The 72089-nt window shown below is 34.5% G+C and overlaps 2 protein-coding genes across 2 annotated transcripts; both read right to left on the reverse strand.

The window, feature by feature from the left end:
* Nucleotides 1–15802: 15802 nt before the first annotated feature.
* On the reverse strand, nucleotides 15803–16876 carry LOC142350436 (uncharacterized). Its single transcript, XM_075402284.1, has one exon. It carries the CDS (start codon nucleotides 16874–16876, stop codon nucleotides 15803–15805), a length of 1074 nt encoding a protein of 357 aa, XP_075258399.1.
* A 15360-nt stretch (nucleotides 16877–32236) lies between these two features.
* Nucleotides 32237–58654, reverse strand: LOC142350664 (uncharacterized). Its single transcript, XM_075402584.1, has 4 exons — nucleotides 58318–58654; nucleotides 36786–36973; nucleotides 35312–36406; nucleotides 32237–32545 (listed from the first exon to the last, which is right to left on the reverse strand). The coding sequence occupies exons 1-4, from the start codon at nucleotides 58571–58573 to the stop codon at nucleotides 32357–32359; spliced, it is 1728 nt and encodes a 575-aa protein (XP_075258699.1). The 5' UTR covers nucleotides 58574–58654; the 3' UTR covers nucleotides 32237–32356.
* Between the last annotated feature and the right edge of the window lie 13435 nt (nucleotides 58655–72089).

Consider the following 72089-nt stretch of genomic DNA (forward strand, 5'->3'; position numbering starts at 1 on the left):
AGCAGGAAGCTTAGGCTCAAAAAACACAAGTTATTTTACGACAATACCTCATAATTTAAAACAATTTAATCTTGCTTAGGTAAGCGCAGGTAGCTTAGGACCCAATATAAAACTTAGTTATCTCCGATAATCTTTATGTGGTCAAAATGAATCTTGCTGATGTAATCAACAAGTAGCTCAGAATCTAAAACATAAGTTGTTCTTCGCCAAAGATTTTGGATGTACGAGTGCAAATTCGCTTGAATAACACCAGGACGCTTAGGATCCAATACACAAGTTATTTTTCACAAAAGCTTTTTGTATGTTTAAGTTAAACCTCAAATAGATAACCAACAGCTGGCTTAGGATCCAATACATACCTTACTAATTACAAAAATTTTTTTAGATACAAGTGGTCACTCGCTTCAACAACCAGCAGGAAGCTTAGGCTCAAAAAACACAAGTTATTTTACGACAATACCTAATAATTTAAAACAATTTAATCTTGCTGAGGTAAGCGCAGGTAGCTTAGGACCCAATATAAAACTTAGTTATCTCCGATAATCTTTATGTGGTCAAAATTAATCTTGCTTATGTAATCAACAAGTAGCTCAGAATCTAAAACATAAGTTGTTCTTCGCCAAAGATTTTGTATGTACGAGTGCAAACTCGCTTGAATAACACCAGGAAGCTTAGGATCCAAAACACAAGTCATTTTCCACAAATGCTTTTTGTATGTTTAAGTTAAATCTCACTTAGATAACCAACAGCTAGCTTAGGATCCAATACATACCTTACTAGTTACAAAAATTTCACTCGCTTCAACAACCAGCAGGAAGCTTAGGCTCAAAAAACACAAGTTATTTTACAACAATAGCTAGTAATTTAAAACAATTTAATCTTGCTTAGGTAAGCGCAGGTAGATTAGGACCCAATATAAAACTTAGTTATCTCCGATAATTTTTATATGGTCAAATTGAATCTTGCTTATGTAATCAGCAGTTAGCTCAGAATCTAAATAATAAGTTGCTCTTCACCAAATATTTTGGATGTACCAGTGCAAATCCGCCTAAATAGCAGCAGGAAGCTTAGGATCCAAAACACAAGTTATTTTTCACAACCGTTTTTTGTATGTTTAGGTTAAATCTCAATTAGTAACCAACAGCTAGCTTAGGATCCAATACGTAACTTAATTATTACAAAATTTTTTTAAGTACAAGTGGAAACTCGCTTCAATGACCCGCAGGAAGTTTAGGATCCAAAATACAATTTATTTAACAACAATACCTAATAATTTAAAACAAATAAATCTTGCTTAGGTAAGCGCAGGTAGCTTAGAACCCAATATAAAGCTTAGTTATCTCCGATAATTTTTATATGGTCAAATTGAATCTTGCTTATGTAATCAGCAGTTAGCTCAGAATCTAAATAATAAGTTGCTTTTCACTAAAGATTTTGGATGTACCAGTGCAAATCCGCCTAAATAGCAGCAGGAAGCTTAGGATCCAAAACACAAGTTATTTTTCACAACCGTTTTTTGTATGTTTAAGTTAAATCTCAATTAGTAACCAACATCTAGCTTAGGATCCAATACATACCTTAATAATTACAAAAATTTCACTCGCTTCAACAACCAGCAGGAAGCTTAGGATCAAAAAACACAAGTTATTTTACAACAATAGCTAGTAATTTAAAACAATTTAATCTTGCTTAGGTAAGCGCAGGTAGATTAGGACCCAATATAAAACTTAGTTATTTCCGATAATTTTTATATGGTCAAATTGAATCTTGCATATGTAATCAGCAGTTAGCTCAGAATCTAAATAATAAGTTGCTCTTCACCAAATATTTTGGATGTACCAGTGCAAATCCGACTAAATAGCAGCAGGAAGCTTAGGATCCAAAACACAAGTTATTTTTCACAACCGTTTTTTGTATGTTTAAGTTAAATCTCAATTAGTAACCAACATCTAGCTTAGGATCCAATACATACTTTACTAATTACAAAAATTTTTTTAGATACAAGTGGACACTCGCTTCAACAACCAGCAGGAAGCTTAGGATCAAAAAACACAAGTTAATTTACAACAATACCTAATAATTTAAAACAATTTTATCTTGCTTAGGTAAGCGCAGGTAGCTTAGGACCCAATATAAAACTTAATTATCTCCGATTATTTTTATATGGCCAAATTGAATCTTGCTTATGTAATCAGCAGTTAGCTCAGAATCTAAATAATAAGTTGCTCTTCACCAAAGATTTTGGATGTACCAGTGCAAATCCGCCTAAATAGCAGCAGGAAGCTTAGGATCCAAAACACAAGTTATTTTCCACAAATGCTTTTTGTATGTTTAAGTTAAATCTCACTTAGATAACCAACAGCTAGCTTAGGATCCAATACATACCTTACTAGTTACAAAAATTTTTTAAGTACAAGTGAAAACTCGCTACAATAACCCGCAGGAGGTTTAGGATCCAAAACACAATTTATTTAACAACAATACCTAATAATTTAAAACAAATAAATCTTGCTTAGGTAAGCGCAGGTAGCTTAGGACCCAATATAAAACTTAGTTATCTCCGATAATTTTTATATGGTCAAATTGAATTTTGCTTATGTAATCAGCAGTTAGCTCAGAATCTAAATAATAAGTTGCTCTTCACCAAAGATTTTGGATGTACCAGTGCAAATCCGCCTAAATAGCAGCAGGAATCTTAGGATTCAAAACACAAGTTATTTTTCACAACCGTTTTTTGTATGTTTAAGTTAAATCTCAATTAGTAACCAACATCTAGCTTAGGATCCAATACATACCTTACTAATTACAAAAAAATTTTTATATACAAGTGGACACTCGCTTCAACAACCAGCAGGAAGCTTAGGATCAAAAAACACAAGTTAATTTACAACAATACCTAATAAAATAAAACAATTTTATCTTGCTTAGGTAAGCGCAGGTAGCTTAGGACACAATATAAAACTTAATTATCTCCGATGATTTTTATATGGCCAAATTAAATCTTGCTTATGTCATCAGCTGGTAGCTCAGAATCTAAAACATTAGTTGTTCTTCACCAAAGATTTTGGATGTACAATTGAAAATCCGCCTAAAAAACCGTAGGAAGCTTAGGATCCAAAATACAAGTTATTTTTCACTAACGCTTTTTGTGTGTTTAAGTTAAATGTCACTTAGTATCCAACAGCTAGCTTAGGATCCAATACCTAACTTAATTATTACAAAAGTTTTTTAAGTAGAGTGGAAACTCGCTTCAATAATCCGCAGGAAGTTTAGGATCCAAAACACAAGTTATTTTTCACTAATGCTTTTTGTAGGTTTAAGTTAAATCTCATGTAGATAACCAACAGCCAGCTTAGGATCCAATACACACCCTACTAATTACAAAAATTTTTTTTAGATACAAGTGGACACTCGCTTCAACAACCAGCAGGAAGCTTAGGATCCGAAACACAAGCTATTTTAAAATAATAAGTAATAATTTAATAAAATTAATTCTTGCTTAGGTGAGCGCAGGTAGCTTAGGACCCAATATAAAACTTAGTTATCTCCGATAATCTTTATATGGTCAAATTGATTCTTGCTGATGTAATCAGTAGGTAGCTCAGAGTCTAAAACATAAGTTGTTCTTCACCAAAGATTTTGTATGTACGAGTGCAAATTCGCTTGAATAACACCAGGAAGCTTAGGATCCAAAACACAAGTTATTTTTCACTAATGCTTTTTGTAGGTTTAAGTTAAATCTCATGTAGATAACCAACAGCCAGCTTAGGATCCAATACACACCCTACTAATTACAAAAAATTTTTTTAGATACAAGTGGACACTCGCTTCAACAACCAGCAGGAAGCTTAGGATCCGAAACACAAGCTATTTTAAAATAATAACTAATAATTTAATAAAATTAATTCTTGCTTAGGTGAGCGCAGGTAGCTTAGGACCCAATATAAAACTTAGTTATCTCCGATAATCTTTATATGGTCAAATTGATTCTTGCTGATGTAATCAGTAGGTAGCTCAGAGTCTAAAACATAAGTTGTTCTTCACCAAAGATTTTGTATGTACGAGTGCAAAACCGCTTAAACAACACCAGGAAGCTAAGGATCAAAAACACAAGCTATTTTTCACAAATTCCTCTTGTATGTTTAAGTTAAATCTCACTTAGGTAACAAACAGCTAGCTCAGGGTCCGATACCTAATTTACTTATAACAAAAAGTTTTTAGGTACAAGTGGAAACTCGCTTCAACATCCAGCAGGAAGCTTAGGATCCAAAGCACAAGTTATTTTACAACATTACCTAATAATTAAATACAATTAAATTTTGCTCAGGTAAGCGCAGTTAGCTTAGGATTCAATATAAAACTTATTTATATCCGATAATCTTTATATGGTCAATTTGAATTTCTCTTATGTAATCAGCAGGTAGCTAAGAATCCAAATAATAAGTTGTTCTTCACCAAAGATTTTGGATGTACGAGTGAAAACTCGCTTAAATTACAGCAGGAAGCTTAGGATCCAAAACACAAGTTATTTTTCACTAATGCTTTTTGTATGTTTAAGTTAATTCTCACTTAGTAACCAACAGCTAGCTTAGGACCCAATACATAACTTAATTAATAAAAAAATTTTTTTATGTACAAGTGGAAACTCGCTTCAATAACCCGCAGGAAGTTTAGGCTCCAAAACACAAGTTATTTTACAACAATACCTAAGAAATAAATACAATTGAATCTTGCTTAGGTAACTTCAGGTAGCTTAGGACCCAATATAAAACTTAGTTATCTCCGATAATCTTTATATGGTTAAATTGAATCCCGCTTATGTAATCAGCAGGCAGCTCAGAATCTCAAACATAAGTTGTTCTTCACTAAAGATTTTGGATGTACAAGTGGAACCTCATTAAATAGCAGTAGGAAGCTTAGGATCCAAAACACAAGTTATTTTTCACTAATGATTTTAGTATGTTTAATTCAAATCTCACTTAGGTAACCAACAGCTAGCTTAGGATCCAATACATATCAAACTTATTACAAAAATTTTTTTTATGTACAAGTAGAAACTCGCTTCAATAACCCGCAGGATGTTTAGGATCGAAAACACCAACAATACATAAGAATTAAATACAACTAAATCTTGCTTAGGTAAGCGCAGGTCGCTTGGGACCCAATATAAAATTTAGTTTTGTCCGACAATCTTTATATGGTCAAATTTAATCTCGCTTATGTAATCAGCAGGAAGCTCAGAATCTAAAACATAAGTTGTTCTTCACCAAAGATTTTGGATATACAAGTGGAACCTCATTAAATAACAGTAGGAAGCTTAGGATCCAAAGCACAAGTTTTTTTCTACCAATTATTTTTCTTTATTTAAATTTAATCTCTCCTAGGTAACCAGAAGGAGTCTTAGGATCCAATACACCAGTTTTTTTCATAAATACTCTTTTTATGTATAACTGGAAGCACGTTTTGGTAACCAGCAGGTAGATTTACAAATCCAATATGCAAGTTGTTTTTAGCTAAAACTTTTCATATGTACAATTGGAAGCTCGCTTAGGTAACCAGCAGACAGTTTAGGATCCAAAACACAAGTTAGTTTAAAAAATACCTTTTAATTTAATACAATTAAATCTTGCTTAGGTTATTAGCAGTTAGCTTAGGATCCAGTATACAACTTAGTTTTCTCCGATAATCTTTATATGGTCAAGTTTAATCTCGCATATGTAGTCAGCAGGTAGCTCAGGATCCAAAAAATAAGTTGATTTTCACCAAAGATTTTGGATGAACAGGTGCAAACTCGCTTAAACAACAGCAGGATAGGATGCAAAACACAAGTTTTCTTTTCACTAATGCTTTTTTGTATGTTTAAGTTAAATCTCACTTAGGTAACCAACAGGTAGCTCAGGATCCAATACATAACTTAATTTTTACCGGAAATTTTTTATGTACAAGTGGAAAATCGCTTCAATCACCAGCAGGAAGCTTAGGCTTCAGAACAACATTTTTTTTAAAACCATACCTGATAAATTAAAACAATTAAACCTTGCTTAGGTTAGCGCAGGTGGCTTAGTATCCAATATAAAACTTATTTATTTCCGATAGTTTTTATATGGTCAAATTTAATCACGGTAATGTAATCAGCAGGTTGCTCAGGATCCAAAGCATAAGTTGTTTTTTCAGCCAAGGTTTTTTGTTTACAGGTGGAGGCTCGCTTAGATAACAGCAGGAAGCTTAGGATCCAAAACACAAGTTATTTTTCAGCAATTCTTTTTACATGTTTAAGTTATATCTCTCTTAGGTAACGAGAAGGAGTCTTAGTATCCAAAACACTAATTGTTTTTCAACAATATTCTATTTATATAAAACCTGAAGCGCGCTTAGGAAACCAGCAGGTAGATTTGAGGATCCAATACGCAAGTATTTAGACAAAACTTTTCATATGTACAATTGGAAACTCGCTTAGGTAGCCAGCAGACAGTTTGAGCTCCAATGCACTAGTTATTTTACACACACACTTTTTTACCTTCAAGTTAAATCTTGCTTAGGTAATTAGCAGGTAAATTAGGCCCCAATAAACAAGTTAATTTTCAAGAATATTTGTTTCAAATTCGAGCTAATTTTGGTTCAAGTAACCAGCAGACAGATTATGATCCAATACACAACTTTGTGTTCAAGGATAAACTTTATATGTTCGAATTAATTTTCTCTCAGGTAACAAGCAGGAGGCTAAGGATCCGATACATAAGTTATTTTTCACCAATACTTTTTGTATGTTTAGGTTGTATCTTTCTCATGTAACCAGAACGAGGCCTAGGATCCAAAGCACATGTTATTTTTCACCAATACTTTTTTATGTTCAAGTTATATCTCTTATATAACCAGTAGGAGTCTTCGGATCCCAACACAAGTTATTTTTCACGGATACTTTTTGCATTTTAAGCAGAATTCTCACTTAGGTAACTTGCAAGTAGCTTAGGATCCGATCCATTAGTTATTTTTACCAATTTTTTAATGTACAATAGGAAGCACCATTGGGCAATCAGCAAGTAGATTAGGATCCAATACGAAAGGTGTTTCTAACCAATAGTCTTTCAATGTACAATAGTCTTTCAATGTTGCTCGCTTAGGCAACCAGCAGACAGCTTGAGCTCCAATTAAAAAATAAATTACGCAAAAACATTTAATTTTTTCAAGTTAAATTAGGGAACTAGCAGATAGCTTAGGATTCACAACCCTAATTATTTTTCACTATTTGTTTGAATGTTTAAGTTAAATCTCGCTTAGATAACTAGCAGGTAGCCTAACTAGGATCCAATACATAAGTTTTTTTCACCAAAAATTTTTGTATGTTTAAGTCCAAATTCGAATAAATAATAGCAGGAACCTTAGGATCCAAAACTCAAGTTATTTTTCAACAATACCTTCTGTATGTTTAAATTTTATCTCGCTTAGTTAACCAGTAGGAAGCTTAGGATCCAAAACACAAGTTAATTCTCAATAAGCCTTTCTGTATTTTGAGTAAAATCTCACTTAGGTAACCAGTATGTAGCTTAGGATCCAATACGAAAGGTGTTTTTAACCAATACTCTTTATATGTACAATTGGAAACTCGCTTAGGTCAACAGCAGACAGTTTGAGTTCCAATTCGAAAAACAATTTACACCAAAACTTTTGATAACTTCAAGTTAACCCTCGCTTAGGTAACTATCAGATTGCTTAGAATCCTCAACACAAGTTATTTTTCACCAATAATTTTTTCATGTTCAATTTTTACCTTTGTTATGTAACCAGCAGGAAGCTTAGGATCCACAACACTAGTAATTTTTCACTATTTTGTTGTATGTTTAAGTTAAATCTCGCTTAGATAACTAGCAGGCAGCCTAGGACCCAATAAATAAGTTGTTTTTCACCAAAAGTTTTTGCATGTACATGTAAAAACGCATTTAATTAACCAACAGGAGGCTTACGGTTCAGAACAAAAGTTATTTTTCAACAAGTATTTTTTGTTTCTTCAAGTTATATCTCCCTTAGCTAACCAGCAGGAGGCTTCTGATCAAAAACACAAGTTACCCTTACTATTTTTTGTATATTCAAGTTAAATCGCGCTTAAATAACTAGCAAGTAACCTAACTAGGATCCACTACATAAGTTTTTTTTACCAAAGTTTTTGTTTGTACAAGTCCAAACTCGCATAATAAATAGCACGAACCCTAGGATCCAAAATTCAAGTTATTTTTCATCAATACTTTTTGTATGGTTAAATTTTATCTCTCTTAGTTAACCAGCAGGAAAATTAGGATGCAAAACTCAAATTAATTCTCAATAAATCTTTTTGTATTTTGAGTAAAATCTCACTTAGGTAACCAGCATGTAGCTTATGATCCAATACGAAAGGTGTTTTTAACCAATACTCTTTATATTTACAATTGGAAACTCGATTAGGTCAACAGCAGACAGTTTGAGTTCCAATTCGAAAAACAATTTACACCAATACTTTTGATAACTTCAAGTTAAATCTCGCTTAGACAACTATCAGATAGCTTAAAATCCACAACACAAGTTATTTTTCAACAATATTTTTTATGTTCAAGTTTTAGTTTTGTTAGGTAGCCAGCAGGAAGCTTTGGATCCAAAACACTAGATATTTTTCACTATTTCTTCTGTATGTTTAAGTTAAATCTCGCTTAGGTGACCAGCAGTTAGCCTAGGATCAATACATAAGTTGTTTTTCACCAGAAGTTTTTGCATTTACATGCTATAATTTGCTGAAACAAATAACCAGCAGGAAGTTTAGGATCCATACCATAAGTTTTTTTTTTCAACAACTATTTTTTGTTTCTTCAAGTTATATCACCCTTAGCTAACCAGCAGGAGGCTTCTGATCAACAACATAAGTTACTCTCACTAACTTTTTGTATATTCAAGTTAAATCTTGCTTAGGTAACTAGCAGGTAGCCTAACTAGGATCCAATACATAAGTTTTTTTCACCAAAGTTTTTGTATGTACAAGTCCAAACGCGCAAAATTAAAAGCAGGGCCCTTAGGATCCAGAAGTCAAGTTATTTTCCATCATTACTTTTTGTATGTTTGAATTTTATCTCTCTTAGTTAACCAGCAGGAAGCTTAGAGTCCAAAATACAAGTTACTTCACAATAAACCTTTTTGTATTTTGAGTAAAATGTCACTTAGGTAACCATCATGTAGCTTAAGATCCAATACGTAAGGTGTTTTTAATAAAAATTCTTTATTTGTACAATTGGAAACTCGCTTAGTTCAACAGCAGACAATTTGAGTTCCAATTCAAAAAACAATTTACACTAATTTTTTAATAACTTCAAGTTAACTCTCGCTTAGGTCAATAGCAGATAGCTTAAAATCCACAACACAAGTTATTTTTCAACAATATTTTTTATGTTCAAATTTTACCTTTGTTAGGTAATCCGCAGGAAGCTTAGGATCCAAATCACTAGATGTTTTTTCATTAATTTTTTTGTATGCTTAAGTTAAACACCGCTTAGGTGACCAGCAGTTAGCCTACGATCAATACCTAAGTTGTTTTTCAACAGAAGTTTCTGCATTTACATGCTAAAATTTCCTTAAACAAATAACCAGCAGTAAGCTTAGGATCCATATCATAAGTTATTTTTCAACAATACTTTTGTCTGTTCAAGTTTTATCTGTCTTAGGTAACCAGCAGTTCGCCTAGGATCCAATACATTTTTAATATTTTAACCAATATGTTTGTTTGTACAAGTGGAAACTCGCTCAAACAACAGCAGGAAGCTTAGGATCCAATACACAAAGTATTCTTCGCCAAAACTTATATTTATATATCCCTCATAGTTAACCAGCAGGGTGCTAAGGATCCAATGCATAAGTTATTTTTCACCAATATTCTTTTTATGTACAATAGGAAGCACGCTAAGATAACGAGAAGGTTGATTATGATCCAATATGTAAGGTATTGTTAACCAATACTCTTTATAAGTACAATTGGAAACTTGCTTATTTAATCAGCAGACAGCTTGTGTTCCAATACGAAACCTAAATAATACAATTATTTTTTATATCTTCAAGTTAACTATTTTATTGTATATTGAAATTAGATCTCGCTCAGGTAACTAGCAAATAGCCTGGGGTCCAATAAATGAGTTGTTTTCAGCAAAAGTTTTTGTATGTACAAGTAAAAGTTCGCTTAAATGACAGCAGGAAGGCTTGAATCCAAAAGACAAGTTGTTTTTCACCAATACTTTTTGTATGCTCAAATTTTATCTCCCTTAGGTAAGCAACAGGAAGCTTAGGGTTCAAATCACTAGTTATTTTTCATGTATGTTTAAGCTCAATCTCGCTTAGGTAACCAGCAGGTAGCCAAGGATCCAGTAAATAAGTTATTTTTACCAAAAGTTTTTGCATGTTCACGTGGAAACGCGCCCAAATTACAGCAGGAGTCTTAGAATCCGAAACGCGCGTTATTTTTCACCAATATTTTTTGTATGTTTATGTTTTTACCCTCTTAGGTTAATTTTATTGTATGTTTAGGTTCAATCTCGCATAGGTAACCAGCAGGTAGCCTAAGATTTAAAAAATCAGTTAAAATGTTGAGTTAACATGGGAAACTCGCTTAAGTAACCAGTAGGAAACTTATGATCCAGATAAATTTTTTCTCATCAGTATTTTTGTACTATCAGATTATGTCGCTCATAGGTAACCAGCAGGGTGCCTAGGATCCAATACATAAGTTGTTTTTCACCAATAATCTATTTATGTACGTTAGGAAGCACGCATAGGTAACGAGCAGGTAGATTAGGATCCAATACGTAAGGTTTTTTCAACCAATACTCTTTATATGTAAAATCGGAAACTCGCTTAGTTAACCAGAAGACAGCTTGAGTTCCAGTAAAAAAAGAAATTTACGCCAATACTTTTTATATCTTCAAGTTAACTTTTTTTTGTATGTTTAAGTTAAATCTCGCTAAGGTAATTAGCAGGTAGCCAAGGGTTCAATACATAAGTTATTTTTTAGCAATTTTTTTTCATTTACAAGTGGGAACTCGCTTAATGGGAACTCGCTCATTTACAAGCTTTAAACCCAAAAAAATCACGAATACCTTTTGTATTTTCAAGTTTTATCTTTCTTAGGTAAGCAGCAGGAAGCTTAGGATCCAAAACATAAGTTATTTTCGAACAATATTTTTTTGATGTGTTCAAGTTATATCACACTTAGGTAACCAATAGGAGGCTTATGATCCTGAACACTAGTTATTTTTCAGTATTTTTTGTATGTTTGAGTTAATTCTTGTTTAGGTAATCAGCCATTCGCCCAGAATCCAATACAAAAAACCTCTTTCAACAAAATTTTGGTTTGAACGAGTGGAAACTTGCTCAAATAACCGCATTAAGCCTAATACTTTTTGTATGCTCAAATTTTATCTTTCTTAGATTAACAGCAGGAGACTTAGGATCCAAATCAGTAGTTATTTTTCTTTAGTTTTTTTGTATGTTTAAGTTCAATCTCGCTGAGGTAACCAGCATGTACCCGAGGACCCAATACATAAGTTTTTTTTACAAATTTATGAATGTACACGTTAAAACGCGCCTTAATAAGAGCAGGAAGCTTTCAATCCGAAACACAAGTTTTTCTCATTAAGATTTTTTGATTTTTGTATGTTCAAGTTTTATCTCTCCTAGGTTAGCAGCAGGAAGGTTAGGTTCCAAAGCACTAGTTATTTTTCACTTATTTTGTATGTATAGTTACAATCTCGATTAGGTAACCAGCAGGTAGCATAAGCTCATTACATAAGTTCTTTTTCACCAAAAGCTTTTGAGTTTACATTTGGAAACTTGCTTAAATAACCAGCAGGAAGCTTAGGAACCAGAACATAAGTTATTCTTCAACAATATTTTTTGTATGCTCGGGTTCTATCTCTCTTAGGTAACCAGCAGGAAGCTTAGGATCCAAAACACTAGTTAGTTTTCTTTATTTTTTGTATGTTTAAGTTAAATCTTGTTTAGATAACCAGCAGTTAGCCTAGGATCCAATCCATAATAAATTTTTCACCAAAATTTTTTGTAGGTACAAGTGGAAAATCGCTAACCAGCATTAGGCTTAGGATCCAAAACAATAGTTATTTTGCATTAAGTTATTCACGTATGTTTAAGATAAATCTCGCTTAGGTAACCAGCAGGTAGCCAAGGGTCCAATACATAAGTTATTTTTCAGCAAATTTTTTTTTACCAATGGGAACTCGCTTAAAAAATAGCAGGAAGCTTTGAATCCAGAAAACAAAAGTTTTTTCACCAATACTTTTTGTGTATGTTCAAGTTTTATCTTTCTTTGGTAACAACAGGTAGCCTCGGATTGGATACATAACTTACTTTTAAACAAAATTTTTTTGAGTTTACATGTGGAAAATCGCTCAAATAACCAGCAGGAAAATTAGGATCCAAAACATTAGTTTTTTCACTATTTTTTTTAATGTTTAAGTTAGATCGCGCTTAAATAACCAGCAGCAAGCTTAGGAACACATACACAAGTTATTTTTCACCAATATTGTTTTGTTTTAAAACTACAACTGTTTAGTAACCAGCAGGAGGCTTAGGATCCAAAACACAAGTTTTTTTTCTAATATCTTTTGTTTAATAGAAATCTCACTTAGGTAACCAGAATATAGCTTAGAATCCAATACATAAGTTATTTGTTTTTCAGCAATAATTTTTTATGTACAAAAACAAGCACGCATAGTTAACAAGCAGGTATATTAGGATCCTATACGTAAGGTGTTCTTAACCAAAACTCTTTATATGTACATTTTGAAACTCTCTTAGGTAAACAGCAGACAACTTGAGTTCTAATACAAAAGTTTTTTTACACCAATATATTTTATATTTTTAAGCTAAATCTCTCTTAGGTAACCAGCAGGTAGCTAAGGATCTAATACATGAGTCATCTCCCACTAATAAATTTTTTATGCTTAAGTGGAAGCACGCAAAGGTAACCAGCGGATATTTTAGGTTCCATTGCACAAGCTAGTTTACACCATTGCTTTTTAATATAATACAATTAAGTCTCGCTTAGTTAAAAGCAGGTAGCTAAGGATCTAATATACAACTTAGTTTTCACCCATAATCTTTATATGTTCAAGTTTAATTTCGCTCATGTAATCAGCTGATAGCTTAAGACCAAATTCACAACTTTTCTTTTATCACATTTTTTTGTTAATTCAAATGTATACTCGCTCAAGGAACCAGCAGGTGGCTCAGGATCCATTACACAAGTTTTTTGTCAGTACTCTTTATATGTTCAATCTTAACATCGCTTAGGTAACCAATAGGTAGATTCAGATCAAAAACATAAGTAATTTTCCGCCAGTACTATTTTGATGTACAAGTGGAAGCACGTTTAGGTTACCAGCAGGTTGATTAAGATCCAACCCGAGTTTTGTTGCCAATACTTTTTATATGTTTGAGCTAAACCTCTCCCATGTAACCAGCAGTTAGCTTCGGATCCAAAACATATGTTATTTTTTAGCAGAACTATTTTGATACACGTGGAAGCACGCTTAGATTACCAGCAGGTAGATTAGGATCCAATACGTAATATTTTTTTAACCAACACTCTTTATATGTACAATTAGAAACTTCCTTAAGTAACCAGAAGACAGCTTAGGTTCTAACAATCAAGTTTTGTTACACCAAAATTTTTTTGGCAGTTAAATCTCGATTGGTTAACCAGGAGGTAGCTTAGGATACAATACATAAGTAATTTTCACCAGTATTAGTTTGATGTTTAACTGGAAGCACGCTTAAAAAACCAGCATTAAGCTTAGGATCCGAAACATTAGTTACTTATTTTGCACTAAGTTTTTTATGTATGTTTAAGTTAAATCTCGCTTAGGTAACCAGCAGGTAGCCAAGGGTCCAATACATAAGTTATTTTTTAGTAAAAGATTTTTTTTAAAAGTGGGAACTCGCTTTAAAATTAGCAGGAAGCTTTGAACCCAGAAAACAAAAGTTTTTTCACCAAAACTTTTGTATGTTCAGTTTTTGTCTTTTTTGGGTAACCAGCAGGTAGCCTCGGATCCTATACATAATTTATTTTGCACCAAAAGTTTTTGAATTTACATGTGGAAACTCGCTCAAATTACCAGCAGGAAATTCAGGATCCAAAACAATAGTTGTTTTGCACTAAGTTTTTTATGTATGTTTAAGTTAAATCGTGCTTAGCTAACTGGCAGGTAGACAAGGGTCCAATACATAGGTTAATTTTTAGCAAAAGATTTCTTTATTTACAAGTGGCAACTCGCTTAAAAAATGGCAGGAAGCTTTGTTTCCAGAAAACAGAAGTTTTTTCACCAGTAATTTTTGTATGTTCAAGTTTTATCTTTCTTTGGTAACAACAGGTAGCCTCGGATTGGATACATAACTTACTTTTCAACAAAATTTTTTTGAGTTTACATGTGGAAAATCGCTCAAATAACCAGCAGGAAAATTAGGATCCAAAACATTAGTTTTTTCACTATTTTTTTAATGTTTAAGTTAGATCGCGCTTAAATAACCAGCAGCAAGCTTAGGAACAAATACACAAGTTATTTTTCACCAATATTGCTTTGTGTTCAAATTATATCTTGTCACATTGAATACTCGAACTTTTCTCGGAAAAAACACCAGGTGGAAAATTAACAGTGGGTCTGCCCAAAAGAAAATGGTTTGGTGTTAGGGGAAGTGGATCATTAATGTCACTCGAAGTGTATATGAGGGGAGGAGAGGTCATGTCAGATTCTATTTCGCAAGTGAAGGTAGACAACGTTTCATGTGTTAGCGTTCTTGATCCAATGACCTTGTACAAAGACAATTTGAACACCTGAATTAACTTTTCCCAACTGCCACCAAAATGTGGTGCAAGGGGAGGATGAAGCTTCCATTCAATTTCAACATCAAGAATATGGAGTTTTGAGGCAAATTTCTTTGATGCTCTGAGTGCTTCGATACCTTTCTTTAGTTCCAAACAAGAGCTGACAAAAGATTTCCCGTTGTCGGAGAGAATTTTTTTTTTGGCTTTCCGCGGCGACTAATGAATATGCGGATTCAATTCATTGTTGAGTCTGTAGAAAGGTTTTCTGCTATCTCCAAGTGGACTGCTCTTACCACCAAGCAGGTGAACAGAAGTACGTAGCGTGTAGCTTGTCTGCCGCATTGAGATACGGGGAAAAGACCTATGAATTCGAGTCCTGTCGTCGCAAAGACAAAGTGGTGCTCACTTGGTAACCGCTCGCATGGTAGATCAGACATTTGAGGTTGCTGGATTTCCTGTATCATTCGCTGACAAGGAATGCATTGGCGGACTGTCTGCCTAACGACAGCTCGGCGTTTCAAAATCCAATAGGATTGCATAAGGAGGCAGCGCGTTTGTTCAACTCCTGACTGAGTGTTAGTAAGGTGAAAATTCTTGATGAGCAGCTTCACAATTGGATTTAGACCATCCAGAATGATTGGGTGTCGGGCAGTCTCTAAAACCTTTGCTTGGACAACCGACCTTTGGCGCCGATCTGATCATTATTGTCAACATACGGACAAAGGTCTTTCAAACGACTTGATGCTGGAATCTCCTTTCCCTTACGTAGAGCAGATATTTCGTCTGCAAAATTTTCAATCTGCGATACCTGGATCAGATACCTGTACTCAAAAGTATGATGAGAGAGCCAAATGTTTGCTTTGCTTCTTGCAAAGGTCGCGGAAAAAGAAGCAGTACGCAGTCACTCTTATCAACCGATTCCAGTTGCTAAAACGTGTAATATCTATTACACACCCTTCAGTTGATGGATGGTTTAGGGGCTTCCAGTGGCTGTATTGAGAATACCAGTAGGTTATGCTTCAAGAGATCTTGACAAGGCCACTCTTTTTCTTCGGAGCGGAGAAATGATGGTCCACTCAACCAACGAGAAGTTGCATTCATCTGTCGGACCTCATAGATTCTTGAGCCGTCATCAGCGGGATTATCAGTAGAAGCGATGTAGCGCCAATTGAGAGATGGAGAGACGTCGAGAATCTTTGCTAGTCTATTGGCAACGAAAAGTCGATGCCGCATTTCTGGAGTTCTCAACCAATGGAGTACAGTTGTACTATCGGACCAGAAAAAGTAATTTCCGATTTCCAAATCTTGCTGTTCTTTGATAAACTGAGCTAATTGCTCGCCATACACTGCCGCCTGCAACTCCAGGTTTGGAATAGTCATCCTCTTGATCGGAGCTACTCTGGCTTTGCCCATCATGAACACTACATCAACTGTTTTATCAACGTACTCAGTTCTTAAATAAGACACTGCTGATATAGCATACTCTGAAGCGTCTGTGAACGTGTGAAAAGATGTTGACTGAATTTTCGTGTTTCTACGGAAGAGAGCACGTGGAATGTTGATATTCTGATAAGTTGGAAGTTCGTTTTTGAATTGGAGAAAGTCTGGGAACTGCTGAACGTCCAGAGGTGCGTCCCATTGTGGACCTTTATTCCAAATCGCTTGCAATATTTTCCTCACTCTGATTGTTAAAGGGGCTATAACGCCAAGGGGATCAAAAATTGAAGCGACAAACTTCAACAGTTTCCTCTGTGTTGTGAATTGATCATTGGGGAACCTTTTGAAAAGCTTTTTGTCAATGATGTACTCGTCCGTGCTCGCGTTCCACGGTAAACCCAAAACTTTTTGAGGTTGAGGTGATGGTAGATCAGGCTTCAAAAGATTTTCGTTTGCGACGTTTTTCAAGAACTCGTCTGAATTAGAGTTGCACTTTGTGAGGTTGAAACCACCAATTGAAAGACACTCTTTGGTGCTGTTCATAACGTTTACAGCAAATTCAACGTCTGCTGTCGTGATATATAGGTCATCCATGTAAACATTACGCTCAATGACGTGCAAAACTTGAGGAATTCGATTTTGCCATTGTGATTCCAGAGAAACCAAAGAAACGCACAATCAGAGGGAACAACTTTAGTTTGCATAAACATTTGCTCAATGTCTGCTGAAATTAACACTTGTTGCTCGCGGAATCTTAATATGACTCCCACAAGATTACTCAACAAATCGGGTCCCTTCAAAGGGTTTGAATTTAAGGATTGACCTTGAAAAACACTGGATGCATTGGTGACTCTCCTGATTTTTCCGGGTTTGTTTTCATTTGAAACGGGATGATGAGGAAGACAAAGAACATGCTGTTTCTTTGTCTGTAGCTGGATCAACTTTGACAACATAACCATTTTGAAGATCTTTCTGGAGCGTCTCCTCGTACTTACTTTGTAGATCTGGTTTTGTTGAGAACTTTTTGTTTAATTGCTTTAACTGTTTTTCTGCTAGCCATCTGTTGTTTGGTAACTTGGCGTTTTCCTTCCAAAGGAGGCCTATTTCGTAGTGACAATCAGAGAAGTTTGTAGTCGACTCAAGGATTTGCAGAGCTTTTTCATCATTTTTAGACATAGCCCTTTCTGATGAAGCTATACCGAAGTTCTCAATTTTCATCCACTGTTGTACTTTTGTGAAAAGTTCATTGTCTAGATGAGGATGAGAGTTGATTTGTGTTTTGAACACTGGATTCTGTTCGTCTGCTGTGACGCTACTAGTTTTACCTGCACATGTCCATCCTAGAGGAGTTTCTACAGCCCAGGGCGTGTTTTTTGGGCCTTTAATCACCTTACTGTAATGGATCAGTTCCAGATTGTCGATGCCGATGATTATTGAGACTTTATTTTCATCAACATTAGGGAACGAAATGTGATTGAGATGTTCAAATTTCTTGCAAAGCTTGTTCAGTTCATTAGTATTAACAGGGTTCATATTCAAATCGGGTACTGCCAAGACTTCGATTACAAGGATTGGTGTCTTACTAGACTGATAAGACACTGGAGAACAATCTATTTCTTTTGTTGTGTGGTAGCCACTAATAGACATCTTGCCAAAAGTGTTCATATCAATACCTAGAATCAGAGCTGCGGATTGGAGGAGGAGGTTCTGGCAACTTCGGTTGTCGAGATAAGCATATGACTCAAACATTTTCTCTCCGTTAGACAGTTGAACTGGTAAGAAAGCAACTTGACCTTTGCCATGCAGTTGAACCGATTTAACCGTTGAAGAGGGTAGGATTGCTTGATTTTTTGCAATGCAGCTTTCATGGAGCATTGTGTGGTGATTTTTGCCGCAGTCTCTAGAGCCACAAACATTTTTTTATGTGCATTGTTGTACATGGTGACTACCAAAACAGTTGAAACATAGTTTCTTTTTTTTCACGTGTTCTCGTCTATCGGGTGGAGACAGATCTTGGAAATGAGAACATTTGTATAAATACTGACAGCTACCGTTGTTTGGACAAACGACACCTTTCGCAGAGCTTGGCTGAAAGCTATTTGACGGGTTTGTGCGTTGATCCTGGTGTGATCTGTTGGACGGACGGTTGAATTAGGTTTGCTGATTCGATTGCTTGCAAAGATGGTTAGAGGCCTTTGAATGAGTGCTTGGAGGTTGAGCTGATGCACAAGAGGTGGGTAAATCTGCAAGCCTTCGCATAGATTAGAAGCCACTCCGAAAGCTCTTTCAGAGATGGTTGAAGTAAACGTGCTTATTTCATTCCAAGCGGACTGGTGTTGGAAGCTTGTTTGAGGCTTGATTGACATTTGTAGTGGAATGTATGTCATGATTGAATCCAAGTTGCTGAAATGTGTCCGAAAGGGTTAAAAGGAAAGCAGAGAACTGCGTATAACTGTCTGGGATTGTCAGGTTAGGGGGTCTAATATGTGACAGTTTTGCGAGGAAGGCATTGACAATCCTGTTCGGATTACCAAAATGTTCTTCAAGACGTACTAAAGCGGGAGCGTACAGACTGCCATTGCAGCCATAGCCGTCAACCAGTGCTTTTGCTTCTCCAATCAGGAGCGATTGCAGATGAATCATTTTTTCTGCAGAGGACATTGGAGAACAATCAATTGTTGCTTGAAACACACTGAACCACTTTAACCAACTTAATGGATCTCCATCAAACTTTGTTGCCTGTAACTTCGGAACCGATTTCTGAAAACAAGAAGACAATGAGATAGGAGTCTGAGGCACAATACCAACTGTTGGAAGTGTAAAGGATGGTTGCGAAGTTCTGATTGGCGGATTTAAAGAAGAAGTTTGGGCCGCCTGATGAGAAAAATGGAATGAGGGAAATGCGCCGTCGATTTTTGCGGAAGTGGAATTGAAGCCACCAGAGGTAACTCCAGACAAGGCATTGTTGATGGTGCTGGTGCCTGATACGTCAGCAGATGTGGTGGTGAGTTGTTGCGACAAATTTGCCGGCGGCAAAATTGTGTTTGAATCTCCCCTTAAGCTACTGGGTGCAGCATTGTTAGGGAAGGATTCACAGTAAGAACTGTATTCAGCGGGTGCTGAGAAAATGTTGGTCGTTAGGGATGCCTCATTAAGAGTTTGATAACTGCTGTTGTCAAAGGTCACCCTCGGGATGTTATTTGTTTGGTTGCTTTGTGTTCCGGACACAAGTTCCTTTTTGTATTTTCGGTATGCGGAAGTAGTCTTCCGTATCTTGAATTTGAGTTTGCTCAAATGAGAGCATAGAGTTTCTGCATCAGATGATGGTGCTTTGTCTAAAAGTTCTTGAATTGTAAGTCTCCTGAAGTTCGTTGATTTCAAGGAGAGTTTCCTCGACTGTTTCTGAGTCCTCGCCGCATTCGATGCTGGATGTAATAAATTCGATGCACGACTCGATTTCACTTTCGTACATCAACTTTAAGTTGGTCAGACGTTTTAATTGGGGATCTTCAGAGACCTGCTCGTGACTTTCGTTGTTGTCGTCTGAGTATTGTGTCTGCGAGTTTGAAGAGATCATTGTTTGTTTGTTACTTCCTGTAGATTTTCCAGTTCTAGTAAAAACCATTGAATTTCACCGGTCTAACAAAGACAGCTTCTTTCTTCGAACCGCTACGAAATTTTGTCAGCAAGTCTGTTAGAACCTGCAAAACCTACCTGGAAAACCTACCTGAATACCTAAAACCCTACTAGATACCTACCTGAAACCTAACCAGAGACCAAATTGAAAACTACCTGAAAAAAAAACCAGCTGAATACCTAAAATCAACCAAATACCTACCTGGACCTACCTGCAACCTAACTGAAACCTACTCAATAACCTTCCGGATACCACTGAAACCTACCTTATACCACCAGAGGAACCTACCTGAAAACCTAACCGATTACTTTAAAAAAACCCTACCTGGATATGCCTACCTGGAACCAACCTGCAACCTACCTGATATGTATTCAATAACATACCTGATACCACTTAAACCTACCTGATAACACCAGAGAAAGCTACCTGAAAAACCGAAACCTACCTGAATACCCTACCAATGCCGACTCTACATAGCATTTGGAAAAAATATATAGTTCAGAATAAGGTCGTTGTTTTTCCGGACATAAAAACAAAGAGAATGCTGTTGAAACGTGTTTGGTGCGATCGTGTGTGTTACGTTCGCTTCGTAAAATCGGGGACGGATATTAAAGCGCTCGGTCGGAATTACCGGAAAACGCACGAAGGTAATATTGTTGAAACATCGAAATTTTGTCAGTAAATTTTGGTCATATCTGGAAAAAATTCTCAGGTCGAAAGAAAGGGGTGAATAATCAAACGGGCGAAAAAATAACAGGGAAAGATAAATAATAATGAAATAAGAAAGCCCAGTTAAAAATATGAAGCTCGTCTCGTGATGGAATGGGTGTTCTCCCGGGTGTTAGATGGGATGGGATGGGATGGCTTTTTTCTAAAATTACCCTCTACCCTTTTTACGAGAAAAAAATCTTCGAGAAGAAAATTTTAGATCCTTTGTCTTTTTCGTTGGGCGCCAGAATGTCACATTGACCGCCTTAAGTATACTCAGGAAATCATTTTGCTTATTTGAATTAATAATGATGATACAAGCGTTTAAGATAAATAAATCAGTTCTCGGTTTTTTAGTTTTTTGTGTGTTGAAATTCGACTGCTTTTCCTTGCTTCCTTTTGTTTTGTCACTTCTTCTCTTAACCATTGAAGGTCTGTCTCGGTCAAAGATCCATAATAGTGCATAGATGTTCTCTAAATAATTGGGTATCAATGATGTATTGATGACATATCTGTTTAGTAACCAGCAGTAGGCTTAGGATCCAAAACACAAGTTATTTTTTTCTAATACTTTTTTGTTTAATTGAAATCTCACTTAGGTAACCAGCATGTAGCTTAGAATCCAATACATAAGTTATTTGTTTTTCAGCAATATATTTTTATGTTCAATAGCATAGGTAACCAGCAGGTATATTAGGATCCCATACGTAAGGTGTTCTTATATATTACTCTTTATATGTACAAATGGAAGCTAGATTGGGTAACCAGAAGGGAGCTTGAGTACCAATACAAAAGTTATTTTACTCCAAAACTTTTTATATGTTCAAGCTAAATCTCCCTGGGGTAGCCAGCAGCTTAGGATCCAATACATAAGTTTTTTCCCACCAATAATTTTTTTATGCTTAAGTGGAAGCACGCAAATGTAACCAGCAGATAGTTTAGGTTCCATTAGACAAGCTATTTTACACCATTATTTTTAATTTAAAACAATTAAGTCTGGCTGAGTTAAGAACAGGTAGCTAAGGATCTAACATACCATTTAATTTTCACCGATAATCTTTATATGTTCAAGTTAAATCTCGCTTATGTAATCTGCTGGTAGCTTAAGATCAAATACACAAACTGTCTTTTATAAAATATATTTGTTAATTCAAATGTTTACTCGCTTAAGTAACCAGCAGGTGGCTCAGTATCCGATACGCATGTTTTTTGTCAGTACTCTTTTTATGTTCGATCTCAACATCGCTTAGGTAACCAATAGGTAGATTCGGATCAAATACATAAGTAATTTTCCACCAGTACTATTTTGATTTACAAGTGCAAGCACGCTTAGGTTACCAGGAGGTTGATTAAGATCCAACCCGAGTTTTGTAGCCAATATTCTTTATATGTTCGAGCTAATCTTCGCCCAATTAACCAGCAGTTAGCTTTGGCTCCAATACATACGTTATTTTTAGCGGAACTATTTTGATACACGTGGAAGCACAATTAGGTTACCAGCAGGTATATTAGGATCCAATACCCAAAATTTTTTTAACTAACCTTCTTTATATGTACACTTAGAGACTTGCTTAGGTAACCAGCAGTTAGCTTACGTTCTAACACACAAGTTTTGTTGCACCAAATTTTTTTGCAGTTAAATCTCGATTGGCTAACCAGCAGGTAACTTAGGATCCAATAATCAAGTTAGTTTTCACTGATACTCTTTAAATGTTCTAATTGAATCTCGCTCACTTAACCTGCAGGTAGCGTAAGTACCAATAAAAAAGTTATTTCTCAATAGTACTTCTTATAAGTTTAATGTAATTATCGCTTAGCTAACCAGCGATTAGCCTCGATTCCAATATGCAAGTTGTTTTTCGCCGATACTCTTTGTATGTACAGTTTAAATCAAGCTTAAATAACCAGCAGGTAGCTTAGACAAGTTAATCTTCGCCAATCAATTTTGTATTTTCAACTCAAAGCTCGCTTAGGTAACCATCAGATAGCTTAGGATGCATTACACAATTTATCGTTCGTTATTAGTTTTAAATGCTCAAGTTAACTTTCGTTAATTTAACTAGCTTAGGACCCAATATACAAATTAATTTTCGCCAATACTCTTGACATGTTCGAGCAAACTCTCGCTTAGGTAAACAGCAGGTAGCTGAGGATCCGATACGCAATATTTTTTACTATTACTTTTTATATGTACAAGTACTAATTCGCTCAGGTAACCAGCAGACAGCTAAGGCTCTATTATACAAAATTTTTTCACTAAAACTTTTTATATGTTCAAGCTAACTTTCGCTTCGGTAACTAGCAGGTAGCTGAAGATCCGATACGCAATATTTTTTTACTAATTTTTTTTATATGTACAAGTACAAACTCGCTCAGGTAACCAGCAGACAGCTTAAGCTCTATCATACAAGTTTTTTTTCACGAATACTCTTCATATGTTCAAGCTAACTCTCGCTTAGGTAACCAGTAGGTAGCCCAGGATCCAATACACAAATTAGTCTTCGCCAATCATTTTTGTATGTACAATTTGAATCTCGAATAGTTTAGGATGTTTAGAATAGGTTGCTTAGGATGTATTACATAAATGATCGTTCACTATTTTTCTTTTTATCCTCAAGTTAATTCTGACAAAGGTAACCAACAGGCAGCTCGAACCCAATATACAAGTTTTTTTCGCCAATACTTTTTATATGTTCAAGATAATCCTCGCTTGGGTAACCAGCAGGTAGCTTAAGACCCAATACATAAGTTCCTTTTCGACAGTACCCTTTTTATGTACAAGTGGAAGCAAGCTTAGGTTACCAGCAGGGAGATTGGGATCCAATACGCAAGAAATTTTTTGCCAACTCTCTTTATATGTACAAGTAGAAACTCGCTTAGTTAACCAGCAGACAGCTTTCACTCCAATGCCAAAGTTATTTTACACCAATATCCTTTATTTTAATACAATTAAATCTCGCCCAGTTAACCAGAAGATAGCATAGGATCCAATTTAAGATTTAATTTTCACCGATCATCTTTACTTATTCTAGTTAAATTTCATTTAGGTAACAGTAGGTAGCGTAGATTCCAATACGCAAGTTTTTTTAATCTCTACTTAATATACGGACAAGTGGAGACTCACTTAGGTAAACAGAAGACAGCTTAGGCTACAATACACAAGTTATTTTCCACCAATATTTCTTATACGATTAAGTTAATTCTCACTTAGCTAACCAGCATTTAGGTTCGGATCCAATGCGCATGTAGGTTCGAAAGCAGGTTACTTTTCACCAATACTCTTTATATGTTCAAGTTAAACCTCGCTCATGTAAACAGCAGGTAGTTTAGGATCCAATACACAAATTATTTTTCGCAATTATCTTCGCAATTATCTGTTCAATTTTGTTCAAGTTAAATATCGCTTAGGTAGCCAGTGGGTAGCTTAGGATCCAATAAATAAATTATTTTCTTCAACTATTTTTTATGTACAACTGGAAGCACGCTTTGGTTACGAGCATATGTTCAAGTTAAATCTTGCTCAATTTACCAGCAGATAGATTATGATCCAATGCGCATCCAATGGTGTAATGGTGCCAAAGTTATTTTACACCAATATCCTTTATTTTAATACCATTAAATCTCGCCCAGTTAACCAGAAGCTAGCATAGGATCCAATTTAAGAATTAGTTTTCACCGATCATCTTTACTTATTCTAGTTAGATTTCATTTAGGTAACAGTAGGTAGCTTAGATTCCAATACGCAAGTTTTTTTAATCTATAGTTATTATACGGACAAGTAGAGACTCCCTTAGGTAAACAGAAGACAGCTTCTGTTTATGTTTACGTGGAAGCACGCTTAGGGTACCAGCAGGTAGCTTAGGTAACAGTAGGTAGCTTGGATTCCAATACGCAAGTTTTTTTTAATCTATACTTATTATACGGACAAGTGGAGACTCACTTAGGTAAACAGAAGACAGCTTCTGTTTATGTTTACGTGGAAGCACGCTTAGGGTACCAGCAGGTAGCTTAGGTTCCAATATGCTAGTATTTTCGACCAATATTTTTTGTATGTACAAGTGTAAGCTCAATTATGTAGCCACAAGGTAGCTGACATCCAGTACACAAGTTTTCTTATCCAATAGTCTTTATTTTTACAAGATGAAAATCGCTTAGGTAACTAGCAGAAAGCTTAGAATCAAATACTTAACTTGTTTACATTATACTATTGCTCCTTATATGTTCAAGTTAAATCTGGCTGAGCTAACCAGCGTGGAGCTTCGGCTCCACTATGCATGTTACTTTTCAGCGATACTCTTTATATAATCAAGCTAAATCTCGCGTATGTAAATAGCAGAAAACTTAGGATCCAGTGCACAAGTTATTTTTCACAATTATTTTTTATATGTTCAAGTTAAATCTTGCTCAGGTTACCAGCAGGTAGATTAGGATCCAACGCGCAAATACTTTTAATCAATACTTTTTATTTTTACAAATGTAAGCCCACTTTGGTAACCACCAGGTAGCTGAGATCCAAAACACAAAATTTTCTAGCCAATAGTCCTGATATGTTCTCGTTAATTCTCGCTTAGGTAACCAGCAGGAGGCTTAGGATTCAAAACAAAAGTTAACTTTTTTAAATAATTTTTGTATGTCCAGTTTACATCTCGCTTAGGTAACCAGCAGGTAACTTAGGATACAATAAATAAGTACATAAATTTTTTTGTCCAAATGGTTTTTATGTTTACGTGGAAGCACGCTTAGGGTACCAGCAGGTAGCTTAGGTCCCAATATGCAAGTATTTTTGACCAATAATTTTTATATGTACAAGGGTAAGCTCACAAATGTAGCAACAAGGTAGCTGATATCCAGTACACAAGTTTTCTTATCCAATAATCTGTATTTTTTCAAGATGAAACTCGCTTAGGTAACTAGCAGAAAGCTTAGAATCAAATACTTAACTTGTTTACATTATAATATTGCTCCTTATATTCTCAAGTTAAATCTGGCTGAGCTAACCAGCCTGGAGCTCCGGCTCCATTATGCAAGTTACTTTTCAGCGATACTCCTTCTAAATTCAAATTAAATCTCGGTTTTGTAACCAGCAGTTAACTTAGGGTCCAATGCATAAGTTAATTTTCACAATTACTTTTTATATTTTCAAGTTAAATCTTGCTCGGTTTACCAGCAGGTAGATTAGGATCCAATGATCAAATGTCTTTAACTAATACTGTATATATGTACAAGTACCAGGTAGCTGACATCCAGTGCACAAGTTTTCTTATCCAATAGTCTTTATTTGTTCAAGATGAAACTCGCTCAGGTAGCCAGAAGAAAGCTTATAATCAAATTTAAGGTGTTCACATTACACCAATGCTCCTTATGATGAAGTTAAATCTGGCTGAGGTAACAAGCACGGAGTTTCGGTCCATTACGCAAGATATTTTTTAATGATACTCTTTATATGGTCGAGTTTAATCTTGCATATGTAATCAGCAGGAATCTCAGGATCCACAACATAAGATGATTTTCAAAAGAAGCTTTTGGATTTGTAAGTGGAAGCTGGCTTAGATAACAGCAGGAAGCTTAGCATCCAAAACACAAGTTTTTTTCACCAATTCTTTTTGCATGTTTAATTTATATCTCTCTTATGTAACCAGAAGGAGTCTTAGTATCCAAAACACTATATGTTTTTCACCAATACTCTCTTTATGTACAAATGGAAGCGCGCTAGGGTAACCAGCAGGCAGATTAGAAAATCCAAAAGGCAAGTTGTTTTTAGCCAAATCTTTTCATATGTACAATTGGAAACTCGCTTATGTAACCAGCAGGTGACTTCGGGTCCAATACACAAATGCAATACATTTTTTGTCTATTCATGTTTTATGTACAAGTGGAAAAACGCTTTGATTACCAGCAGACGGGTTGAGTTTCAATACAAAAAAAATTAAATTTCAATAGGCAAAATTTTGTACATATTTTGTACTCTTTATATGTACATGTCTAAGCTCACTTAGGTAACCAACAGGCAGCTGAGATCCGAAACACAAGATTTTCTAGACAATAATCCTGATATGTTCAAGTTGATACCCGCTTAGGTTATGATGCATTACACAAGTTATCGTTCACAATTACTTTTTATATGCTCAAAGTAACTCTCGCTAAGCTCAGCAGCAGGTAGCTTAGGATCCAAAACACACGTTGTTTTTCAACAAAGTTTTGGTATGTTCAAGTTAAATCTCGCTTAGATAAAAAGCAGTTAGCTTGGGATACAATAAAGAAGTAATTTATCACCGCAAAAAAGTTGTATGTACAAGAGGAAAATCGCTTAAGTAACCGGCAGGTAGCTTAGGATGCATTTCACAAGTTATCGTTCACAATTACTTTTTATATGCTCACGGTAACTCTCGCTGAGGTGACCAGCAGGTAGCTTAGGACCCAACATACAAATTTTTTTTTGCCTATGCTCTCTATATGTTCCAGCTAACTCTGGCTTAGGTACCTTAGGTAGCGTAGGATCCAATACATACGTTTTTCACCAGTACTCTATTTACGTACAAGTGGAAGCACGCTTAATTTGCCAGGTAGATTAGGATCCAATACGCAAGGTTTTTTAACCAACCCTCTTTATATGCATAATCAAAAATTGGCTGAGGTAACCAGCAGACAGCCTAGGTTCCAATACACAAGTTTATTTGAAATAGTTTTTAATATGATACAATTAAATCTCACTCAGTTAACCAGAAGACAGCTTATGATCCAAGACACAGTTTAGTTTTCAATAACTCTCTTTCTATGTTCAAGTTAAATCTCGCTCAGCCATGCAGCAAATAGCTTAGGATCCAACACTCAATTTATTTGAACAATACTTTTCATATGTACAATTGTAAGCTCACTTAGGTAACCACCAGGCGGCTTAGATCCAATGCGCAAGTTTTCCTAAAGATTGCTTTTTATATGCACAAGCGGAAGCACGCTTAGGTTACCAGCAGATAGCCTAGATTCTGATACACTTTAATTTAATACAACTAAATCTCGCTCAGTTAACCTGATGGTAGCTTAGGATCCAATACACAAGATATCTCTCACAATTACTTTTTATATGTTCGAATTAAATCTAGATCAGGTAAACAGCATGCAGCTTGGGATACAATAGCACTGTTTTTTAACTAATTCTCTTTTAAAAAAAACACGTTTAAGCTCATTTATGTAACCACCAGGTAGCTGACATCCAAAACACATTTTTTTCCCAAACAATAGTCTTTCTATGAACAAGATGAAACTCGCTTAGGTAGCCAGCAGAAAGCTTAGAATCAAATACTAGAGTTGTTTACATTACACCAATACCCCTAAAATGTTCAAGTAAAATCTCGCCTAATGAATCAGCAGATAGATTAGGATCCAAAAAACAAGATTATTTACACCAATACATTTTAGTTTGATACAATTAAATCTCACTTAGTTAACCAGATGGTAGCTTAGGATCCAATACACAAGTTATCTTTCACAATTACATTTTATGAGTTCAAGTTAAATCTTGCTCAGGTAAACAGAAGGCAGCTTAGGATCTAATAGCCTTGTTTTTTTAACCAACTCTTTTTGTAAAAACAAGTTTAAGCTCACTTATGTATAACCAGGAAGCTGACATTCAGTACACAAGTTTTCTTAACCAACAGTCCTTCTATGTACAAGATGAAACTCGCTTAGGTAGCCAGCAAAATGCTTACAATCAAATACTAGAGTTGCTTAAATTACAACAATGCTCCTTAATTTCTCAAGTTAAATCTCGCTTAGTTAATCAGCAGGTAGATTAGGATCCAATGAACAATATGTTTTTCACGAACTGTGTTTTTTTGTTCAAGTTAAATCTCTCTAAGTTATCCATCAGTTACCTCAGGATCCAATACCCAATTTATTTGACCTGTACTTCTTGTTTGTACAAGTAAATGCTCACTAAGGTAACCACCAGTTTAGATCCAATACAAAACTTTTTCACCAAGATTTTTTATATCTACAGGTGGAAAGTGGAAATTCAATTAGGTAATAAGCAGATAGCACTTAAGTTTATTTTTACCAACACTTTTAATATGTTCAAATAAATCTCGCTTAGGAAACAAACAGTTAGCTTAGGATGCATTACACAAGTTCGTTGTTACCGATTCTCCTTTTTATGTTCGTGTTAAATGTAGCTTAAAAATCCAGCAGGTAGCTTGGGATCCAGTTCCCAATTTTTTTCAACCAATGCTTTTTATATGTTCAAGTTGGATCTCACTTATGTGACCAGCGGACAGCTCAGGATCCAATACACAATATATTTTTCCTCAAAACTTTATATGTTTCAGATAGAACGCACTTATGTAACCATCAGGTAGCTTATGAACCAAAACACAGGTTCTTTTTCAGCATTATTGTTTGTTTGATTAAATTAAAACTCGGTTGGTCAACCACTAGGTAGCTTATGAAACAATACAAAGGTTCTTTTCAAAAACATATTTGTCGTAAACAGCAAAAGCATTACTGAATTCAAAAAACTCTACCTGAGGGAAAAGATGAGAACACATTTGTAACACAGAAGAAACTTCAAAGAGTTTCAAGTTCCTTAACTGATTCAATTTTCGTTAAAACGTTGTCGAATCAAGTTCCTGGTGAAGCCATGAGTAATGGCTTTATTCCTATTCTTTATTCCACGTTTGGCGTTCTCAGAGGGAATGGGACTTTAGTTGATGTCTCGGCCTGACTTTAGTTGATGTCTCGGCAAGAGGTTACAAAGGCAGTTTCACAGGTTTGGGTTGAACCTGTACAAGCTCACATTGTTTTGTATCCTCAACGTTGTTTTTCCCCTGTCTTGCTTGTACATGGCTCTCAATAGCTAATAGTGCATATGGATGACACACCAGAAAGAGTTCTCCAACAATTTGACCGCCAAATGAGGTCACAACTTCGTTGAACCCAAACTGAATTTCAGTACTTTAATATTGAAATCCTTGTTCCCCAATGTTCTACGTAACCCCCACCATCTTCCCGATTTATCTAAATTGTAATTACCTTCCAAATGATCTTCAGTCCGCGTTTGGGATGTTGAAGATTGATATCATCTAAAAATCTTCTTCAGCCGTTTAAACACGGAGTAAAATGTGAAGAAAAATTGACTGAATCTAAACACTGCAGGGTTTCAAGTGATACAAACAGTCGACTTGAATTTTTGTCAGGCTTTTTTTCATCTTCCACCAATTAAACATGGTAAATTATTTGTTTTTCTTTGAATCGTTGGCTCTTGAAATTTCATCTGTTTGGAAAAAGTCACTTTCACAATGACAGAACAATTTTAATTAACTTCTTTTTGCGCAAACTTTTCAAAAAAGGAACGTTGTTTTGCAAAACAGTGCTCACTTTGAATTATGTTGCATCCTTTCAATAGCCTATTTTGCTATTGAAAGATATCGTAGAGTCTTGTCACCAAAGAAACAAACCCTACATTGGCTAGACTAAGCCCTTCTAAAACAAACAAAAATATAACAGGAGGATAAAAATTAGAGTCTTCTTGTGTAATATATTTAAAGCGTCAAAAAACAAAATTCTCTCCAAAAATGGAAAAAAAATACAGAACAATAAACAATAGGAACCATTTCCGAATTTTTTCGAAACATTTCACAATGGACCAAATGGGCAAAATGTCCCTGCACATGTCCCCTCTATGCTTCATTATATGTTATTGCCCATATTAAAACATGTAATGTCCCCTCTCGTCATATTTACTACACAGCTATGTATACTACTCACAGTACACACCAATCGCAGTTTCTTTTAATCTTAGTGTCAAAAAAGTTTCTGATTTGTTTCGTAGTTTCATTAAAGTTTGATAGGACAAAAAGACAGCGAATATGATATTGTGTTTTCACAATCTAAATTGCAGAGCTCTTTTCTAAAAACAAATTCAGGTTTAGTCCGTGGAACCTTTCAATCATCCGTCTTTGTGGTTTGGTCATACCAACATTTTGTTCCTCTTGGCCTGACCATTACCCACATTTGGGTCTGTTTGGTCTGGCCGATACCCCATATATTGGTCAGTCCCGTCCGGTCGGTGGTCTAGCCTTAGGTCTTTTCTGTCCGGCCTGATGACTGGAGAAAGTTCGCTCAGTCTGGCAAATGGTGTCCAAGTTCTCTTTTGTCTGGCAAATCTTTAGTTTTTTTAAAAGTAAATTTAGTCGGGAATCCCAAGCTCCGGGCGACCCACGTTTATCTCAAAATGCCTGTCTACGGGAAGCGGACCTCCTCTTGGTTGCCTTTCCAAAAACTAATGTTTAATTATTGAACCTTCAATTAATTTTTCGATTATCGAAAGAATTTTAAATCAGTATCACAACTTATTATAATTGATGATGAGGCTTTACTTCACATCAATTAATGCAAGAACACGGCAGAGTTCTATCAAAAAATTTATGTCAGGCTAATTTTCCGTTGTTTTTGTCTTATCAAACAATAAAATTAAGCCCGAGCTAGCAGACCGACAACAGTCAAAGTCGCTGCCTCCAAATGTAGAGTATTTGCAGGTACTCTGTCACCGCGTATGCATTCATCGAAGGGGATGTCCATGTAATCATCCCCCTCATTCGGCCAGTAGTCAATGGACCCATAATCATGGTATCCACTGGCCTAAAATCTATATGTGAAGCAATGGCTTTCTGCTTTTGAAAGATTACGTAGAGCCTTATCACCAAGCAAACAAACCCACTATTGGCTAGACTAAGCCCTTCAACAACAAACAAAAATATCCCAGGAGGATAAAAATTGGACTCTTCTTGTGTGAAAGAGTTAAAGTGTCAAAAAAACAAAAGTCTCTTACGAAATGGAGAAAAATACAGACCACTGTAGAATAGGAATCATTTCCGAGTTTTTTCGAAACATTGCATTAAGGACCAAATGGGCAAAAACTCTCCGCACATGCCCCCTCTATCCTTCATTTTACTTTATTGTCGATCTTAAAACACTTAATGTCGCCCCTCCCCCTCGTAATAGTTACTACACAGCCATGTATATTACTCACAATACACACCAACACCAATCGCAGTCTCTTTTTTTCTTAGTGGCAAAAAAGTTTCTGATTTGTTTCGTAGTTTCATTAAAGATTAATAGGACAAAAAGACAGCGAATATGATATTGTGAATTCGGAATCTAAATTGCAGAACTGTATTCTAAAAACAAAATCCGGTTGAGTCCAAGGAACCTTTCAATTATCCGTCTTTTCGGTTTGGCCATAACAACATTTTGTTCCTCTTGGCCTGGCAAATGCCCATATTTGGGTTTGTTTGGACTAGCGATACCCCAAATTTTGGTCTGTCCGGTCTGGTCAATGGTCTAGCATTAGGTCTATTCTGTCCGGCCAGACGACTGGGGAAAGTTCGCTCAATCTGGCCAATGGTGTCCAAGTTCTCTTTAGTCTGGCAAATCTCTAGTTTTTTTAAAAGTATTTTTGGTCTGGAATCCTCTAGCTGTGCGCGAACCAAGTTTATCTGTACAATACCTGTCTCCAGGACGCGGACCTCCTCTCGGTGACCTTTCCAAAAACTAATGTTTTTTTTAACCTTCAATTAAACTTTCGATTATCGAAAGAATTTTAAATCAGTATCACAACTTATCACAACTTATCTTAAATCAGTTATAATTGATAATCAGACTTCACATCAATTTATGCAAGAGAACACGGCAAAGTTCTATTAAAATAATGGTGTCAAGCTAATTTTCCGTGGTTTTCATCGTAAGAAACAATAAAATAAAGCCCAAACTAGCAGACCGACAACAGTCATAATCTCTGCCTCCAAATGTAGAGTGTTTGCAGGTACTCTGTCACCGCGTACGCTTTCACCGAAGGGGACGTCCATGTAATCGTCCCCCTCATTCGGCCAGTAGTCAATGGAACCATAATCGTGGTCTCCACTGGCCTAAAATGCATATGTGAAACAATGGCTTTCAACATCACAACAGAAAAACAACTGAAAGTGAAATTAAAAACAGTTTTTGCTTGCTAAATTCAAAACAGTTTTTGCTTAGCCAGCAAAAATTGTCCTAATTTTCACTAGTGCATCCGACGACCTTTCTTGGGTGTAGCGCTTGACAAGAAGGATATTGATTGGGCTATACACTCATTAGTGGGGACTGCATGTTAATAAGTGTTACCAGTAGTGCTGCTCTCATTAGGTTTGTTTAATCCTGCGCAATTACTCCAGATTCAAAAAAAAATAAATTTAGGTGACCTCACAATCGAAGTGCTAAAAAAATTGAGCATCTTAAGTGAACAATGTTGTGGCAGGAGTACTAGTTTGTTCAGCAGAACTACAACGGGGGACACTGTGAATTAGTTTAGAGAATTCATAAAATGTTCTCTTATATGGGGACACTTAGGGGGACATATACTGCAAATTCGCCGTAAAAGTCCCTACCGTGTCCTTACAGAGGCAGGCACAAGTGCTTTCACTATCTTAAAATATATTTTCTCCCTTGTGGAGGTTTCTGTCAGCCTTCTGACTTTTTTTAAACCGAGGGTATATTTCGTTGGTTGGGTAAGTCGTGATGAACTGTGGGACGTGCTGCAAACATCGTCTCATGAAAATACCAGAGTTTGAGTTAACTGATTAGAGTAGGACATCTCCTTATAAGGATAACCAAATTGATAATCTACAAAAATATGGTTAACTATTAATGTGTCTTTATAATATGAATGATTGGAAACGACAAAAAAATCAGAATAAAAAGCAAACTTACTGTAAAACTGTTTTATAACTGGCTTCTTCTTTTAAGGAATCGGTATGCTGAACTCATTGACGATATCATCAAACGAGAAGTTACTAAATCAGATTTGATAACTAGTTGTTTGCAAAAAGATGCGTAAAACAGTTGAGATGCATCCACAACAATACTATATGTAAAATTGCGCTAAATGAAAACACTTCTGTTTTTTTTTCTGAGTCAAAAACATCCTTATATGGAAAATCGAGGTATTATAATTTGAAAACAAGAGAGTTGGCAATAAAGCATTAATTCTCGACGTGATTAATTATTAACAGGATCCAGTGAGTTTTTATAGAAAAGGTCCAGAGACATTTTGTTTACGAGGAAAAAAATAAGTGAAACAAAAAATGTACGGTTAACCAGTTATTTGAATACATAATACGAACAATTGGAACACGATAAATATAATAGTTAGGAATAATAGAAAATGCAACCTTACGTCAAGTTGGTTTTGTAACTTGTTTCGTTTCTTGTTTTATTGATTCAGGATGCTTATTTATTGACGTCATTTACAGCCGAGAAGATAGCCAATCAGAATAAAGATACTTAGCTGATGTTCATCCATAGCTACACCCAACTTTTTTGAAGACTCCACGTAAAGAGAACACCAATGAAAGCCAGAATTCTCCTTTATATAGAAAATCATGGTAAAATGAATTGAAAACAATTTTGTTGGCAACAAAGCATTATTTGTTAAAACGAATAACTGTCATAAACATCCAGTGTAATTTGTTTTAATGATGGCCGGGAAAATTGATTGAGAGGAAATGTTTGAAAGAACTTGGAACAAAAAATGCACGTTATCTAGTCATCTGAAACTATAATACGAACGATTGGAGCATCATAATCTGAACAGTAAGGAAAAATAAAAATGCAATCTTACGGCAGGCCACCAGGCATTAACCATTAAACGGAATATTTGATAACAAAATCCAGGTTAATTTTTTTAAAAATGCCAGACTATTTTTGGTTAATAGGAAGTAAAACTAATGGAAATAAAAATAAATGGTTAACAATATATATGCATTTGTATTTCAAATGGTTGAAATCTAATAAAGAATAAAGTCAGGAACAAGAAAAATGCAATCTTACTGCAAGTCTGTTTTACAAATTGTTTGTTCATGTACATCCACAGCTACACTCAGCCTGTGTAAAGACTCCACGTAAGCAGTACACCTATGTTTGAAGTACTTTCGAGAATAGATACAAAAGTCAATACCAATTATGTTCTGCTTTTGCTCTTTAGTATGAAATATGTTATTTGGAACTGTGTTTTTACTGTCGATGACTTTACTGAAAAATTGTGTACCAAATCATTCTGCTTGATGAACCGCTGTATGTTTTTGATGAATTCAGTTTTTTGTAGAGGTACGTATTGTCCTAGACTTACTAGAGCAAGGTAGGCAGGGTGATTGATGTAAGAACAAGTTGAAGCTGCATCAATCGTAAATTCTACGTCTAAAATTGCAAGTACCAAATTGTTTCTCCTATCAAAGTTTCCACTGTCTACTTTCCAGGTCTGTTATGGATATAAAAGTACGATTGTTTTTAAGCTAACCGAGAATGCGCATTTTTCGAGACCGTAATATCTGATATATTTTGGCAACCAATTATGATCAAGACTAACACCACGGAAATCAATTGACGAGACCTAGTTGTTCTGGTTTTGGTTACACTAGTTCAAAGGACAAGATCCCTTATCTACACGATTCATTTGTTTTCATTAAAAAAGATAATATTTCGTATGCTTGCAGCCTCGCTAAATACTACTTTTTAACTTAGTTTCGTATATTGTTCAAGGGCTCAACCCTCTATCTGAGAATTATTCTCGATTGATATTCTAACCCTCTATTTTTTAGTAATACTTTTATACAAATTTGGTTTGTTTCTCTAGATACGGACTCATTTAGACAGCTCACCAAAGAGGGGGACTGAGGGGGAACGGTGACAGAGGGGTAATTGCAGATTTCACTTTCATGTTGTTCATCGGCTCCATCGTGGTTTCGGGCGCAAATTGCACAATTTTTCCGAGCAGTTTGGTCCACTTCAGCTCTACAGTCATTGTTTGTACAAAACGTTGTGCATTTGCTTGACTTGTCATTTCCCGTCAGAATCTTTTTCTGAAAATCGTTCAACAAATCTCCGTTGAGAGATTTTACACCTCTCTCAGAGTCAAGTGAGTGTCTTCTAACATTTTCAATATCCAAAATGAAGTCTATGTCTTGAGCAGTGCATCTGCTGAGGAACTTTTCTGGTAAAGAAACGTGCGTAGCATTTGAAAAAATTACGCTTTTAAGATCCGAACCTCCTTGCAAAAACACCGTAGGGACAATTTCAGGTCTTTTTGAGTAAACATTGACAATTGTCACATTTCTGAGACTTGTGCACAAGTCAAACGGGGCGATGTCTGACATTTCGCCAGCCAACACTATTAACTCACAACTGTTGCAAAGTTCGCCCCAAGTATTTGGATTTGCGTACTCTATCATTGACGACGTCATTAGGTTGGAAACAAGAAGTTTCCTTGTTGTGAGGGCGTTCTCATGAAACGACTTGAGAGGGTTTCTGTGCATTTCTAGTGTTTCCAAATCAACTGATGGTTTCTTTTGATCATCAAACGCTAGTTTTGGATTGTTTTCTAAGATAAGGTGGCTCATTGTTTTTCCCTCAATGCCCCAAATTTCCTCAATGTTCGTGTCTTTGATCAGTAGTTTAATTGAACGAGTTGCTGTTTTGGATAGAAGCTGCTTCATGTCAACGATACCATTGTCAACATTTGATATTTTGAGAAATCCTTCTGCATCCGATGGACATTGGGTCAACTCGGCAACATTGTTATTAATAGAGCATTGGCAACTTCCACAAGTTTTGATTGACCTATCCTTTCTAGAATTAGTAGCAAAATTCAATTCATCGGTCGCTTCATTCAAATCATCTCTGTTCGCTGGCTGTGGAGTCTGTTTTGTGGCCTTATGCTTCTGCTGTAGCAGCTCAATCAATGGGGAAACTGTAGTCTGAAACCAAAAAGAGTGAGCAATAGAATTTTTTTCAATTTGAACAACAGCCTGATAGTTTTAATCAATCAGGCCATAAAAGCGGCATATAGATACACCAATTATTGGTTAAACTCGAATAAGCAAAACTCAATTGAGCATATAGCTCCTTCGCACTAAAGAATAATGCGTAGTGTTCCAAGAAAACGGAGATCATGAAACAATAAGCTTCAGTAAAATTACTTTACATATATATTTTTTAACTTTTGTCCGTTTTCACTTGTATATATTGACATATAAAATTAAGAAGGTTGTCAAGAAGGGTAATAGCAAAAAGATAACAAGCCGAAAAAAATACGATTTCTTTTACATATATTATTTTATCATCAAAACCACTCACTCGCTTTTGTTGGCTCTCATGCTGCTTCTCAACAGTTTTGATTTCATGTCGACTCTCGTCTTCAATATCAGTACTTGACGCAGGGGTCTTTTTCGCCTTCTTCTTTTTGGATGCCTGTTTCTTGATGGGATAGCTATCGATTGGCGTAAATCCGAGTGTCTCAGATGGGCTCCAGTATGAAGTCGGCCCTGGAAATTTTAAATTTTGACTTGACCAGTCTTAGATTTATGATCCTTAATAACGGCGAAAGTCTTCAAAAATTGTCTTGAGATCCTACCAGGACTTCCGTGATACCCTTGAAGGACTAAGGGAATGCTGTCTAAAAATCCAGCATTTTTCTGGTCATGGGCTTAAAAACCCCCACCCGTGCAGCCATAGTCTTAGCTGCTCTTTGCTGCTCCGGCGAGGCTGTAGAATTTTCCTTGTTAATAAGCAACAAAATTTTGATAAAGAGTTGTGAAATGCTGTGTTGCACTGTAGAAAAAAGTGAAACATGATAGGAATAGAGTGCGAAAAATGACGAAAATTTTTGGCCCACTCTTCATGGCGATGCAATATAATATATACGTATCTCTTATGTGGTGTTCAGTATGATTACTAAGACGTGTGCTGAGGTAGGGTTACCTTGAGAGGTTACTCTACCTCTGTCTTATGGTGTCTCAAGAATACAGTCAAATCTTAAAGCTTACCTGACTAACTAAAGTTCTAGATCTCTAGTCTGTTACTCTTCTATCTGAGCTTCAGTAGACAGTGCACCGTCCGAAATGCTAAAGTCTAACGTATATCTCAATACTAAAACAAGAGCGGAGTAGAGAGAGAGAAATATACTTTATTATTATATCAGGTATGACTGGTACCGACTAAAGGGGTAGCGTGTTGTGTTACCAACGGGTAAACAGTTAAACATTTAAAGGAAAGGTATTCCGTAATTTTAACCAATCAGGGTTGAGTATTTTAGTGTATATTTATTAACATAAGTAAAGTCTCTAAATCCTTTTGTTGGAAGTCAACACTGACTCCATCTTTCCGGGTTTTAGAGTTTTTTGAAAGGCTTCTGTACTATGAGTCAATTTCTCTTTATTCTCTCTGAAGGGTTTTTTCTTTCTTTTTTGAATGTGTTGCTTGGTGATCGGTTTCATCAAAGAGTAGAGTCCCAGACATAGGTTGCCCACAGAGCAAGGAATGAACATCAACAACCACAAAATTATCTATTCCAGTACCACATCCAGTGGGTGAAGATCCCTTTGGGTAGCTCCAGTGTCGATGTGTTGTGGCGCTCCTGATGTCCTGTAACTTACCTGACTTACCTGGTTATTATTGTTAGTTGTTAAAGAGTTTAATAAGTGATCTGTGTTAATACGTATAATACGTAGTATCCCTTCCGGTTGGAAGAGTTTTTCGAAATTGCAATCATGTAATTCGGCGAAGAAATCGGGGGTAGTGAGTTTATTTGTTAACCAAAGTTTCTATTTAAAATCATGGAAATTGTTAGTAACATTTGACTTTTTTGGTCATTTTATATTATGTTACTGAAGATGAACATGTATTATTACTCTTGATGTCTCCCGAAATCAGGAGCCACTCTGTTGCTACCAGTTCCCACGAAATGTTTTTTCATACTTCTACTGGTGTGGGGTAACTATTGTTCAATGTTAGTTTTTGCGTTTGTCGTATCTGTAAATTGTTTTCGAAGGTTACAGATCTCGCTTACTTTTTTATAATGGATATACGCAAAAACGTCCCATTTGCTGATTCCCATCAGTGGTTATTTCATCATTGTGTAAAAGGTTCGCTGGATACGATACAGTCTTCCAAATAATGCCTTTTTTCCTTTTGAAGGAAAAGGATTTAGAGGATTTGTTACAAACATAGATTTTAGTTGTTACTAGTGTATTACATGTGATTGCATAGTATGTCTTAGAGTATCATTTTGAAATGTAAAAATTTCGAATTGTGAACAGTCTTAATATTTTTTCTGTTTTACCATTTGTTGTATTTGTCTGGAAAGTATTGGTAACTATTGTTAAATACATTTGATACCATATGTTATGTTCTGTATTGGAAGATTCTACATGTAATGCATGATAAATCGAGTAATTATTTTAACAGGGTTGTCATGTTATGACTCATGTTGTTAGTTCGTTAGCATACAATCTATGTTATAATTGTGCATGTTTGTGAGTACACATTACTATAGTGTTTTATTATACACTGTGTTACTCATTCCGCTTACTACTAATACCTATTTTTGTTTTCTTTTTATTTACAAAATTGCATATATCTAACTGTGGAAAACTTTGCATATATACAAGTATACAAGTAACTAAGAATAGGGGGTGAAAGATAAAAAAAATAAAACATTTTCTATTGTGTTTTTTAGATTTTATTACACATTAAGTGTCATACTATTACAAATGGGGCTCAATCACATTTAAGGATTGTTTGCAAAACGGGTTTTGTTACTAGCATTTATAAAAAATTTATTGCACGTGAAATATGCAGAGGAACATCTATAGTTAGATGTATAACAATAAATATTGATTACAATGTTACAATGATATTGTTCTGATTATTACGAAACTTGTTACTACATTGAAGCTTGTTACAAAATATTCTTTGTTAGAGTTTCTATGTCTGTTTAGGGTGATTTGTTCGATCCCTATATTGTTGATATTCCTTGATGAAGTGATCATCCTTTGAAAGAAAATATGCCACGAGATCAGTTATTTCATCTAGTGACACTTCTGTTATTGATGCTTTTACCGAGTTTCGTATTTCTTTCTCGATATCTGAAGTCTTGCGTTCATTGTTAAAGTGTATTCTGTTCAGGACAGCTCTGTTTGTTACGCTGCCTTCCAAATGGTAAGTGTGATATTCCTCACACGGTTCTAAGGCTTCTATGAGTACAATCAGCGGTCGTTCGGGCGCTTCCTTAGGTTGGAAGATATAGTAACTCTTTACAGGGTCGAAATTACGTAGTGTTCCAATTGTGTATTCCCATTTTAGTCTGTATCCGTAATTAAGAAAATAGGGTGAAGTTAGTTGATCGTTTATGTGTATATAACTTTTTGTAATATTCTTGTTCTTATCGCGTAAAAACTTATAATATATTAAGTTGTGAACTAGCTCCGTTTCATGTACTCTATAATTATTGTTCTGAACATCCTTTGGTGTCGGATGTAGGAAATTGAAGCTAAGTTGAAAAATCTGGTGGTCAAAAACGCTGTATGCGGAAACGTCTTGTGATGCCTTTGCTACGAGGTTATCAAATGTACATGTTATAGGTATTCTAAATTCATAGCCGTAGTCGTATAAAAAACGTTCTGTGAGACTGTAAAACTGTTTTAAAATTGGGTATGCTGTTTGATGGTATTTATCGCGTCCCATTTTTTTGGTACTACGTTTCACTGTATTCTTGTTCTCAGAAGGTAATGGTGGAAAAAATTCAGAGACACGATCTTTTAGGTTGTGTAACGGCGCCATTACAAAGTTATAGTCCCGTGAATCGAATGGCATCTCAAACCAATTACGATAGCTTAACAATGGGTTATAGTTGCTGTTATGTGGGTTATTCAATGTTCGGGGATCTTTGTCCTGAAACCATATGGTTTCCATTACTGTTGCTGTAGGGGATTGTTCGTTAGTAGATTGGTGGAAAAATGATTTCCTGCTGTTGCTTCGGGGCAATACGGCGTACGGGAAGCGTAGATTGTTCGGTCTTATATATGATGGATATCTATGTGATATACGTTGTTGAACGTGATATTGCGGTAATTCGTTTTCGTTATCGTTAGGTGGAGGTGGTCGTACTGGTGGTGGATAGTTAGGTAGAGGTGGTGAGTGGTATACTGTATTTGGCGTGTTATCTTTTCGTGGTCTGTTATTCTGGTAACTATGTATGTTAGAGCTTGTTCCTTGTTCTGTTACCTTAGTGTTTGTTCTATTATAAAAGGAATCTTGATTACGTTTGTTTTCTGTTTGTTTTTTTCCTAGTAACTTGTTCTTTTATAACCTGTGCGATCTCTTTGGGTGCTGGTTGGTTCAACGCTGTTTGTGTGTGTTGATCCTAATTGGCACATTTCACTTCGACTCTCATAGTTGTTATCCGGTCGTGTGGTTTGTCGAAACGATCGTCTGTTTGCGTGCTGCAATCAGAGGCATTATCTCGTTTTGTTCCTGGACTTGAACGTCCTGATCTGGAACTGAGTTCTCCTTCCTCAACGTCGTAGCTGAGGGGCGAATCTGCTCGGTATGGAGTCTCGGGCTCATAGTCCATTTTGTGTGCCATATCGTTTCTTGTTTGCTGAAAGGTAATTCAATTTGTTGCATATTCTTAACTTTGTATTAGTTACAATTGATTGTTACAGGTGTATACATGAAACGTTGTTCATTCAGTTTGTTACAAACACACTTGTTATCAGTGGTATCTTTTTATTGTCTGTTATGCAGTTATTATTATTCATTTGTCAGTGTTATGATTTACGAATACAATGTTTATTCCTATTCGTACAAAGATATGTTTCTGTGGTGAATTGGTTAGTACCATTGTGTTACTTATATATATATATATATATATATATATATATATATATATATATATATAATATTGCAAGTACATGGTTTACATGTAATTTTACATATATCTGTCGAATATACCAAGTGTGTTAAGTATAAATGTAGGAAAATACAGAAAATATGGGTAGTGGGTGGATAGTATTTAGCTTTGGATAAGTAAGAGAATGTCTAGTAATAAAAAATGTCTTTGAAATAATATAAAACATGTTAGTTGTTCGTGGCTGAGTACAGATTTATACTTCATATGTATCTGCCGAATGAGTGTCAAAATATGTGACTTCATTTGTATGTGGTTGGTCATCATTTTTCTTAATGTCTAAACTATGGCTGCGGTTATGCATTTTATTAGCTGCCAGTTTTAACTGATTGAAATCTATAGGTGGGGGTTTTGTATTTCTATTAGTTTTACTGATGGTATGAGGTTTTGTTGGTATGTTGATGTAGATGATGGTTGCGGGATTTCGTATGGTGTTGTTTTACTAATACCTAAAGGAGGTTCATATGAACTTCCCTGAAATGTTGATGGTTGTTGTTGTATGTTAGGCGCGCTGGGGATGGGTGTGATATGTGGTGTAGGAAGTGATTTTGTTTGAGGTGTATTAAAAGATACATTATTTCCTAAACATTGATATGCAGGTGGTGGAGTGTTGAGTTGTGGTGGTTGTATGGGTAGTTTGTTTTCAGTTATTGTTTCTAATGGTTCAATTTTTAATGGTTCTGGTTTGTATTTTCGTTCTGGCAATGGTGGTTTTTGTTTCATTGGTGGTGAATCTTTTGTCCGTAACTGTAATTCCTTATCTGTTCTGCGAATAGTTGTATTATAGTGTTTATAATTAGTGTCAATATTAACTTGTGATGGCTTATCGTTGTCATTGTGATCTGTTATATGTGTTATATCTGAAGAGTGTCGGCGAAAAATGTTCTTCCGTGGTTTATTATGTTTGGTATATGATGTATTTGATGATGATGTTTGATTTGTTCTCAATGGTGTTGTACTTGTACTTGTGGATTGTGGTGATGTTGCTGACCAAAGTGAACTATTAGGTGACTGTAATGGTTGTACTCGGAAGTGTTCTTGAACAAAATTGAAGTCTTGTCTTTGTGAAAGTGTTGGTGGTAAGAAAGGATTTGCTCGTAGTTTGGATGGTGTTGGTGTATGATCTGTATTAACACTTGAGTGTTCACTTGGTGAACCGAGACTAAAATTGTGCAATGTAGGTGTTCCTGTTCCACTTGGTTGTTCGGAGTGTCCTGTGAGTCTTGTGTAGGAAATGATTATGACGATCGACGTCGTGCTCTTAAAAGTTCTCTTCTTTCCGGTCGTTCCCGTCGTACAGTATACGGGTTTTCGTTATCTGGATTTAGTGTATCATTTATTTCTGGTGAAGTTGGAATATTTGTTAAGTCTGTGACTTCGTTATGGTGTGGTCTTTCTGGGTGAATGTTACTTTGATTATTACTTGATGACGCAATTTTTGCGGGCTATTTGTTATGCTCCTGAGACAGGTCCGTGGGGTGGGATGTTAATGAATGGTGGTTGTAAAATAATGAGTGGTGTTTCTTGTCCTGGTGGATGTGTTTGTGCTCCTAGGTTTGATATCCAAACTTCGTTTTAGTCTAGTCTGAGATTTAATTGATATATTATGACGTTTCCGTATAATTGAGAGTTTTCTGGAAATCCTATTTGTAGGTAGAATTTTTGTGAATGTAGGGTGTAGTAGATGGATTCTTCAATATCAGGAATATGATCAGTTTTTATGGATACAGAAAGTATTCTATTAGATTTAAACACATTCGTATGAAAAAGTAAATTATAATTGCGATTTTAATAAATTTAAAAATTTCGAGTTCTATAATATCTATATTAGATTTACATATGTGGAATATATCAGAGTGTATTTCATGCAAGAGGTGTTTTTATTGCACTGGTGGGCTCGCATAGACAACTCTACGGTTTCGGACGATTTCAGTTATAGCTACTATAGCTAGATACGTTGAAAATACTACGATACACGGTACTAGAAAGATGGTTAAGAAAAATATTACTTCAGATAATAGTAAATAGGTTGCTATTAATGCTTCTGTGAAATCAGTTTTTGAAACTATTTTATTTGTTTTATGTGTTCGTGTATGTTGGTGTGATTGTTAGTGTAAATTGGATACAATGCTTCACTGAAAAGTGACAGTTATTTACTGTTGTAACGGACACTTAACGGTGTTGCATTATCAAATTTTGTGAAAGCTTGAGTGATACGTGATATATGACTATGACAATGAGTGGTATCATTACAGTTGTTACTTTTTTGTTCAGTCGTCAATAAGGTGTATAGCTTCCTTTTATAAGACTACGAGAAAAACTGTGTGTAACTCGTTTAAGTTGACACACTCTCTAGTGTTAATTTGTTGTTTTAGTACTTCAAATTCTGTGATTGTTTCAGTACACAGTGCTGTGTTTTTGAGTAAATCAAAATGTTTTTCTCCCCAAAAAAGTTTTATCTCTTGTCCAGTTTTTGTTATTTCTTCTATGATAAAGAGATAGTTTTGAGTTGATACTTTGCAGTTTGTTAGTTGAACGCTATCGTCAACAAAATGTATATGACTGCCAGGTGGGTAGTCAAGTTCAAGAAAATCGTCTATTTGGACTGATGTTCTTATCACTAGTTGGTTCTTACTAAAGGAATTCACAAATTCTGAAACTGACAACGTAGGTGGTGTTTCATTATGATGGTGACTATAATGATGTATAAGTCTTTCTGAAATGAAATGAAGGTAATTCAGTTTTACCTGGTTTGTCGAGTTGTTTTCGGTAGAAAGTTGGTAAAGATGTGAGAGAAATTTTTAAAAACAGTTGATACAAAATTATTCTGAATGATTTCAGGAATTACTGAGAATTAGATTTTGGAAGAAACGGTTGAATTTTTATTCGGGTTGAGAATGAGGCAAGAAATTGTTTATGAATTGTTGACTTTGTCAAGAATTGTCTCTACAATTGAGAGTCGACGATGAAATTTTGTTGAGTTGGAATTATGAACTTTAAGATGCTGTGTTGAATTAGAAACAGAGTTTTAGTTAGTTTTAACTTTTGTTATCAGCTTAGCTAAAAATGAGAAAATTTTTCTGATTTGAGAGAGGTTGTGATTTGTACAAGACAAAATCGGAGTTGTGATTTTTACTGAAATATTTGGGGCTCTCTACAATGTTGGTGACATTTACATATCATCCGTTTTTCTTTCTTGGTTCTTGAAGTTGCCAATTTTTCTAATTTTCTGGTCGTAATTAGTATTTTGGATTCTTATCCTTTGATGTATAAGTGTCTTTCTTGGGTGTTCCTCTTGTAATTGATATGTTTGAAAGTAATTGGTATTTTTGATTGGTTACTGACGTTATCTTTTTGCTGATAGGTAAGATACCAAGTAGGAAGTTACTAATACCAATTATGTAAGTTATCTTAAAGGTAGTAATTTGTTTCAAGTAAGTTTTTTATCGATGGTGTTCAATGATGGTGTTCAATGAAGATGGTGGCTCCATCTGCTCGCTTTTGTAAATCCTTTGAAAGTTTAGTGCTAATTGGCTACAAGTTCGTTAATTGTTTTAGGTGGTGCAGATACGTTATAAATGGTGCAAATGGTGCAAATTGTGCAAATTGTTAATTAGTCTTTCTGTTTGCAGCGTAAGAATGCGTTGATGGTTGATGTTGTGTTGAAATGTCTACTTCAACACATAATTGATCTGTGGTAGATCTATTTTGTTAATCACCATCTAGTAATTGTGGAAAATGGTAATTGGGTTGACATTTGTAGTTTGTTACTAATTACGTCTGCCTGGGAGCCGTGTGTCCCGGTACTTTGTTCTTCAAGTCTTTTCATCTTACTAATGAAGATGGTTATTTTAATCCTTTTTTCTCTTGTAATGATGTGTTCGTTTATTAATGAGGTATGTTGTTACTAATGAGGACTATGACGTCCGTCTTTTTAACGTTCGTTTTTGCTGATGACGTAGGTTTGGGCTATGACGTATAATTTGTTTAAAATGTCACTGTGAAATGTCTAGTTTGCCGAAGGTCGTTTGACCGATGAATAATGAAATTTGAACTAAATTTTATTTGTATATATTTCAGGTAATGAGTCATTTCACTCTGGATTCTTACTGTCTGGATTGATACATGTAAGTTACAACAAATGTATTGTTACAACGAATGGATTATCACGTACTTGGTCGTTACTTGTAATAGTTACTGTTCTTACTGGATTGTTACACTGTTTTTACTGGATTGTTACACTGTCTTACTGGATTGTTACACATAGTTATATCATTATCTGGTTGGTATTTGGCATCTGTGTTAAAGAATTCTAGTAGGCTAACAATGTTGCCAACAGTGTTTGTTAGTTCTGGCAAAGAAGTGTTGTTGTCTTTGACCTGTATTATTATTTGTACTTATTCATTATTATACGTGTTTAAAAAGAGGAAGGTATTCCAGTTTGTAAAGAGGAAGTTATTTTTCGCCACGTATATGTTTGTTTGAGATGAAAGGGGGAAGATGTTCTTTTCAGCGTATGTTTATGTTGAACTCATTATTTTTTATTTCATATTCGTTTTAGTGTTTTCCTGTTTTGTAATAGTAATAATTGTGCGTTACCTGTTTTATGTTATTATTAGTGTTCCCTTTTTTATTTTATCTATTGTTTTGTAATAAGTTGTTTATTATTAATGTTGACATCTACAAAATGTCTATTCCATTCCGTGAATCCTCAATCGTAGAGGATATTGTTATTTGAAATTAATTTGTTATTTGAATTTTGTTGTTTGATTTATTTGTTTATTGTTTTTTACTTCAATTGATTTCAAAATTGTCTATTCCAGTTCCAAGCCTGTGAACATCAAAATACCATTTGTTATTTGTTTTATTGCGTTTTGCTATTTTGTTTACAAGAATTTACCGTGTATAATCTGTATAGTTTGGTTCAGGGGCTAGTATCATAACCAGTTTGTGTTAGAATAGTTGTTTGTTACTTGATTTATATTGTTTTAGTTGTTATTTGATTTATGTGGTGACGGCTAGTGCTGGAGATGGATGTGTCCTGAGGTGGATGGAAAGTGATGAGTGACAGTGAGGAAAGATTGTGAATTGAGGTGTTCAAGAAGATGGTGATTATGAAGGGAGAAGATGTTGATGATGGAGAAAGTATTCACCGTTTTGTTAGAATTATTTATATATCGTATGTTAGCATTGAAGGTGTTAATACGTGTATATTTTGGTAATTTGAAAAGTTATAAATTTGAAAAGTTATAATAGATTTGGTGTGAGATTTGGTGTCTACTATAGCTAGATACGTTGAAAATACTACGATACACGGTACTAGAAAGATGGTTAAGAAAAATATTACTTCAGATAATAGTAAATAGGTTGCTATTAATGCTTCTGTGAAATCAGTTTTTGAAACTATTTTATTTGTTTTATGTGTTCGTTTATGTTGGTGTGATTGTTAGTGTAAATTGGATACAATGCTTCACTGAAAAGTGACAGTTATTTACTGTTGTAACGGACACTTAACGGTGTTGCATTATCAAATTTTGTGAAAGCTTGAGTGATACGTGATATATGACTATGACAATGAGTGGTATCATTACAGTTGTTACTTTTTTGTTCAGTCGTCAATAAGGTGTATAGCTTCCTTTTATAAGACTACGAGAAAAACTGTGTGTAACTCGTTTAAGTTGACACACTCTCTAGTGTTAATTTGTTGTTTTAGTACTTCAAATTCTGTGATTGTTTCAGTACACAGTGCTGTGTTTTTGAGTAAATCAAAATGTTTTTCTCCCCAAAAGAGTTTTATCTCTTGTCCAGTTTTTGTTATTTCTTCTATGATAAAGAGATAGTTTTGAGTTGATACTTTGCAGTTTGTTAGTTGAACGCTATCGTCAACAAAATGTATATGACTGCCAGGTGGGTAGTCAAGTTCAAGAAAATCGTCTATTTGGACTGATGTTCTTATCACTAGTTGGTTCTTACTAAAGGAATTCACAAATTCTGAAACTGACAACGTAGGTGGTGTTTCATTATGATGGTGACTATAATGATGTATAAGTCTTTCTGAAATGAAATGAAGGTAATTCAGTTTTACCTGGTTTGTCGAGTTGTTTTCGGTAGAAAGTTGGTAAAGATGTGAGAGAAATTTTTAAAAACAGTTGATACAAAATTATTCTGAATGATTTCAGGAATTACTGAGAATTAGATTTTGGAAGAAACGGTTGAATTTTTATTCGGGTTGAGAATGAGGCAAGAAATTGTTTATGAATTGTTGACTTTGTCAAGAATTGTCTCTACAATTGAGAGTCGACGATGAAATTTTGTTGAGTTGGAATTATGAACTTTAAGATGCTGTGTTGAATTAGAAACAGAGTTTTAGTTAGTTTTAACTTTTGTTATCAGCTTAGCTAAAAATGAGAAAATTTTTCTGATTTGAGAGAGGTTGTGATTTGTACAAGACAAAATCGGAGTTGTGATTTTTACTGAAATATTTGGGGCTCTCTACAATGTTGGTGACATTTACATATCATCCGTTTTTCTTTCTTGGTTCTTGAAGTTGCCAATTTTTCTAATTTTCTGGTCGTAATTAGTATTTTGGATTCTTATCCTTTGATGTATAAGTGTCTTTCTTGGGTGTTCCTCTTGTAATTGATATGTTTGAAAGTAATTGGTATTTTTGATTGGTTACTGACGTTATCTTTTTGCTGATAGGTAAGATACCAAGTAGGAAGTTACTAATACCAATTATGTAAGTTATCTTAAAGGTAGTAATTTGTTTCAAGTAAGTTTTTTATCGATGGTGTTCAATGATGGTGTTCAATGAAGATGGTGGCTCCATCTGCTCGCTTTTGTAAATCCTTTGAAAGTTTAGTGCTAATTGGCTACAAGTTCGTTAATTGTTTTAGGTGGTGCAGATACGTTATAAATGGTGCAAATGGTGCAAATTGTGCAAACTGTTAATTAGTCTTTCTGTTTGCAGCGTAAGAATGCGTTGATGGTTGATGTTGTGTTGAAATGTCTACTTCAACACATAATTGATCTGTGGTAGATCTATTTTGTTAATCACCATCTAGTAATTGTGGAAAATGGTAATTGGGTTGACATTTGTAGTTTGTTACTAATTACGTCTGCCTGGGAGCCGTGTGTCCCGGTACTTTGTTCTTCAAGTCTTTTCATCTTACTAATGAAGATGGTTATTTTAATCCTTTTTTCTCTTGTAATGATGTGTTCGTTTATTAATGAGGTATGTTATTACTAATGAGGACTATGACGTCCGTTTTTTTAACGTTCGTTTTTGCTGATGACGTAGGTTTGGGCTATGACGTATAATTTGTTTAAAATGTCACTGTGAAATGTCTAGTTTGCCGAAGGTCGTTTGACCGATGAATAATGAAATTTGAACTAAATTTTATTTGTATATATTTCAGGTAATGAGTCATTTCACTCTGGATTCTTACTGTCTGGATTGATACATGTAAGTTACAACAAATGTATTGTTACAACGAATGGATTATCACGTACTTGGTCGTTACTTGTAATAGTTACTGTTCTTACTGGATTGTTACACTGTTTTTACTGGATTGTTACACTGTCTTACTGGATTGTTACACATAGTTATATCATTATCTGGTTGGTATTTGGCATCTGTGTTAAAGAATTCTAGTAGGCTAACAATGTTGCCAACAGTGTTTGTTAGTTCTGGCAAAGAAGTGTTGTTGTCTTTGACCTGTATTATTATTTGTACTTATTCATTATTATACGTGTTTAAAAAGAGGAAGGTATTCCAGTTTGTAAAGAGGAAGTTATTTTTCGCCACGTATATGTTTGTTTGAGATGAAAGGGGGAAGATGTTCTTTTCAGCGTATGTTTATGTTGAACTCATTATTTTTTATTTCATATTCGTTTTAGTGTTTTCCTGTTTTGTAATAGTAATAATTGTGCGTTACCTGTTTTATGTTATTATTAGTGTTCCCTTTTTTATTTTATCTATTGTTTTGTAATAAGTTGTTTATTATTAATGTTGACATCTACAAAATGTCTATTCCATTCCGTGAATCCTCAATCGTAGAGGATATTGTTATTTGAAATTAATTTGTTATTTGAATTTTGTTGTTTGATTTATTTGTTTATTGTTTTTTACTTCAATTGATTTCAAAATTGTCTATTCCAGTTCCAAGCCTGTGAACATCAAAATACCATTTGTTATTTGTTTTATTGCGTTTTGCTATTTTGTTTACAAGAATTTACCGTGTATAATCTGTATAGTTTGGTTCAGGGGCTAGTATCATAACCAGTTTGTGTTAGAATAGTTGTTTGTTACTTGATTTATATTGTTTTAGTTGTTATTTGATTTATGTGGTGACGGCTAGTGCTGGAGATGGATGTGTCCTGAGGTGGATGGAAGGTGATGAGTGACAGTGAGGAAAGATTGTGAATTGAGGTGTTCAAGAAGATGGTGATTATGAAGGGAGAAGATGTTGATGATGGAGAAAGTATTCACCGTTTTGTTAGAATTATTTATATATCGTATGTTAGCATTGAAGGTGTTAATACGTGTATGTTTTGGTAATTTGAAAAGTTATAAATTTGAAAAGTTATAATAGATTTGGTGTGATTGATCCGGTGAACAAGTGATATTCCAAGGTTTGTTATAATGTATGTTTTAAAGGTTAGGGATTGAGTTAGGTGTATTTGTTATTAACACTTTCTAGATTGATTGATGTGTTTTGTACTTTTTGTGTGTCATCATTATTATTATTGTTTTAATATAGATGTTCTTTTGAATAGCCTGTTTTCGGGGATATACACACACAGGTTCGGGTTAGGGAAGTGTGTTAAAGTAGAAATACTGAATGTATACTGGGTCTATTTAGGTACATGTTGGTCTACTACAGAGCTGGAAAATACATAGCGTCTTTTATCAAAATAGTACTCCGTAGTGTCAAAATAGTACTCCGTATTAAAATAGGTAAACATAAATACGAGTCATAAATAGTATAGAATGTATATAGTTTGTAAATATATATATATATATATATATATATATATATATATTTATATATTACTATTGACATATAACATAATGTAGATATAGTAGCTTTGAAGGTTAGCTGTTTAATAACAATTGTTAATATGAACATCATAGTTTTATTTAATGAATTATATACTTATTAGTATTATATAATTACTTGTTACTAATATTATTAATATTATTTTACGTGTTTGCTATTGTAATGTGACCTTCTTTTTTTTAAGGTTATATTGATGTGTATGTTTTGTATCCGGGTTGTGGATATCTTTTTGTATGTAAGTTGATGTGTTTGGTTAATTCAGTGTTGGTATTTCTTTTGTTAAAAGATAATTTTGTAGTTCTAATTTGATGTGTTTTTCTTTTGGATAATATGGTACAATGTGATTTCTGTGTATTGTTATTTGTTCTTTATTGTTGTCTTTCAAGATGTATGTTGTTTCGGTTGGTTTATCAAAAATCAAATATGGTCCTGTTTTCAGGGGTAATAGTTTTTTCGATACTCCTTCAATTTGTTGTTAGTTAGTGACTAAGACAAAAAGTATTTCTCTCGAGGGGTTTTGCTGTTCGAAATCGAGTGTTCATTTCGAGTGAAATCGAGTTTTGTTATAGTGTTTTTCTTTGTCTAGGAACCATTATGCGAATGTTCCTTTTTGTAATTTTGCGATTTTAGGATGGCTGAAATGGTTTTCTAAGTGTGTATGTGTAGGTTGTGTGTTAAATGCACTTTTATCCAATGGGTTGCCGTTGCTTTCGTTGGTTTTCTGGGTTTCTGTCTGAAAACAACTTCATAAGGTGACATGCCTAGTCGTGTTTGATATTGTGTGCTGTCCGCGTATGGGAAGAATTTTGCTTTTCGTGACCAATTATTGTACTTTTCATTTAGTAATAATCGAATGAATTGTCCAATTATTCCATTTGTTCCTTCCACTAATCCGTTTGTCCACGGTGCATATGTTGTACTTGGTTTAAATTTTATTTCGAAGTAATTACATAAATGTGTTTATTCTGTATTGATGTATTCAGATCCGTTGTCTGATCGGATTTCTTCGGGTAGTCCGAATTTCATGAACCAATGCTCAAATAATGCTGTAAATGCATAGTGTGCATTGTTTTTTGGTGCAAAAATTATGGTAACATAATGTGAAAAGGCGTCAACAATGACAAAGATGTAGTTTTTTCCATCTGATGTAGGGTAAATTGGTCCTTTTGTATCTATCATTATCATTTCGTTAAAGTAAGTTTTTGTTGGTGCTAGTTGTTCTTGTTTACTTTTCAATTTCGCGTTAGCAAACACTTTGTTTGCTTGACATTGTAGACAATCTGCAATCAGTATTATTATCCAGGTTGTAAGGTTTGGAAAATAGTATTTTTCCATTTTGTTTTGTTTTGTTTTTTCGAGTCCTGTGTGACCTACTAGGTCTATGCAATGGTTTTCGTAAAATGTGCATAGTAATAATGTTTGTGGTAGACAGATTCTTTGTATTGACTTTTTATGAACATTTATCACAATTTTGATTATTTCAGAATTTTCGTCAATGATGATTGATTTGTATTTTCTGAAGTATGCGAATAGTCCTTTATTTTCACGTATGTCCATTGTTACTGAATGTGGTTTACTGTTATGTTTTTTCCACATGTTCACTTTGTGAAGTACAGGGTCTAATATTTGAGTTTCTTTGATTAGTTTTTCTGTTACTTTTGTTTTTTCGTCAGAGAAAATGTCTGATATTTTTGCACTTTCATAGTTTTGTTTTTGTTGCATTGTTATGTTATTTATCAATCTAAGATAATCATCGTCATGATGAATTGTCTATGGTCCTTTTTGATTTGTCTCAATGATGAAGTCATCTGTTTCTATGGTTGAAGATTGTCAATTTTTTATTTCGGGTTTGTATTTTGGTATCAAAAATGTTTTTGTTTCTTTGTGATACTTTTCGTATAATATTGGGGGATATTCGTTTTTATCAATTATAATTTCGAAATAGTTGTTGTGAATGTTAGGTAATATGGGGTATTGTGTTCGATCTGTATTTTCGTCGTTTGTAGTATTACATATACTATATTTGCATTCTAGGTTATTTGCGAATGGTGTCTTCGCAAAGAAGAACTTTATGTTTTCTGGTATTTCAACTGTTAATTCGCGTGTTTTAGTAAAATTTTCTTCGTCTATTTGTTCGTTCTGCTGAGAGGGCCAGGAAGGGCTAAATTTTTTCCTTCTGTCCAAATGATGTGTAAGTTTGGAGATTTCTTTAATATTAGTTGAAATCTATAAACTCTATGGTTTGTTTTGTTTTTTTGAGTAAATAGATAGATAATCGGTTTATGGTCTCTAAATAATACTATTTGGTGATTTATTCCTGTTAGGAGGAATTCGTACTCTGTTAGTGCGAAATTGATCGCAGAGCATTCTCTGATTAATGTAGATAGTCGCATTTCTATAGGTGTGAACAATCTAGAATTTGCTGATACTAATTTCATTTTCTTTTCAGTTGGCTGTTGTTGTAGCAATGCTGCTCCAATGCCTGCATTCGATGCATCTGTTATTATGTAAAATGGTTTGGTAGTGTTTGGCATCGTTAGTTCTAACTTGTGTATTATTGTTTTTTTCATCTGTTCAAAAATTTTTTGACGTTCTTGTGTCCATATAAAATCAGTTTCTTTGTGTAAAAGATTGTAGAATGGTTGTAATATTGGCTGCATGCCATATACGTATTTTGCAAGAAAGTTGATTGTTCCTAAGTATCTTTGTTATGCCTTCATACTTTTTGGGGGTTCGAGTTTTTGAAAACCGTCAATCCTTGATGTCAGTGGTTTCACTTTTTTATCTTCAATGATATGTCCAAGGAATTTGACTTTTTTCAACATAAAGTATGTTTTATCAGGCGCTGCTTTGAGGTTCTCTTTTATGAGTACTTTATGATATTCAATGAGGGTTTCGTACATGTGTTCGTATGAGTTTGTTTGAATGAATATATCGTCAACGTATGTAATTACTGTTCATTTACGGGTTAATGGATAAAGAAAGTGTGTTGGTATTGATGCAAATGCTGCGGGTTCAATTGATATTCCGTAAAACAAACGTTTAAAGCAATATTGTTCATTGCCAATTGTAAAACGAGTGTATCTCATTAATTTTTCGTCTAGTGGTATTTGGTTGTATGCGCTATTTAGATCAGCTGTTGTGAATTTTGTTCCATTTATGCGTGTAGGTGCCTCACTGGTCGCACCAGATAAGACGTGTGCTGAGGTAGGTTTACCTTGAGAGGTTACTCTACCTCTGCCTTATGGTGTCTCAAGAATATAGTCAAATCTTAAGGCTTACCTGACTAACTAAAGTTCTAGATCTCTAGTCTGTTACTCTTCTATCTGAGCTTCAGTAGACAGTGCACCGGCCGAAATGCTAAAGTCTAAGGTATATCTCAATACTAAAACAAGAGCGGAGTAGAGAGAGAGAGAGAAATACTTTATTATTATATCAGGTATGACTGGTACCGACTAAAGGTGTAGCGTGTTGTGTTACCAACGGGTAAACAGTTAAACATCTAAAGGAAAGGTATTTCCATAATTTTAACCAATCAGGGTTGAGTATTTTAGTTTATATTTATTAACATATGTAAAGTCTCTAAATCCTTTTGTTGGAAGTCAACACTGACTCCATTACTGAATCGCGAACGTTCCGAGATTCTTAGGCTAATATTTGACGAGAATGAAGGATATTATTTGTTTTGAGAGCAGGTAATAACCAAAAAAGAATTCCTATCAATTATATTCGGAAGTTATTTAGAACGCTCCTTATGATTTTCGTAGCATATTATTGCATAAATTGTAAATATGAATGCAAAAATGTGCATTTCTGGCACTCAGTCTCATCAAGCTTGTTAACACTAGATCTGGTTAACTTGATCAACAAAAAACGCATGAGTCTACGAAAAAACAGTTCTGCTCAAAATTTGCCTCTTCAATTAATTCCGTTTTCAATGTCTTAATTTTAGTTTGAAAAAAAAGCGCCTAGATCAATTCCTTTAAATAACTCCATTTTTTGAGAATTACGAAACAGTCAGCTATCAAAAGCTGGCTGTTTCTGGCTCGCCTACAGTGGGTCACGGTAAAACCCCTTTGATTGAGGAGAAAAAATACTAAAAAACTTGGGAAATTTTAATCTGATTCGATGGCCACAAACTCAGAAATTTCCGTTCAGTTAGGACCCATATTTAAAGTATATCTTGGCTCAAGAGTTACGTATTGGTTTTTGAAATTTTAGGAAGCATAGGAAACTCATATAAAAATCTTTTTTAAAAACATAATATAAGAAGGCCTGAGGATCTGAAAAATTTTAATTCAAATAAACATCCAACAGTCGAATAAAAAAAACTAAAATTCAGTGTCGTCTTCTAACTCAACTCTTTTTGTGCATTGAGAAAACGATTAAGAAACGACGTAAGAAACGACAAAAAACACCAAAAATCTCGATTTCATTTAAAGAACTATGTAACAAACGGCAAAACGTATAAAAAACTATCATTCCTAACAAGTAAAAAACGAGGACGAAAACAAATAAAAGAACGAAAACGAAGAAAACTACGAAAAAACTATGAAAACAACTATTTCTTACTAATGGTTGTCGTTTATCCGTCGTTGTCTTCATTACGGGTTTTGAAGTTCTTTTTTAACGTAAACTGATTAGTGACAAGTAACCAAAAAAGTCGATGAAAGAAGGTGAAATTGAACTTATGAAAATGAACCGTTCTTATTGAACAGGTTATGGCTTTTGCGGCTTCGATACCGTTTTCTATCAAAACTTACTTGATATCTTTCAATTTTTTTGCATTTAGGTGTCGTTCTCTTTGTAGATGTTTTCTATAATCCCGACAATCGCAAGTCTCCATTGCTTCCTATTCAGTACCAATGAACCTCTTCAAAGATTTCAGTCACTGGCTAACTGTTTTCTTGGCTTTGAATAACTTTGCTTTAAAAAGATCAATTCTTTTTAAACATTGCAACATTTTAATCTATTTTCTGTCAATTTGTAGCTTAGTCTCATTAGAGAAAGGTTGTTTTCCTGGTAACAAATTATTCCAAGGTAAATTGAAATTTGAATTAGCCATTTTGTGTTTGAAAAAGGATTTTTTGGCGTTGATTCTACTGGCTTTTACATCAGTTGTTTTTAAAATTTTGGATTGGTTCCCTATGTTTGAGATTCAATTTAAGTCTCTTCGCACAATATTGCAAGGAAGATAAGTCCAACCGGCGTTCAAAAAAGCATGTTTGTTTAAAGATCAGTTGATAGCTTTCGATTTTATTGATTTTTCACTGATTTTTAGCAAAATTTTCAATGTTTTTAGTACTGTTTTGTTTTTTTAATAGTCATAAGACATAAGCTGGATAACGGAAGGTCTCTAGGGATTGCTTTGGACTTATAACTGAACATCTTTAATAATTTAGTTTATTGTTGAATTGATTTTGATTTTTTTTAAAAAAATAAAATCTTTCAATTTTGCCCTTTTTAGTTTTCTTTGCCCACTTCCTACCTAGTCTCTTTTATAATGAAGTTGATTTGGTAAGTTTAGGTTTTGTGTGATACGAATTTAACTTTGTTACGTGTTTTTTTTAAAGCGTTGAGCTTTAGTCGTAATTCAAGTTTAATGTTTATTTTTTTGTTATGTGAAATTAGAATATGTGAAATTATTTTTTTGTTATGTGAAATTAGAATGTTACAATAGGAGCCACTATAAAATCAGAACCAAGTGAAGCGATTAATTTATGGCTCAAAATCATTTGTTTGAAAATTTTAATAAAAATTTGTTTGGCTAAGATATTCAAAAAAAAAATTATGTGTCAATAAAACAACGCCAGCAACCGCCGAAACTGCAGGTGGTAAAGGCCGAGATCTATTGCTCAAAATGTCAGCTAAAAGCTAAAATAACAGATTTTTGATGACTTGCAATTGTCAGACTTTTTTCAGATTTCTTCTCTTTTATTTTTTTTCTCTCCTTATACAACTTTGTCTATGCTAGTTTTATGCTTTCCATTCGTTTATGAACTTTGTCAATATATTTTCCAATCGGCAAAACTTTCAATAAAATTTAAAAAATGCTCAATTTATAATAATTTTTGCTCCTTTTCTAATAGGAAACTTTAAATTAAATTTAAATTAATTTCTCAAGGCAATTTTAAAACGGGTGTTCTGCTAATTTTGACCGACGGAAAGATATGAAACGAAGAGGCGCTGTAAAAGTGTCCCTCAGCAGACCCGTGGACTTATCGTTTGTAGTACAATTGATTAACCGATCGGAAACGTGTATCTACACCAATAACGACCCCGAAAATGACCGCAAGGGAGCCAGAAGGAGAATCAAAATCGTGCAAACGAACTCCGTACCTGAATACCATCTTGTTATATAGCCTCTTCAGTCCTCGGTTATTCTTTCCAAATAACTTTTGCAAGTTATAGTTTGTGGCCATTAATAGGCATGGGCATAAGTGCTTCTGTACTGAGCTTAAGTTTGATCATCTTGCCCTATGCTCATTGGCTCTAAGAACCACTTTCAATCTTAATTCATAACGGTTTGAATACTTTTTACCACAAAAAACTGGGACATGCCTTATGCTCGTTCGTTAATAACTGTTTTATTGGCGACTGATCCAAAATTTGATGGTCTCCGACATTCTTATTTTGATCTCAGGAAGTCCTACAATGTAGGGTTTTTTAATAACAGAAATATGTCATTTTTGCCAGCGTTGTTTTCATGCAAAATTCTATGTTCTGTTGCTCTGCCATCATTCATTTGTACCAAATTTAACTTAGGAAGAAAACGGCTGACCCGGAAAAAAAGACAAGCCAACATCAGTACTGAGCACATCTGATTGCAAGTTTTACAACAGAACTAAATTAGAGAATCTTTTACCCTTAAAGCAATTCTTACACATGTTTTGTATACTCTTAGCAGTCAAAATGCAATTCTTAGCCTTCAAGTGCACGCCTCTATGCATAGCTTGGCCCAGACGGGAAATTAGATAGCCCAGTTGTGGATAGCCCATTTTCTTCGAAAATCAAACCTTGTACATGTAAACGCTGGTAATGCGACAGAATTTAGAGACCTGTATACAAACACCACTGACAAGGTAATGGGCAGATTGTTTCTACTAATAATGACATAGAGACGCAAAGCAGTATCGTTGACACAATACCTATGAGGGAACCAACTAGTTTGAGTGGCTACCCAGTTTTACGTTCAGACCAAAATGACCACTAACGAGACCATCTGATACTGAAATGACTTTGCATCACACTGAGACCAAAATGCCGTCGTCTGAATAGACAATCGCGAAATAAAATGGCCTTTACGGACTTCTGTGCGCTAAATAAGGTTTTTACGCTCAAAGTTCGCTCGAAACCACTGCTAAGCAGACCTGTTCTGAATAAAAAATCAGATTTTCATTCAACTTTGTCGCTAATCGTTTCACGACTTCAACATTTCCCCAGATGGAACTTAATGTCAAATTTGCAATTAGCTGTAAACTAAATTGCAATTTTTGCAAATTATTGAATTTTTTTCTCAATGTTTGCAAATGGTTTGAGGTTCTATTTTTAAATATGTTTCTGTAATATAAATTTTGCTACAACTATCTTTTAAGATTTGCAAATTTTCAACTTGAATTAGGCAACGTGAGAACCATGACTAGAAAATAACCGACGTTGCCAATTCAAGCAGAGCTCAACTGCCAAGAACTCGGCTAACAATTTAGCCAATTGGTCTCATTTTTGTGCAAAACTTTACAAATGTGTCCTTGCGAAGTCAAAATTTGCAATTAAATTTGTCGAGCAAAAATTTGCAGATCGTTGCAATTTTGTCATTAATTTTAGATTAGGTCCGTGGTTTAAATACTTGAATACTAACGCGGGCACTGGACCTCGGAATCGAAGCTGCCTTTGATGGCCTTGACAACTTCACTCGATGTTGCAGCTTCTTCCTCACCATATTGAGAACTTGGTTTACTCACATCATTTTTCCTCAATTCTTCTCCACCCTTTTCATTTTCCTCAGACTTTTTGTGCATTTCAGGTTTCCCTTTGGAAAGCTCTCCGTCAGTATTTTCGACAGCTATGAACGATGCAAATGCTCCAAGCAGCAGTAGATTCATGATTCGAAACATATTCAACAGACAATGATCAAGACAATTTTTTACCAAGAGTCAAAGACAGAAGTGAGTACGAATTTCAACACTAATCTTCCTTGAAAGTCAAGTTTAGGAACGCGCGAAACGATTCTTCAAAGTTAGAATACAAACCATTGAACATAGCAATATCGGCTTGGGTGACTCATTAGTGCAAAAGCAGCATTCTAAAGCAATGTGACTTTTCGGTTGCTATGAATCATTGATCAAGAAAGATAGATATAGATCTATTTTGAAGTTATCTGCAGCATCTGGCAGAATACTTGCTCACATTGTAACAATTTATATTTAGGCAGCATATCAACTTCTCTTTATTAAAATCAGAAATCGAATATTCTATTAATGCGTTCAAAATGTCTTTAAACCCAGTTTAATTGAATCCCCTCGGAATTTACTCAATATTTCAGAATCTGAATAAAAAGATTTGCCAAGGATTTGTTTAATAATTAGAATTGCACATCCAATCATTCATTGGCTGTTAAAAAAAGTCACCAGAAAATGGCGATAAACTTGATTTCTCAATTTTTGGTACAGTAACCATGAAGATTATTGAACACCTATTTTTTTATTTTGCTCAAAATTCATCAAAATAAATGAATGGCAATATAAATTTTCCTGATTCAATGCTGAATTACTCTGAAAGTTAGGCACGAGGTGGTTATGTGCGTTCAAAGATAATAGTTACGAGCATCTACCGTTACCGAACTAAAACTACTGCCGTAGCATGTGGCTGGCGCTTTCAGGTGCCGCCTGCCGTTCAATGCGCAAACGCTTAAATTTTGTGAAGTTAGTTTCTACAAAGCAATTAAGAGGCTTAAGGTGAAAAAACATTATCAAATAAATGCTAAAAGTAATTACGTTCGGCTCTTCGCAAAATTTTGATTCTTTCAATCCTTTTATAGCTCCATTTTACGATTTATTGTTTACTAAAATTACTAAAATGAGTGATTATACGACAACTAATCTGCGGCACAATAATTTCTGGAACGCGCCTCCGTCAAACGTATTTTTGCGGCGAAAAGTAGCTTTCTTTTTTTCAAATTCCAGTTTAAAAGTGAAAAGCACTGAATAAAATTTCCATGTAAGGAACTGCCATTCGACCACATGCTTTTTATGATTGTTGACAAACAGCTGTTTTTGAGAATGCTTTTTTCCAGAGAACGGTTTCAGCGCTCTTTCTGAAAAGAACAACTGCTGTTTTCAAATAGTTTCCAATCTGCCTTCATTTAATCCTGTGCTAAAATCGCCATTGCTAGCTTTTACCTGTACCAAATTTTGCTAGTAATTTTGCTCATTTTTGTAGCCACTTTTCACTTTACCAATCTTAATACATTGCACTTTTCAAAAGTACTTAAGAACTTCGAGGATCGAAAGACGGTGCCTCTAAATGGAAATTTCAGTGTTCTTCTTGTTCACACTCGAAATTGAAAAGGTGAATACACTTTCCGCATTCCACAAAGAATTTTATCGCAGATTGACTGCAGTATAATCCTTCATTTTAATAATCTCAAATGACTAAATCGTTAAAGTAATAAAATTTTGTGAAATTGCCTTACCGCCGTAACTATAATCACATTTGTTGGAGGTATTTTCCATTTTAGGCTTTAATTGACTTATGGAAGCTACTTAGACGTAGTTGAAGCGGTTTTCCACAGTGAGCGTCAAAAGACGGTGGGAGCAAAGTGCGAGCCACATTCTTTGCAACTAGTATTTGTTTTGGTACCGGTAGATGCTAATAATGACAAACCCTACTGTCTTCGGATTTCGAAAATGATAAATTGTATGTGGAATTGAAAAGCGATTGATTTAAGTTGTTTTAACGAGAATCAACGTCTTATTTACGTGCAAAACAAAAGACTATCTATCTAAAATGTATAACATTTCTGACAATGTTTCAGCAACTAATTATTAGAAATGTTAAAGCATGATGAAATATATCTAGTGTGTTAACATGATTTTTGGATCCCTATTAAAAACAAGAGGAAAACACAGCATGATAGAGAAAATTATATCTCAGCTGTCATTAAAAGAACTCAAAAAATTTTATCTTTCATATAAATTTGTATTACATTTCAGAAAAAAATTTTAGGTGCTGAAATAAGTTGGATCACTAAATATTCCGGAAAAATTATCCAACAGAAATATATTCTCTCGCAGTAATTTTTATTATTTTTTTAATTTACGAGCGCTGAAAAACTTTGTTCTTCAATTTTTAATGAAAGAAGTTGCTAGATTGTTCATACAAAAAATTTTGAAGAAAAAAACTGTTCAACAATGATTCATTTTTGTAAAAGTTTTTCAGTTATGCTATTTAGTATTTCGCTGCAAAAAATACCTATCGGCCAAAATTGGCTCCCAAAAGCTATAGGACTGGTATGAAGTTCTTATCCCCCGTTTTATTTTCTTTAACCGACAGTAAAAAATATGTTCCAGAAAATTGAAAGATTCGGTGTTGGTTCGACAGTTGCACCGCCATTGCTTCAAAAGTTTTGCAACTAAACGGTCTCTTTTTCTAATTTTAATAATTTTTAGGAAAGTCCTTATTTAATAAATTCGAAAAATGACTTTTAAAAAATTTAGAGACGTTTGAAGGTAAAGTCATTAGAAGAGCAGAAAATGGAAACCATCAAATGAGCATTCAGTGAAGAGAAATTCAATTTGTCAATTTGTTTATGAAGTTGAACAGTTAATACGCTGCCAGATATTTTGTTTGTTGTCAGGTGCTTTTGTTGTGATAACTGATAACATCTTTCGAAATTCTTTGGAAGTTCAGAAGAAGATAAGAAGACTATATAAAAGGTTTTGAAGTTATGTTATCTTCAAAGTTTCGCAAGAGAAAGGCAGAGTCAAAAAATTGACATTAAAATCAAGTTTGAAATCAATCGGCTGGTTTTGATGAGATTGCTACAAAGTAAAAGTTTAACTTTATAATCACTTCATACACTTTCATAGTTTAGCGAGTGCCTCTGTCAGCACACCGAAGACAGTGTTCTGCAAGTTTACTGTTTATTTTCTCTTATTCGTGAGTTTTATTTCCAATAAACAACACTTGATACTCAAATTAATTAAGTTCTTTGCAACAACCCGAAAAAGTTCTTTGCAACAGTTGAAAAATTGGTAAGTTTGATGAAAAATGCTTTTCTTTAGAAAATTGCGTTTCTTTAAAAAATTGGTTTTCTTCAGTTTAAATAATTTCCCATATTTTCGATTAAGATATTGGCCCTTTGTGTTATCAAAAACAACTTGTATGTTTCTCTTGTAAGCAATAATTGCCGAAAGGTATTCATTTGCTCGAAAAATTTTTTTGGCAAAACCCGTTCTTTGCATAACCCATTTTATTTGACAATTTGTTTAAAGGGTAGCTGGATTGAAAAACCGAAGGCCCTGGCCTCAAAAATTACTTGCATAAGGTTAACTGAATTTTTGAGATTTACGTCCATGCTGCTTGGAGAAAGGTTCTGTCCAACTTTCTTGTCTGATCCTAGCTGAAGAAGATTGAAAGAAGAAATTTTTATTATTTTTGAAAGGTTATAACGCTTTTAGCAAAAAACTAAAGGTTGAATTTGGAAAGCTATTTAACTTCTATTCTGTAAAAATTGGACAAAGTATCAGTATCTAAAAAATGATTATAAGTTGAGCTTCTTCTTTTGTATACAACCCCTTATCGAAGAACACACGTTTCAACCGAGAATAAGCTCTAGGTATTCCACGATTGCCATAAAATAAAACCTTATATCAACAACATTAACCATCTCAGTCTCAGACCAGTAGTTTTGTTCAGGTTTTAAATTTTTGAAACTTTTGAAACTCTGATATCTAGACTTTAAAGGGGTTAGACTTAAGATATTCTGAATCATCCGTTCTCAGGAGACACATAGAACAAGGAAAACATAAATTGGAAGCAAATAGCAAGTGAAGAGAAACACAAAAAGTATTCTTTCTAAAATTATGCGTTTTCCAAAACATTTTTAGTCAATGTCTCACTTTCCATGGCTGCCCTTGTGTTACTCCATATAATCCCCACTTAAAAGCAAAAAAACGCTCTCAATTAGTCCGGGGATTACTGGTTTTGGTTGAAGTCGGGTTAAAGTATAAGTTTTCGATAAGGTGATAAAGTTTAGGTTGAACACGAAATGGAGTGAGCAACCAGTGAAAGGTTTTAGGTGGGTTTACTTGAGTAAAATCTAGGATAGTTGGTTAACTTTTAATAACTCCTGTAGGTAAAAATGTGAAAAACTGAGAACGAAATACTCGTAATTAAAGAAAGGAAATAAAGAAAAATGAAGAAAAAAATGGCAAAAAAACAACAAGCGTTTTCGAACAGTTTTTATTTCACTCAATTTTTTCTACCAATTCTCCATAGAAAAAAACTTGTTTTTGGATGCTTGTTTTTAAAGCAATTCTTTAAAAGGACATATCTGGCTCCATTCCTCGAACAAAAACTATTCTTTGGCAAGAAGTCTGTTTTGGTACTGAGGCATTCTAAACACAGAGTAACATTGAACGCCCGTGATAGAGCAAATTAAATCAAGTGTAAAGATTGTCATAATGAGCACTCAAAAATCAATAAAACTATTTCAATTGTGAAGAGTAAATACTTGCCAAAACAATTAAAAGCATCCGAAATTTTTCTGAGAAATTAAATAAGCGAAGAATGCTAAGGGCTTTTGGTCGAACCCGAAATGAGTTAACGTTAGCATTGTTTTGATAACCTGTGTAGGTTAAAATAGAAGGAAATGAGAGCAAATATTTGGCTCTGTGAATATGAAAACAAAAACATTTTCAATCCTGACAAAGAATGATACCGTTGATTTGGAAATTTCCGTATTTCCTCGATCAGAATGAAAACCAAAAAAGTTGTTGGAGTTATGACGCTGGTGCCAAAGTTTTTTCTCCAAATACTAGTGAATGCTAACTCCCTTAATGAATGTTAACTATAATCGCAAAAAAAAACAAAATTGCAATGCATTTTTCGACCAACTAGAAAATAAAATCAACAATGCGATTACAAAAAACGAAAAGATAACACTTCTGGGTGAGTATAATGTTAACTATTCAAATAACTTGGAAATACCTAAGCTCGGAACAGTGACACCTCCTTATGTTAACATACAAGAATAAAACCATTCTTACTCTTTTAAGACGGGCCAACAATACCGAAAGCCTTATTGATTACATTATTGCTGACTACTCACTTGCAAACGACACTCTTATTTGTGATAGCATTGTAGAAAGAGATCACATCGCTATTTTATGTATATTAGGGCTTCGTGTGGAAAGCAGATGCCAGTTCAAGAAAAAAACCATAGAAAATCATAATGTAGCTAGTTTTAAGCACTGCCTAGACAATAAAACTGACAAAAAAGTACGTAAAGAGCAATTTGAATTTTAAGCTACCAGTTTTAACTCGAGATTTCACGAAAATCGTTCCACTTAAGAATGTTTTATCTGAAATGACAAAAATTTTGCCACGTCTGCATTCACATGAATAATTTTAGAAAAATCAGGACAAATGATGGTCGATCGAGATAGGTTTTGAATGATACAGACTATGAAAAATTCCTCGATCTAAAGAACCTATTCAGTTTTTCCAGAACTTTATGTTCGAGAAATGCTCTTGGTGGTTACGTAAACCATCAAAAATGGCTAATCTATTGGAATATTTTTTTTTATACTTGAAATTTTCCAAGGCACCCAGCTTCTACTAACAATGCCCAACAGATGCACTTCTGAACCTAAAAACAATAGATTTCACTTCACTTTGCATTTGAAACAGACTGTCACGATTCAATGAGGGCAAGGAATACACCAATCGGACATCAAACATTCCTGAATTGCTGGGCTATTAAAGACTTAAGCTCTGTCATTGTTCCTGGTCTGAATTTTTTGACAATTTCTGCGTCAAATTTCCGTGCTTTCTTAATCAAGTCAAACAAGCAAATGCTGTTAGCTGTACAAGTAATATGACCCTGAAGGGCCTAATATCAATCGCGCAATGTCCATTGCCCCCTTGTCTTACCATGGCTACTAAAACCATCCTAAGAAATCGAATGAGTTATTACATTCACCACTACAATTCACTAAGTAAAAACCAACAAAGTTTTTAGGAAAAGGACTCAACAACCGATTCCCTATTATTTCGCACAGAAATCATCAAAAACAGAACTGACATAAACAATTTGGCCGCTGCCGTATTTCTGACCTGTCAAAAGTTTATAATGCAAACAATTAACCAATTTTGGACCTCAATTTGGACAACATACATTTTGATGAAAGCAAAAAAAAATCTATTAAGAGGCTTGCTTACGAACCGTGGGCAATCTGTTATTCTACAAGACTGAGCACCAGACAGAACTCGCTTCTTATAGGGGTCCAGAAGGAGCAGTACTCGGACTGCTCTTAGTTATTCCGTGTTTTAATGATATGGAAACAAAACTTGGCAATGAATATGAACTTATACAATATGCTGTCGATAATGTTATTTTAGCTTTTGATACATCCATTGACAAAAACGAGGCCGAATTACAACACAATGCAAACAAACTATATGGATACTTTCATGAGTACCAAATGACGTGTGGAAGTAGATGCCAGTTCAAGAAAAAACCATAAAAAACCATAATGTAGCTAGTTTTAAGCACTGCCTAGACAATAAAACTGACAAAAAAGTACGTAGAGAGCAATTTGAATTTTAAGCAACCAGTTTTTACTCGAGATTTCACGAAAATCGTTCCACTTAAGAATGTTTTATCTGAAATGACAAAAATTTTGCCACGTCTGCATTCACATGAATAATTTTAGAAAAATCAGGACAAATGATGGTCGATCGAGATAGGTTTTGAATGATACAGACTATGAAAAATTCCTCGATCTAAAGAACCTATTCAGTTTTTCCAGAACTTTATGTTCGAGAAATGCTCTTGGTGGTTACGTAAACCATCAAAAATGGCTACTCTATTGGAATATTTTTCGTTTATACTTGAAATGTTCCAAGGCACCCAGCTTCTACTAACAATGCCCAACAGATGTTCTTCTGAACCAAAAAACAATAGATTTCACTTCACTTTGCAATTGAAACAGACTGTCACGATTCAATGAGGGCAAGGAATACACCAATCGGACATCAAACATTCCTGAATTGCTGGGCTATTAAAGACTTAAGCTCTGTCATTGTTCCTGGTCTGAAAATTTTTTGACAATTTCTGCATCAAATTTCCTTGCTTTCATAATCAAGTCAAACAAGCAAATGCTGTTAAACTGTACAAGTAATTTGACCCTGAAGGGCCTAATATCATTCGCGCAATGTCTATTGCCCCCTTGTCTTACCATGGCCACTAAAACCATCCTAAGATATCGAATGTGTTATTACATTCACCACTACAATTTAAGTAAAAACCAACAACGTTTTTAGGAAAAGGACTCAACAACCGATTCCCTATTATTTCGCACAGAAATCATCAAAAACAGAACTGAAATAAACAATTTGGCCACTGCCGTATTTCTGACCTGTCAAAAGTTTATAATGCAAGCAATTAACCAATTTTGGACCTCAATTTGGACAACATAGATTTTGATGAAAGCTAAAAAATCTATTAAGATGCTTGCTTACGAACCGTGGGCAATCTGTTATTCTACAAGACTGAGCACCAGACAGAACTCGCTTCTCATAGGGGTCCAGAAGGAGCAGTACTCGGACCGCTCTTAGTTATTCCGTGTTTTAATGATATGGAAACAAAACTTGACAATGAAAATGAACTTATACAATATGCTGTCGATAATGTTATTTTAGCTTTTGATACATCCATTGACAATAACGAGGCCGAATCACAACACAATGCAAACAAACTATATGGATACTTTCATGAGTACCAACTGACTGTCATTACCCCATAAACTGAACTCCTGACATATGGTAAGAGCAAACGAAGAGACTTCACTGAACAGATAATTATACATTCAATTCGAAATAGACGAGAAACTCGAAGTAAAACATTTAGCGGTTCACATAAATTGTAATTTAACGTTTCAAGGGGAAATTAAGCATGTCCTACGAAGAAGGGTCCCTAAGAAAAAACCAATCAAAGCTACAGAAAAATATTTTCTAGAAAATCTTTTGTTACTCGTCCCAAAATCACTGGTACTAATCCGTTTGTACTAATCAGCAGTTGTCATTTACGCAATTGTGCACAGTCTAATAGTAGTCCTGCAAAAACAGCTTAATTACGCTTTAAGAACAATATTTTCAGGAAACGATTTTGAATCTGTTCAAGATATTAAACGCAGTAGGAATAAACTACCTTGAAACACCTTTTGCGAACAAAAATATCACATTACCTTTTGGAAAAAAAAACAGTTACGATCTGCGTTTGATCAATCATCTGGACTTCCATTGATCATTTGAATTATTTGTGATTCTAAAAGGGAAAAAATGTTCTGCAATCTAAAAGCTTATAGGAACCTGTAAAGAAGGCAAGAAATTCCTCAAGCTACTTTGAACTTTCTTCAGCTCAGTTTTTAGCTTGAAACCTTGTTTGTTGAGGGCTACTTGTTCAACATGGCATGAATTGAAAAAATGGAAATATGAAATAAACTTACTGTTTTTGGGTTGACATATAAAAACGTAAGAACGTTACGCGTTTTGTTTTCGTTTAATATGCGACAAAAATTGAATTCACTGAAGTTTTCTGCAGTATTGTTAAAGTAATAAGTGGTTTGTTAATATTTACCTTGCCGCACTAACATCGGTTGTATACTCCTCAATATGGTTCAGAATTCGTGATGTTTTTTTTAGAATTTAAATCTATATCCAATAATTCAAAACAAACTCAGAAAAATTGAAGGAGTTGGCAACTGTAACTGCTGATTTTTATTTGATTTATTCCATATCATTATCACAATTAGTTTAAAACTGAAATGACCATAAACTGATAAAATCATATTAAGTAATGTTAAAAGGTTAAAAAATATACCCGGGCCGATGATATTGGCCAAAATTATGTAAGATCAGCGGCAACTAGCGTTGACAAGTCGGAAAACTCACCGCAATTTTCTTACATAATTTTGCGTTGAATGCGTTGAATTTGAAGACAAAAATGCAACGCATTCAACGCAAAATTATGTAAGAAAATTTTGTGAATTTTCCTACTTGTCAACGCTAGTTGCCGCTGATCTTACATATTTAGCGTTGAATTTAGCGTAGATCTTACTTATGAAGCGTTGAATTTAGCGTAGATCTTAATATTTAGCGTTGAATTTAGCGTAGATCTTACATATTTAGCGTTGAATTTAGCGTATATTTTAAATATTTAGCGTTGAATTTAGCGTAGATCTTACTTATTTAGCGTTGAATTTAGCGTAGATCTTACATATTTAGCGTTGAATTTAGCGTAGATCTTACATATTTAGCGTTGAATTTAGCGTAGATCTTACATATTTAGCGTTGAATTTTCCGTTGATCTTACAAGAAACAAAGTTTCCACTTGAACTATTTACTTCTAGTTGCGTATGGGACTCGAACTGCTGACCTCCTGTTTGCTTTTCACCTCTTCTTCCATTTTGCCACAGTACCTTGATTTCCTTAAGAGCCGCAATTCTTATAAAGCGTAGATCTTAAATATTTTGCGTTGAATTTAGCGTAGATCTTACATTTTTTGCGTTGATTTTGCGTAGTATTTAACTTAGCATATTCAACGCATCTGCCATGTGAGGCGTACTGGGAAAATTTTAAATTTTTTTAAAAGTTTTGAAAATAATTGAATTCCTAAAATGGTGTGAAATGGAATTTGCACTAAAAAAGAACACTAAAAACTGATTTTTTTGCTGACTTCACTTTTCTCACATGTGCAGTATAGGGGGTCGAAACAGTAAAGAAAATTATTATTTAAAAAAACTTGAAAAATTTGAAATCCTAAAATGGTCTGAATTGGATTTTGCACTATCAAAGAGCACTAAAAAGGATTTTTTCTGACGTCATGTTTCTCACCTTTGCAATATAGGTTCGAAACAGTGAAAAAAAATGATATTTTGAAAAAAAACTTGAAAAAGATTTGAAATCGTAAAATGGTCTGAATTGGATTTTGCACTATCAAAGAGCACTAAAAATGATTTTTTTCAGACCTCATGTTTCTCACCTGTGAAGTATAGGGGTCGAAACAGTGAAAAAATTGACTCCTTGAAAAAAAACTTGAAAAACTTTTGAAATCGTAAAGTGGTCTGAAATGGAATGGAAAGATTAGCGTTGAATGCGTTGAACTTATGTAAGATCATAGCAAAATTCAACGCTAAATATGTAAGATCTACGCTTAAGTTCAACGCTAAAAATGTAAGATCTACGCCAAATTTCAATGCAAAATTATGTAAGATTAGCGTTGATTGCGTTGAATTTATGTAAGATCAACGCTAAAATTCAACGCTAAACATGTAAGATCTACGCAAAATTCAACGCAAATTTATGTAAGATTAGCGTTGAATGCGTTGAATTTATGTAAGATCAACGCTAAAATTCAACGCTAAATACGTAAGATCTACGCCAAAATTCAACGCAAAGTTATGTAAGATTAGCGTTGAATGCGTTGAATTTATGTAAGATCAACGCTAAAATTCAACGCTAAATATGTAAGATCTACGCCAAAATTCAACGCAAAATTATGTAGGATTAGCGTTGAATGCATTGAATTTATGTAAGATCAACGCTAAATATGTAAGATCTACGCTAAAATTCAACGCTAAACATGTAAGATCTACGCAAAATTCAACGCAAATTTATGTAAGATTAGCGTTGAATGCGTTGAATTTATGTAAGATCAACGCTTAAATTCAACGCTAAATATGTAAGATCTACGCCAAAGTTCAACGCAAAATTTTGTAAGATTAGCGTTGAATGCGTTGATTCTATGTAAGATCAACGCTAAATTCTACGCTAAATATGTAAGATCTACGCTAAAATTCAACGCTAAATATGTAAGATCTACGCCAAAATTCAACGCAAAATTATGTAAGATTAGCGTTGAATGCGTTGAATTTATGTAAGATGTACGCTCAGGCGTAGATCTTACATAAATTCAACGCATTCAACGCCAATCTTACATAATTTTGCGTTTTTTAGCGTTGACACCTCGGCCCGGGTAGGTTTAAACTCATTCAGTATTGATAAAGAGTTGACGTTAACTCCGGAATCTTTCAAATAGTAAGTTTGTTGAAGATTTACACAATTCAACTCAGACGGAGGGAGATGCAAACGACAAAAAAACGTTTTGCCAATTTCTGCAAATGCGTTGAACAGTTGTTGGAATTTCAAATTTCCGCACTGATTGCTGTGAAACTTTTGAAAATAAAATTTTCACTGCAAAAAACACGTCTTACGTCAATTCACCCGTAACAAAATCAATTCGTTGTTTGCCTTGAATTTACTGATGTCACCCCATTCATCGCTAGTAAAAGATGCGGGCGCTTTCTGGTGAAAAATGTTTTTTTTTTCACCGCTATTCACCAAACTCTTCCATTATTCCAAAACCTTGAACCGGGAGCCGAAATCAGAAATATCTTGGAACAACGCAGGCAAGGTTGAAAAAAATAGCAGAATTTTCCAATTTATGACACAATTAGGTGGGTAATTAACTTTAAAAACAAATATAACGTTAACAAATTGATCCATACGCAACGATTTGAAATGAATTAGTAACAGTTCTTCTTAATTGGTTATTCACCATCGACTTCAAGGGCTGAACAACTTTCCGAATCATTTTCCTCTATACTGCACTCCGGAAAATTAGTTATTAATCTTGAACAACACAAAAGAGAAATAATTCTTTACAAATTTTCGATACTGCATGTGCTAAAATTATTCAATGCGTTACTTTTCTTGTGCCTGACTACATGCGTGTATAAGTAAATCTGTCTAACACATTAAAAAGCACAGTGTTATTTCTTCTTCTTCTTCAAATTTGTCACCTCAAAGGTTGGATTTCTTCTATTTTTTTCAACATCAGTTTAGCTTCTTTTAACTCTTCTTTTTTTAAGCAAATGAAGCTTAAGTATTTCGAAATTGTAACAAAAGGGATATAATGTTTTTCTTTCGAAAAGGCAATTAAAGTTATTTGAATTCTTCGACAAGGTTACTTTGGTCTAATATAAAATATTTTCTAAACATTCCGAATAATTGTGCATAATGTTCTTCGATTACCTTGAAACTCTTGTGCACAGTACAATTAAACTGTGAATATGGATCTAAAATTTGAAACAATTGGCAAACATCGATCAATTGTCTCTCCTCAAGTTTCGTAAAATAATCTGAACACAAGCTATGCTATAATTCCTTAAGTAACAAGGAGGCTAGTTAATGTGCGTACGCACATGATGCTCCGACCCGAGCTCATTTACATTTTTGACTTAATTGTCAACAAAATGAAGATATAATCAAAAACAGATATTTGAGTTTAAAGAGATCGTTACATGCCCGAAGTACTATTTGAAATACATAATGCCATGCTTCATCAGAGTGCTCACGATACCTATCATTAAAAAGACTGCGAGAAAAAAATCAAAACAACAAAACAAGCAAAAACCCAAAACATTATTTTGAGGCAAAAACTCAATATCTAATTTCCAGACAAAACCCTAGTTACACAAATTAACTTTCTGAATTACAAAGCAGATGAGATTTTTCCTTTATGAGACTAGGTAACAAGTCGACAAAATGAAACAAAATAATGAGGCCAAACTCAAAAATAAATCAACACATTTTTAAATCGCATAATTTCAAATATCTTAAAACAAGTAGCTTTTAACAAAAAATTCTAGATAACTTTACTAAAAAAGTCTTCAGAACACCAATAGGAACTGTCCAGACTAAGTCACATAAAATAGCTAAAGGTGAAAAATAACTAAAAAAAACTCAAACAAATTGCGAAAACACAAAATTATTTAGATAATAAAAGTCATCAACTATTATCTGAAAATAAAGCTTTTTTATTTCAATTGTTATCTAAACTAATTCAGTAAAGAATTATACTGAAAAGCTAAAAATGTTCACCTGTTCCTTATTTGAAGACCATTGGAATATATTATTTCGCGAATTTGCTAAAAGAAGACAAAAGAAATACAAATTTTGACCACTCAGAAAATATTTACGAAAACACAAAAGCTTCAGTAACTACACAACAGATGCAAAATTTTATCAATAAACACTTTAAATTTTGCATAACAAGGGAGCGGATAGGACGACTAATTGATGAGAAGAAGTTATAAATTGACAAAAGGAAAACAAAAACTGAAAATTTTTTTAAAAATTTTGAAAACAACAATCAAAAACTTTAAGACCTTTAGCTATGCAATGAATGCATTGAAAAAGTTGATTCAATTCTCAATTAGAAGCTTTTGAAAACTCTCGGTTTTTAGAAAAAATTTACGACTACTTAAAGAATTTAAAAAGAAACAGGCAAGAAGAGCAGACTCAAAAAATTGTGGAAGACCTGCGTCGAAACCGTTAAAAACTGAA

The sequence above is a fragment of the Convolutriloba macropyga genome, chromosome 12 (genome assembly GCF_964194025.1).
Source record: "Convolutriloba macropyga chromosome 12, txConMacr16.3, whole genome shotgun sequence".
Classification (NCBI taxonomy): domain Eukaryota; kingdom Metazoa; phylum Xenacoelomorpha; order Acoela; family Convolutidae; genus Convolutriloba; species Convolutriloba macropyga.

Excerpts from the sequence above, each read along its gene's own strand:
- LOC142350664 (XM_075402584.1), bottom strand. The coding sequence starts at position 58,573 with ATGTTTCGAATCATGAATCTACTGCTGCTTGGAGCATTTGCATCGTTC. Across the intron at positions 36,974-58,317 it reads TTCCGAGGTCCAGTGCCCGC|GGCCGACTTCATACTGGAGC; the intron begins GTTAGTATTCAA and ends TAAAATTTCCAG. Across the intron at positions 32,546-35,311 it reads CCCCTCAGTCCCCCTCTTTG|GCCAGTGGAGACCACGATTA; the intron begins GTGAGCTGTCTA and ends TATGCATTTTAG.
- LOC142350436 (XM_075402284.1), bottom strand. The coding sequence starts at position 16,876 with ATGGATGACCTATATATCACGACAGCAGACGTTGAATTTGCTGTAAAC.